The sequence below is a fragment of the Bufo gargarizans genome, chromosome 11 (genome assembly GCF_014858855.1).
Source record: "Bufo gargarizans isolate SCDJY-AF-19 chromosome 11, ASM1485885v1, whole genome shotgun sequence".
NCBI classification, from domain to species: Eukaryota; Metazoa; Chordata; class Amphibia; order Anura; family Bufonidae; genus Bufo; species Bufo gargarizans.
In genome coordinates, this window is record NC_058090.1 from 42,970,692 (window position 1) to 43,042,780 (window position 72,089).

Here is a 72,089-nt window from a genome sequence, read left to right on the forward strand (position 1 = left end):
CCAACGCTGACGTGCTCCCCCGGGAGAACAGGGAGGCTAAGCGACCACTGTTTCCCACCTGAAAAGAAGAAAAATAAAATAAAAAATCTTCTGGAGCTACCCTGCAGACAAGGGAGGTCTTGCCTCCTATTGACAGTAGAAAAAACTGAAGCTCTCTCTCCACAGGCTGGAGGGGGTATAGCTGCCAGGGGAGGCGCTAACAGCTTTATCTAGTGTCAACGCCTCCTAGAGGACATAGCTATACCATGGTCTCTGTGTCCCCCAATGAATATGGGCGAGAAAGATATGTTACAAAGTTTGTTATATTCACCTGTACTATTAGCTTAGTGACTCTGAAGATACACTCACATGGATAAAAGAATCCGAGATTGGGGCCACTGTATGCTAAAAAGGCCTGATGTTGTACTATAGATCCATGCTGTATACTATTGATAGCTGGCTATAGTACCTTACTGTACCGATATATGCCTCCGATTTTACCCGAAACATTGTGGCATTGACAAACAAGTATTGAAGGTATCATACAATAATACAGTTGGCTAAGTACCCAGTAAAACTATCGATAATAATTCCAAAATAGTTGGAATTGCTAGCAGTAAACTGTTACCTGTATAGTAATCTTGACGTGGTTTGTACGGTCTGGGAAAAAAAAAAAAAAGGTAATTTTTTTCCCCCAATGAGAAGTTTTGCAGGATCAATGCCTTACTAGTCGTTGACATTTAGTGGTGACTAATTTTTTTCTTCCACTTTATAGGCCAACGGTGTGAATTGTGGTCCGAAAGATTAAGATTTATCCAGAAGCTGAAGCCTTTTAAAAAATATATATTTTATTTAATCGCTAGTTATGTAAAATACCTGTCAGCACTCATTCATAAATTGATGATTTACACTGTTAAAATAGATATGCTCCTCTCAAACCTATAATGCTTTGGCAGTTATTGGGTCCATACTGAAGTGTACATTGGATTAATGACGCTGAAAAACAAGTATCAGACATCATTTGAGTCATAAGTAAAGTGGTACAAGTATTTCTTGACAGCCATTAGTAACCCAGGAACCGGCCTTTTCCCTCCGTGGTAGGAGGAGAATACAACACTTGGTATAGAATCCTTGGAGGCAGTATGTGGTGATGGGATTGTCCTCAGAAGCCGGGCATCCTGGAAGTTCCAGATCCTCGTGTAGCAATCTTGTCCAACTGCATGGAAAATAAAATGAGTTGGCAGATTTGGAAAGTTAAAAGACCCGTTGCAGCCATGTAAAAGCATGCTAGTCACTAAAGCGATGCCTGAATACTATTAGATTAAATGCATTTTAAAGTAGAGTGTTTTTTAAACACCTGGTCCAATAAGTCTACTGGTCCAATACTGTTCTTTTAAATGTTTTAAAAAAAAAAAATCAAACAGATAAAATTATACAGATCATCTGATGGGCACTAAATTCAATTTAATTTAAACTTTTTTTTTTACACTAAATAGGTCAATAGCAAACAGTTATTTTTTGCACACAGCTTCCTACTTTTTGTGGGCGCTCTGTGCTCCAAGAAATATCAATTGGTTGACTTTTCCACCTTTCAACATCATTTATGGTCCAAAATTCTGTGCAGATTATTTTTCTAATATATCTTTTTATTGGTTGGGGGTAGAGTAAGACCTTGCTGTGTAATGTTCCTACATTTTACTCGGTAATAAGACAGCATTAATTAAGCTTCTCCGAGCGGTGACTACAGTCCAAATTATTTTTATTCACCCCTTTAAAAGTACATTTTTAACAGACGCACAATGTACAAAAAAAAGCAAACTTACCTCGTTCCCACCCTAATTTCCGCACCGCAGCCTCTATACTAAGAAGAAGCTGCATTGCTTGTCCTTCAACTAGTTGAGACAGGGCTGTCCCAGGAATTGGAAACTCACTGGTATTGAGGACCTATGTCAGGGCTAGGTCATCAATATTTAAAGAGGTTTTCCAAGATTATTTTTTTTACTGATGACCTATCCTCTGGATAGATCATTAGTAACTGATCGGTGGAGGTCCGACACCCTGGACCTCCCACCTATCAGCTGTTTGAGAAGGCAGCAAGGCTCGCAGTAGTGCCGCGGCCTTCTCACAGCTTTCCCTAGGCCATGTAACGTCATGTTCATCGGTCACAAGGCCTAGCAGAAGCTCAGCCCCATAAAAGTAAATGCTGCAATACCAAGCACAGCCGCTATACAATGTACGGCGCTGTGCTTCATGAGCTGCGAGAAGGCTGCAGCACTACTGCGAGCACCGGTGCCTTCTCAAATAGCTGATCAGATACCAGAAAATAGTTCATCAGTATAAAGATCTCTGAAAACCCTTTTAACTCCTGGAAGAACATAGAGAGTCGGTTATCTTGCACTGCACAGTTTGGTGCCCCTGAGTGAACCACCAATTCCAAATAGTTTTAATCGTAAACACCTTTAACTGTGCCTATCTAGACGGGTTATATCAGGAAAAACAAGATTTTTGTATAACTTACCAGTAAAATCTCTTTCTCGCTCTTTCCTTGGGGGACACAGAAGACCTTGGGTATAGCTCATCTCCATAGGAGGCGTGACACTAAGTGAAGACTGTTAAGCCCCTCCTCCACAGCTATACCCTCAGCCTGGAGAGAGAGACTGCCAGTTGCGTGTCCAAGTAGTGAAAAAAAGGCAAAGTCCAAAAATGGAACCAACAAGCCAACTACCCAACGGGTAAAACAACTCGGAAACCGTGTAAAGAAAAAACAAGAATGGGTGGGTGCTGTGTCCCCCAAGGAAAGAGCGAGAAAGAGATTTTACTGGTAAGTTATACAAAAATCTCGTTTTCTCGCCCAGTTTCCTTGGGGGACACAGAAGACCTTGGGACGTTCAATAGCAGTCCAAGAGGGGAGGGACCACAGCACCAAGGCGAAGCACCCGAAGGCATCAAGAAACCACCGCCTGCAGACCAGGCGGCCCAAGGCAGCAGCCGCCGAAGCCCGAGCATGCACCTCGTATAACTCAGTAAGGAGGAGTGCAAGGAAGACAGTGACCGCCTTGCAAAAAAGGAGGCACCGACCGCTCTGGTGAAAGGAACGGTAACACCAAAAGCATAACCCTGCCCTTGGTGCGGCAACCACAGCAATAGCTACTCTGAGAAAGCGGAGGAAAGGCACCTTTGGAGGCCGTCAACCCCGTGCGCGGACCTCCAGAAACACAAGAGACCGAACGTCGACAAGAGTCGGAGATCTCCAAGTACAAACTGTAAAGGCCCAAACAACTTCCAACCGGTGAAGTGTCCGTTCCCGGGGAAGACAAACACCACCTTCAGAAGGAAGGAAAAGACGGGATGGAGAACAGCCCCGTCCCGAGGAAAGACCTAAGACTCGGAACAAGAAGGGCCGCCACTCAGACACCCGTCAGACACGATGGCTACGGAAACACAACCGTACAGGACAGAAGGAGTAGAGAGAACCTCTGTAACGGCTCCAAGGGAAAGACTGGAGCGCCAAGAGTCCAGTATGTAGTCCCCAGGGCGGTACCGGAGGGCCGTACAAAGGAAACCAAGAGCCGCTCCAAGGAAGGAGGTCATGACAGGCCCAGAGGGCTGGGGAATGCTGAAAGAGGAAGGACAGCGCCGACACTCGACATGCCAAGCAACAGAGTCCCAGTCCCAGGTCCAGGCCGGACTGGAGAAAGACAGAACCATGGAGAAAGAATGTCAGAGTGGGGGAACCCCAGCTTCCCACAGAACCCCAGGCAAAAAAACCCTAAGTCCTACAACAGACCCTGGACAAAGCACAGCCAGGAGCGACGACTAGCGTGCCCGCTGGAACCGCTTGGGCGAGCGGGAGAAAACCCAATGTGATCAGGCGCAGACCAGTAACATAGGCCGAAGGGTCGGCAAAACCGATCCCGTCGCCCCCGAGCAACGTCGTCCCGCATCCACCCGGAGTGGGGTAGCATTAGGACAGACGGAAGGAACTGAAAGGGTCCACCCAGCATCAGACAGATGCCAGGACCCAACAGGCTAAATTCCATGTCGACGCAGTCACCAAGGAAGGTGTTCTACAGTCTCGGCGCGGGAGATCTAAGGACAATCTCGACCGAAAGGTAGTCCTCCCAGGTACCGAGAAGGTAAGTTCACAGCAGGACCATTACCCAGAATGGAAAAACGCAATCTGCACCCAGCGAGAGGACAGAACGCGGTAGACCCGGAAACAGCTAGTACTGCCAGTGAGAATGAGGGAGACGGTATGAGACCACAAGGAACACCGGAACCATCCAAGTGAACAACCATGCGCTCCCCAGAGGCAGAAGCCACAATCGGAGTGATATGCCCCGAGCGGGAGACAAAACAGAGCCGGCGAGAAAAAGCAATCGAGACAGAGGCCGGCAAAACACCCTCCAATCGAAAGGAGGAGTGGGCAACAGGGAAGCCATAGGACAGCTCAAGAGCAGAACCCCTGCTACTCTGTGAAACGTCCAGCTCACCACCTCGCAGAAGGCGAACACCCTGAAGAACCCAAAGTGGAGGTCCTTCGGACCTGGGAAATCGAGCACCCAAGAGAAGCTGGGTGACCTTCCCGAGAAGAGCGTCCCGAACCTGGTAGCAGATCAGACTGAAGCGCAGAAGGCGCCAATAGGAAGGACACATACCACACTGCATCCGAAGAGGATAAAATGGTAGTAGGCGAGGGAACCGTAGTCCCGCCAGAGTCAATGTAGAATCCGAGGGGCGCTGCGAACAGCACTCTTGACCATGTGACCGCTTACGCAGGGAAGCAATGCTGCGGGAGGACGAATGGGTACGCCTCTAGGAACCACAAACACAACCCAGGTGGAAGGGCCCACGAACATGGTGGACACCGTCCCAACGGGACCGCAATATACAATCCAAACTAGAGAACGAGTACCACCCAGCTCAGTGCAGTAGACGGCAAGTAGGGCCCATCCGGAACAGGTGGATAGAACGATCTCTTCAGAGCGTGCAAGGCCAGCGGCAAGGAAGGGAGGCACACGTTCGAGCAGCCCCGAAAGCAGTGAGAAGGCCAACCACCTACAGGAGGAAAAGGCATACACGGCCCAAACAACGCACAGAGCGCACAGAACGTCCGCTCACTGCAAAACGTCACTCAGCGAAGAGGGACAGTCACAGAGTCCCAGTATCCACAGAAGAGCAAAGTGCAACCGAAAGGGGAGTTCGCACAAGACTAGTACGGCATGCGACCGAACGCAAGCAGTCCGCCCAGAAAAGGGGGAATGTACCTGGCAAACACCGCAGTCGGCAAGAGTGCAAGGCCCGCCCCAACAAGGGGGGCGACGCCCAAGGCCAGTACCCACTTCAGAGAAGCAGGACATACCATATTCCGCCTAGACGGGGGTCATGCACATGGCCGCACGGTATCCAACAGGAATGTAGAAGGTCCACCTAGTGAAAGGGGGACATGCACAGGGTTATCCTAGCATCAAATGATTGTGCAATAATCCACCCAACACCAAATTTCGTGAGAGTGCAACTACTCCGCCAATGAATGGGGACAAGTACCAGTTCAGCACAGACAAGGACAGCTGTGAATCACGTGAGCGTGCAAAAGTCCGCCCATGGAACGAGGGGCGGTCATGCACAAGGCCAGTACCGTATCCAATGGGAGTGCAAGCATTCCACCCCTGTTAGAGGCCATCGTATCCGGCGAGAGTGCAGGATGCCGCCCCGAAAGGGGGGGGGGGGGAAACATGCACATGGTCAGCATCGCAACCAGGGAGAGTGCGAGCACACCGCCAAGGATGGGGATCATGCACAAGGCCAGCAATGTGCTGGTGAGAGAACAACCCCAGTCAGCGAGAGTGTATGTATGCCGCCCGCGGCAAGGAGGCATGCCCATGGCCGGCAGCGAATCCAGTGAGAGTGCAGCACACCGCCCATGGAAGGGGGGGGGGGGGGGGGGGTCATGCACATGGCTGAAAACGGATCCAGCGAGAGCGCAAGCACCCCGCCATGGAAGGGGGTCATGCACATGGCCAGCAACTTACCGGCGAGAGAAACAACCCCAGTCAGTGAGAGTGTATATATGCCGCCTGAGGGAAGGAGGCATACCCAAGATCGGCAGTGAAGCCAATGAGAGTGCAGCATACCGCCAATGGAAGGTGGTCATGCACATGGCCGGTAGTGAATCCAATCCAGCGATAGTACTGCGTCCTGCCTGCGGAAGGTGGTCATGTACCTGGCCAGCACCGCACACGGTGAGAGTACAGTATTCCGCCAATGGAAGGGGGTCATGCACATGGCCGGCAGCGAATCCAGTGAGTGCGCAGCACTCCGCCTATGGAAGGAGGCCATGCACATGGCCGGCAGCGAATCCAGGGAAAGTGCAGCGTTCCGCCTATGGAAGGGGGTCGTTCACATGGCCGGCAGCGAATCCAGTGAGGGTGCAGCACTCCGCCTATGGAAGGAGGTCATGCACATGGCCGGCAGCGAATCCAGGGAAAGTGCAGCGTTCCGCCTATGGAAGGGGGTCGTGCACATGGCCCGCACCGAATCTGGTGAGGGCGCAGTAATCCGCCTAAGGGGGTCATGCACAAGGCCAGCCCGCAGCCAGGGAGAGTGCCGTATCCAACCTAGGAAGGAGGGTCATGGCAGGCACCACAACTGGAGAGGGTGACAAATTCTGCCTATAAAGGAGAACAGGCACCTAGCCAGAGCCGCAGCAAGGGAGTGCTACATGCCGCTCATGGAAGGGGGGCATGCATACAGGCAGCACTACTGAGATGAGACTGCCGCGTCCTGCGCAGCCCACAAGAAACTACTCCGTTATTCCTCCATTTCTTATAATGATAACACAGCCTCCCTGAGGCAGGCAGGGGGACACCATACAGGGGCACAGGCTCTCTGAGGAAAGGAGGGCCAGCCAAACAGTCCCATTGGGAGCCGGCCAGTAGCCAAAGGGTTAAAGGATCCGGCCTGGGGGCGGTGCTGCGATCCCCTGGGGGCGGGGGGACCTCCAGGCGGGAAGAATTCGCGCCTGGAGAAGATCCCGCCCCCTCCAACAGAGGCCGGAATTTTGCGGCCTAGTAGGCCGAGAAGCCGGGGCCTAAATTTTTTGCGGCGCCCGAGGCCGCACAGTGTTCAATGTACCGGCCGGGACCCGAGCCAGAGTGGCGCATTACACACCGGGCGCGGGAGCCCACCCCGCGGCCGGAAGATTCAGGGGCCCGGATGGAGCGCCGAAACTGCGGCCCAGCAGGCCGCGAGGCCTGGGCCAGAATTTGTGACGCCCGGCCGACCGGAATGCAATGACGGTCGGCCGGGGCCAGTTAGAGCATCGCTCAGAAGTCCCATGCCGGCCGCGGGGGCCCACCCCGCGGGCCGGAAGAGTCAGGGGCCCGGAAAGTTGTGCCGGAGGTGCGGCCCAGCAGGCCTAAAAACCTGTGCCAAAATTTGCAGCGCCCGGCCGGATTGTACATGCCGGCCACAGGAGCCCACCCCGCGGACCGGAGGCGAGGCCTTACACCCCTGCAGTCAGGAACGGGCCCCAGGCCCTGAACAGCGCACCTGGTAAGGAATGGGGGGCCAGATAGGGAGCCGCTGGGACGAAGAGCTGGCACTCTATGACAAAGCGCCCTGAGTGCAAGGCCTAATGCACAGAGATAACGGCAGGCAGATGAATGATCAACCGCGGGCACGATCCGGCCCTCAGGTGACCGGACGCCGCCCCCCCAAGGGAAGAAGGGGGGCAATGCGGCTGAACCTATTCTGATGGAGGTCAGAAGGGGAGGAGAGGGAGCAGGGAACAGCCGCCCTGCAGCACCCAGAGGCCCCAGTATGGGGGTCCAGCACGCAGGAGAAAGGGGGGGGGGGGGGGACGTAGGGCTGGAGAAGCCTCGCTCTTACCACAGCCGTCTTCACCCTCGGTCAGTTCCAGCAGGGTCGCCCCTTCAGCTTCTGGCACCGTAGTGGCAGGACGCTGGAAGAGAGACTTGGCGTGCGGGCGACCCTTGCGCTGGCGGGATGCAGGGGAGCTGGGCTGCCCTGATCCACCTTGCCTTCTGTGGGGGAGGCAGCAGTGCGGGAGACCGGCACTGGCGCAGCTCGACCCCGGGAGAAACAGAGAGGTCTAGTGCGTCTCTGTTGTCCCTTGTATGATCTGGAACAAAAAATAAAATAAAAATTTAAACAAGGAGAAAAGAGCCCTGCAGAGCAGGGAGTGTCTTGCCTCCTTGGACACTAAGCAAAAACTGGCAGTCTCTCTCTCCAGGCTGAGGGTATAGCTGTGGAGGAGGGGCTTAACAGTCTTCACTTAGTGTCACGCCTCCTATGGAGATGAGCTATACCCAAGGTCTTCTGTGTCCCCCAAGGAAACTGGGCGAGAAAACAAAGACACCAAAAGAGAAAACGGGGCTAGCACAAATAGTAATGAATATAAACTTTATTATAGTCTCAATACGATACAAAATACATTAAAATACAAATAAAAGACAATGTAATGGTGGATAGAGGACACAAAGTGAATACCTGAGTGGTGAACCAGCAGAGCCCCAACGCACGTTTCGCGTAAGAAGCTTACGCGAAACGTGCGTTGGGGCTCTGCTGGTTCACCACTCAGGTATTCACTTTATGGCTCCTTAGTGGGCAGTTCAGCATAATAGATCCATGCACTTTGTTATATTTGCACTATGCGCTTTATATCTTTTTGTGTATTGTATCAGATCCTGATAGCTCTGGTTAGCTATATGTATTTGACATCTTGTTTGGGCCATATATACATTTTATGATATTTATATTATCTCTTTAGCCTTGATATGTCTAGTGATTAGTGGTGTTCCATATCATTCTGTGTGTCCTCTATCCACCATTACATTGTCTTTTATTTGTATTTTAATGTATTTTGTCTCGTATTGAGACTATAATAAAGTTTATATTCATTACTATTTGTGCTAGCCCCGTTTTCTCTTTTGGTGTCTTACCCTACGCGCAGGCTTAGCACGGGCACTCACTTTCTGTTAGTCATTTACTATTGGTGGTTATCAGGAAAAACAAGCAGAGCTCTGAATGCTTTAAAAATATATTAATACATACATCAACACTAAATTTTGTCCCTAAAAATGCCACAGTATAATATGGAGCAGTGGTGTGCCTAGGGTGTTTGGCATCCGGGGCGGGTCCTTTCTCTGGCACATACCCCCCCCCAATACTTGACCACACACCTCTTACATCCAGGGACATCTCCTGTCATGTAGACCTTCCTTTTCCTCTTCTCCTCCGTTAGACCGCCATGACAAATTCTTTCAGCCGCATCACAGAGTTTGTAACACAGACATGTTAGATTTCTCAGTTTTTCCATTAACCTCCCCATCCTAGTGTCCCGACAGTGTCATCCTGCTGCCACCCCCAATAGTGTGCCAATGCCCCAGGTACTATACTGCTGAAAAAATAGTGACCCTAGTAGACATAATTGGGGTCATAGAACTGGATTTCCAAAAGAGCTGTCAAATATGAAAGGCGGAATCTGATTGGCTGCTATGGGCAACTAAGCCAGTTCTACTTTACACCAGTTTAATAAACTACCCCAAATGTCCCTATAGTGTCCACAGCAGCTATAATGTCCCCTAGAGACCCCCAGTAATAATAACACCCTCTATTGTGCTCCAGGTAATAATCCCTGTATAGTGTCCCCAGAAATAATAGAATAGCCCCTACAGTGCTTCCGCAATAGCAACGCCCCCCACATAGTAATTTACCCCACACTGCCCTCACCCTCATACATCAATTTCCCCCACACTGCCCCCATACAGTAATTTTCGACACACAATAGTCTCCCCCACATTGCCCCATATAGTAATTTGCCCCCACATAGTAATCCCTCCCATAATATTTCTGCCCCACACAGTATCCCACCATAATATTTCTCCCCCACATAGTAATTTGCCCCTATACTGCAATTTCCCCCCCATGTCCCCCAAAATTGGCACATAAAATAAATAATAAAAAAATAAAAGCTAAATACTCACCTACGTCCAGGCGTGCACACTTCACTGTGCTGCGTCTGGGCACAGGCGCACGCAATGATGTCATCACATACGCCTGCGCCGGGATTTCACTGCCTACTAGGCCTGAAGCCTATAGCAGTGATCAGCAGCAGGGCAGGGAACTATGCGCTCCCGTGCCCCATAGCAGTATGTGGGCGTCAGCGCTCCAGCAATGAACGCTTCCATCTGTATTGATGGAAGCGCTCATTGCTTCTGGCACCCCCCTGGGAGCCGGCACCTGCGGAGGACCACACACAATGAGCAGATTTCAAATTTCCGTCATTTTTTATGAGAAGTATTGACAGAGTATATAACAGGGATTGATGAGAAGATTTTGTATAAAGTCCATACCTGCAAGCAGCAACCCTTCATCTTCTTTCACATGCACTGGTAAGTGAGCGTAACTGTTCATATGTCCGTCATAGTTCAGCACATTTTTCACCATCCGCAGATCCCACAGCTTAATCTACAATTTGCAATCACAAAATAATGTACAATCTAATCATTATGTTCTGTAACCTGTGATGTCACGTAGTTTTTTATTAAAATTAGAGGGGTTATAGCAAAGATGTATTAAAAAAAAAAAAAAAAAAACAACATACTGCCCTTAATGATTTGTAAGAGTCCATTCACATGAGTGTGTCCGTTTTGAGGTTCCACAATTTGCAGATCCATGATTCTGTATTTATGTCTGTTGTACTTACTTGTGCATCCGCATCATTTGCGGACTAATTGACTTGAATGAAGCCAGAATTTTTCACAGAGAATACGACATGCTGTATATTTTATGCGGTACCGCAGCATAGCCTTATAGCGATTAATCATTCTGCATCCTATCCACAAAAAATGCAGATCGGATGTAAAAAAAATAAAGATTCGGTCATGTGAATAGACCTTTAATGTCACGTCTATCTCTGCTTCCTGCACTGTGGCTTCTTCCTCTGATGATCACAAAGTCTATGAAGAGGCCGTGGATGCAATGCCAGGGGGTCCTGGGAGTCAGGATCACGCTGATCTGATACTCATGACAGATCCTGGGGCTTGGTCGTCAATATTTCAAGGGGTTTTCCGGTAATAATATTTTTTTTTATCAAGTGCCTTTCTCCTGAAACAGAAGATTCATACTTACCTGCTTCATGGTGCTCTGGTCCTGAGCTCTGCCATCTCCATCTTCCAGTCCCGGCGCTGTTTACATGCGGCTGGCTATGGACATTGGTCAAATGCACCGTGCCCGCGCCAGCCAATGACTGGCTTCAGTGGTGACGTGCTGCTTGTAGCCACATCACGGCTAAAGCCAATCTTTGGCTGGAGTGGTGCATGGGACCATGACCCTGGCCAGCTGGATGTAAGCAGAAGATGGAGGCAGTGAGATGGACCAGAGTGTCATGGAGCAGATGAGTATGAATCTTCTGTTTCAGAGGCCAAGCTGTAGGCCCCATTCTGGACAACCCCTTTAACTGTGTGCAGATGTTTCACTATCCGCAGATTTCTTGCTTTAGCTTAATCTAAAATTTGCAGTCACAAAATAATATACAATCTAAGGATAGTTTCATATCTGCTGTAGCAATTCTCCGCATCTGTTGCTGCCGGCCGCAATCTGGCAAAAATTTTGAGAATTGGCCGGACACAAACTGGTGCAGGCTGCAGTTTGTGTCCAGCCGATTCCCGGCATTCTCTGCCGCAACTGGCGGCCGGATCACAACGCCACAGGAGTGAAAGTTGCCTAATAATTAACCTGCAAAACTTTTTCCTTACAAGTTTCACTTTTAAAATGTGACAACACAAGATAGGTGGTAAGTGTCTAACTGGTGGAGGTGTCTGGGACCTCCACGAATCTTCAAAACGATTGAATGATGCAGCGGTTGAGCATGCACACTGCTGCGCCATTGTAAGTCTACTGGAAAGATAGCAGACTTCATCGTATCAGACTACAGAAATGTAAAAGCTTTTTGGTGTGGATGTACCTGCCCAGACATATCGGACACCACGAGGTAGTTTTCATCCTTGAGAAGACGCAGACAAGTGATGCCGGAGCTTTGGGAGAATGACACCCCTTTCTTCCAATTATTAGGCAAGTGATAAGGGACACGAAGATCTATAGAGAACACTTCTCCAGAGCGACAGCCGTTATACAGCAGCAAGGTCTAACGGGAAAGAAACTTCTCATTATATTCTAAAGTGACAACACCCAGCAGGAAAGTGTGAAGAATCCACATGAAGTAGGCAGGTGAGAAAACAAGCAGATTGCAAAACTATTAGACACCTCTGCAGAACTTAAAGTGGGAAAATAGTTTTCTGCTCCATTCACATTTAAAGTGGGAGTAACACTACACATTGCTGCCACCTGAAATCCAAGTCATGGAAATCTATGTGACATCTTACCTTAGATAAGTTCTAATTGTTTAAAATTCGCACCCCAGTGGGAAGAAACCAGAATTTCTATAGGGAGTTTTCAATGTGAATGGAGAGGAAATCATTATCTAAAATCAGGATGTTAAACAAATAAGCTGCTCAGCGATTTTCTAAAATTGTAACCGTAGACGTGGTAAGAATAAAAGAAATAAAACTACAGAGTGTATCCAGGACAGGCGTACATTGGATCAGCGTACTACATATACCGGTATGCAACTAATGGTGACATACCTGTGTGGCAAACTGCTGAGCCAAAACATCACTGTTCGTTCGGAAAGTGTGCTGAACATCCGTAACCACGTTCAGAACCAGGACTTGATTCCGCAGACCTTCCATGTTAAGAGGAAGAAGGGTGAGCAGCTTGATAGATTAAAAAGAATGCACTTAATGGATGCATTAAATGGTTATTCCCATCTCATACAGTGAAGGCATAAAGCCAGTAGAATGTAAATGGGGCAGCAGTTCCTTGCATAACCAGTAGTGGGGGGAGGGGGGGGCAGATGTCAAACCTCCACCAATCAAAAGTTCTGGCAGGTCCTATGAATGTAATCATTTAATATTAACCCTAAGTTATGACCTGAGCGTTTTACAGCGCGTTCCTACGCGCTGTAAAACGCACAACAGGCAAGAACCAATGATTCCCTATGGGAATGGTTCTCACCTGGGCGTTTTACAGCGCGTACGATCGCGCTGTAAAACGCCCGACGCTCTAACAAGTTCTTGAGCTTTTTTTGGGGCGTTTGTCGTGAGTTCCCGCACATAGATATTCGGGAACGCGCGACAATGTGTGCACGCCTGTCTCTGTATGCGCGATTGTAAACCCCCATACAATCGCGCATACAGAGCGCTCGTTTCAGAACGCTCAGGTCTGAACCCCCTGTAAAGGAGTTCAATCAATATCAGACTGGTGGGGGTCCGACACCTGACACACCCATCGATCAGGTGCGCGCAGTGTGCACGTGCAGTCTCCCTTCTCTCTTCCTGTTTCCCATAGACATAGTAGCAGCGCAGGAAGACAGAACGCACGTGCACACTCCAGATACACTAGAAATTTACGAAGACCAGATTGATTTACTGCTGTGGTTTTTTGTGCAGTCTCCATAGACCCTTGTTGTTAAGATGAATAAAAAACCCTCGCCTACTGTGTCCTTCTCCCATACATTGTAGATTGTAAGCCCTTGCGGGCAGGGTCCTCTCTCCTTCTGTACCAGTTTGTAATTCGTCTTGTTCATGCTTAGTGCAATTGTCTGTATTATGTATGTATACCCCATTACATATGTACAGCGCCATGGAATGAATGGCACTTTAATAAGAAATAATAATAATGAATGGGACTAATAACAGTCAGGAGAACTCTGAAGATCTCAACAGTCCCATGGTTACAAACCTGCTGCATAGGAACATTCCAGTCGAGGGTTCAGGCACCACGCACAAGACCAGGCATTAGAGATTCGGATATTGTAGACCACTTCCGGCCGGACATCGTCTATAAAGGCAAAGATGCATCGAAAATTATATATTTTCTAACAAAAAAGCAACTCTCCACTGCATCATCTCACACCCAGTAATTCTTATATGTGTCACTGGCTTATCAATTGTGAGATCTCCAATGGAGAAGTAATTGAAAAATTCAACAAATTAAAGGGTTTTTCGGTATTTTTTTTATCAAGTGCATGCAGCCTGCCCCCTGAAGATTTATACTTATGTGCTTCACGCTGCTCTGGTCCTCTGCGCAGCCTCCATCTCCCCACTGTGTTTACATCCAGCTGGCGATGGTCACATGCACTGCTCCACCCAATGACTGGCTGCTGGTGGCCACATCACCGCTGGAGCCGTGCATGTGACCGTGCCCATAGCCAGCCAGATGATAATAGCACAGGGACCAGAAGATGGAGACAGCGAATTCAGCATGGAGGACCGGAGTTGTGCGGGGCAATACAGTATAAATCTTCTGTTTCAGGGGGCAGGCACTTGAAAAGAACTAAAATAAAATTATTATGGGAAAACCCCTAAGGGTATGGACATCTTTGAGGCAAAGTTTTCATGATTGCATATTACTAAGTTTGGGCTAAAATAATTTTTTCAATGGGTCTTTATTTTCAGCCATTTTTGAGATATAGGGGTTAGAAATCATCAATCATGTATCACTGCTCAGACTTGTCAACTGATGTCTCATGTGGAGCCTCATCTCTGATCTCCTCATCTCTGAACACCCATTTAAGCCATATTCTTACCAGTTTAATAATGAGCTATAATGAGGGTTTATGAAGTTAGGAGAGAAGGCTTTACATGAGCTGTCAGCTGACAGGACTCAGAAATTATATTCTGCAAACAGACTGATATTTAACCCCTGTATTTCAAAAACGGCTGAAAACCTTTAATAAAGACCAACTGAAAAAATTATTTCAATCAGTAAAACATTGCCCCAAGGGTGTCCCATAGCATTTAACGCCAAGTAAAATAATAAAATAAAATAGACAGTACCATAGTCTGCAGCCAAGTTCCTAAAACGACATGCTGGGATAAGACTGACGCAGCCAGGGGCCTCTGGTTTTCCAAGAAGACAGACTCTGAATGACCATCAAGGACTAGTAACAGTAGGACACAGTGCAGCCTCCCGATACAGGAGATGGGTCTTTATTTTCAGCCATTTTTGGCTATACCAGTGGCATTTTATTCAGCAGAAAAAAAAAAGGATACAGAACATGCGAGTCCGGTGCATTCACTGAGGCCCAACATGCAGTAACCACCTTTGGAAAGAATAAACAAAATGGCAGTAAATAACTGAATAAGTTAGCAATTTACTAAACATACCACCATAACCATTTCATGCAATGTCCATTTTAATATAATGCAAGTTTAAACAAGACGCGTCACTGTTCCTGTCATGTCTGTTTTACTAAACATCCATATTCATTCCCCATAAAATAACTCTGTGTTAGGGCTCATGCACACAACCGTATGTATTCTGCGGTCCGCAAAAAATACGGATGACATCCGTGTGCATTCCGTATTTTGCGGAACAGAACAGCTGGCCCTTCATAGAACTGTACTATCCTTGTCCGTAATGCGGACAATAATAGGACATGGAATGCACATAGAGTAACTTCCGTTTTTTTGGGCTGACCCATTGAAGTGAATGGTTCCGCATACGGTCCACAAAAAAATTGGAATGGACACGGAAATAAAATACGTTCGTGTGCACGAGCCCTTATGCTGCTCCTTTGTTATTCCTCCTAGAAAGCCAAGTATAAATTGCCAAGTGGGTGTGTCCCTGCAAGGTCTGACACTGTCAGCACTGGTGTGTGAGAGCGCAGTGACACACTCCCACCAGATAACACCCAGTTTGCAATTCATACATTTCCAGGAGCAATAGTAGAGGAACCCAACACCATGGAGTTCTTAGAAAGGATGCTTCAGAATGGTAATATGAGGAATACAATTATTTACTAAAATACAGACACGTCATAGGGTTTAGACCCACGGATGAATGTCCAAGGTGCTCTATGGCTTCTGCTGATTTGTTGCATATGTTGTGGACGTGCGAGAGATTAGGGAGATACTGGGAGATGGTATCTCAGACGATACAGGACGTTTATAAGGTGCCGGTGCCGCCTGATCCGAAAGTGTGTGTGTTGGGATACGTATCTGAACTGGCCACTAGTCAGGTGCATAAAATAGCTATAGGTAGAGTGTTATATGTTGCTAGAAAGTTGATCGCTCTGCACTGGATACAGACAGCGCCGCCAACCCTAGGTGAATTCCTAAGTGCTGTTGACACAATGTTAAGCTATGAACGGATGGTATACCAGAAGCGTGGATGCCCAGCAAAATTTGAAAAATTATGGGAACCGTGGCTGTCGTCTCGACGTCTGCATAGGAATATATGTTAGTGCGCCTATGTATTGTGTAGATTAAGAGGGGGCGGGAATTTGATTTTTACTCATGGATTGGTATCCTGTGTGTTACCAGATTTGCTGAATAATGTGTCTGTATGTCATATTGGTTGTGACACGCTATAGTGTGCATTTACTTTGTACATTTTTCAATAAAAAAGATCTGATTTAAAAAAAAAAATACAGACACGTCGGTAGAGGTGACAGGTCTTTTTTAACCCCTTCCTAACATGGCGATTTTACATTTTTTGCATTTCCGTTTTTTACTCCCCGCCTTCCCAGAGCCATAACTTTTTTTATTCTTCCTTTTACATAGCCATATGAGGGCTTGTTTTTTGAAGGACAAGTTGTACTTTCTAATGCCGCCATTTAATATGGCATAAAATGTAGTGGGAGGCTGGAAACAAAAATTGCAAAGGTGGTGGAACTGGAAAAAAAATAAAAATTCCATGGACGGGGGATGTCCCGAAGAAGGTTAATGAAGTCGGTGTGTTACCTTCTGATTGGTGAAGTATGGATTATCATCATGACTCTCGACGGTCGGGACATCTTTCCACAGTCCGTTCAGGTTCAGGAGACCATATTTACTAAATCCATTCTCCACGTCGTTCACCACAAACAACCTTTCACATGACGAGTCAGCCTGGAGGGTATACAGAATAAACGTACACCAAGATGGTGGTGGTAGTAATGGCTATACAGAGCAGGCTATATAGGCACACTAGCAAAAATGAAACACGACAGACTTACCAGAATGAATTCATATTTGTGTGTCCCAGCACCAACAGATTCGGGGTTAACAATAGACACCTCCTTCCTCTGCATACAGCTCACTTTTAGCTCATGAACATGTCTACAAAGTGTGATAGAGGAGAGGAACAAATATGGACGCGTGAGATGGAAAAATGAATCCAGTCAGCATGAATCCAGTCAGCAAAGGAAGCAATATGGACAATCACAATACATTAGGAAGTGCCTTGTATTAACTTTCTCTACATGATAAATGCCATTTGCTGAATTGAGACGACCCCTTTAAAGAACAGGTCATTTTATATTAATAGATTTCCTGAAGAATATTGTAAAATCACTGCAGTATTCTCCAAGCTTCTGGAAACATTGCAAATACAACCGCAGTTTTAATAGGAAGCTGTTTTGGGGACATTGTCACAGTTTTTTGGGTGTAATAGGCAGGGCCGGTTTTAGACAAAGTGTGGCCCTGGGCAAAATTAAAAGTGGGGCCCCAAATCCTGAAATATTGGACCAGAAGTCTGACAGGACTTTGTAGGCAAGAACAGCGGTTGCAACCACAGCAGCCGATTGCAGACTGCCACGTTATCTCTCTTTAGCCTGTCCACTGTAAGCTGGATCTGTGGATGACACACTGTTATGGGGGGGAGATCTGTGGATGACACACTGTTATGGGGGGGAGATCTGTGGATGACACTGTTATGGGGGGGAGATCTGTGGATGACACACTTATGGGGGGATCTGTGGATGACACACTTATGGGGGGGATCTGTGGATGACACACTTATGGGGGGGATCTGTGGATGACACACTTATGGGGGGGATCTGTGGATGACACACTTATGGGGGGGATCTGTGGATGACACACTTATGGGGGGATCTGTGGATGACACACTTATGGGGGGATCTGTGGATGACACACTTATGGGGGGATCTGTGGATGACACTTATGGGGGGGATCTGTGGATGACACTTATGGGGGGGATCTGTGGATGACACACTTATGGGGGGGATCTGTGGATGACACACTAAGGGTCCATTCACACGTCCTGTTTTTTTTCATCCTGAAAAACGGTCCGTTTTTTGCGGATCCGTTGTTCCTGAAAATGTTTCCGTATGTCATCCGTTTTTTGCGGATCCGCAAAAAACGGAAACATGTATACATTTCAATAATCAAATAAAGTTGTTTGAATTTCTTTGAAAAAAAATTGAAAAAAAAATAAAAATAAAATTTGTTATGTGTTTCCAGGAACGGAATCCGCAAAAAACGGATGACATACGGAATGACATCCGAATGTCATCCGTTTTTTGCGGATCCATTGACTTTGTATTGTACCAGGATCCGATTTTTCAGGACAAGAATAGGACATGTTTTATATTTAAACGGACATGCGGAACGGAACAACGGAAACGGACAGCACACATTGTGCTGTCCGATTTTTTCTAGGACCCATTGAAAATGAATGGGTCCAGATCTGGTCCTGATCTGTTCCTGAAAAAACGGAACAGATCAGGAAAGAAAAAACGGACGTGTGAATGGACCCTTATGGGGGGGGATCTGTGGATGACACACTTATGGGGGGGATCTGTGGATGACACACTTATGGGGGGGATCTGTGGATGACACACTTATGGGGGGGGAATCTGTGGATGACACACTTATGGGGGGGGAATCTGTGGATGACACACTGTTATGGGGGGATCTGTGGATGACACACTGTTATGGGGGGATCTGTGGATGACACACTGTTATGGGGGGGATCTGTGGATGACACACTTATGGGGGGGGATCTGTGGATGACACACTTATGGGGGGGGATCTGTGGATGACACACTTATGGGGGGGGATCTGTGGATGACACACTTATGGGGGGGGATCTGTGGATGACACACTTATGGGGGAGGGATCTGTGGATGACACACTTATGGGGGAGGGATCTGTGGATGACACACTTATGGGGGAGGGATCTGTGGATGACACACTTATGGGGGAGGGATCTGTGGATGACACACTTATGGGGGAGGGATCTGTGGATGACACACTTATGGGGGAGGGATCTGTGGATGACACACTTATGGGGGAGGGATCTGTGGATGACACACTTATGGGGGAGGGATCTGTGGATGACACACTTATGGGGGAGGGATCTGTGGATGACACACTTATGTGGGAGGGATCTTTGGATGACACACTTATGGGGGAGGGATCTGTGGATGACACACTTATGGGGGGGATCTGTGGATGACACACTGTTATAGGGGGGAATCTGTGGATGACACTGTTATGGGGGGGGGGGGGGAATCTGTGAATGACACACTGTTATGGGGGGGGATCTGTGGTGACACACTGTTATGGGGGGGGGGAATCTGTGGTGACACACTGTTATGGGGGGGTAAGCTGTGGATGACACACTGTTATGGGGGGGGAATCTGTGGATGACACACTGTTATGGGGGGGGGGGGGAATCTGTGGATGACACACTGTTATGGGGGGGGGGGGAATCTGTGGATGACACACTGTTATGGGGGGGGGATCTATGGATGACACACTGTTATGGGGGGGGGGGGAATCTGTGGATGACACACTTATGGACGATCTGTGGATGACGCTGTTATAATGTTATAATGTGTGACATAGCTTTACAGATTCCTTTATTAGCAGCCCTGGTCTGCTCCCCCCATCACTGAAAAAAAAACAACAACAAAAAAAAAAAACACTGCTAATTTGGACCTCAAATATATACTCCAATGCCTCTTCTCCCCCCCCCCCCCCCCCCCAATTAACAATGCAGACCACTCAAACAATGCCGTCTTCAATAGTTTAACTAGAGCCCTCTATGGCCCATGTTTGGTGGTGTCCTAAAAGTGCTGCAGACCTAGCTCACAATGGAGTCACAGGGAGCACACCAGACACAAGAAGCTCACACACAGCTCACAGAGGGGGCACACACCGGCATCAGAGGGGGGACAGGGAACACACATGAGGGACACAGGAGGCACAGGGAGCACACACAACGGAGCACAGTGGCCACAGGGAGCACAAACAGGGAGCTCCCACTGGGAGCGCACACAGGGGTCGCACGGAGCACACACAGGGGGCGCAGGGCGCTCCCAGAGGGGACTCACAAATCAGTGAACATCAATACTTGAGGACAGTGCAGGGCTGTTACAGGGACCACCAGCAGCCCTGCACCCCCTCCACAGACACTGCTGCATGCTTGGATGGACTTACCAGGTGCTTTCATAAGACAGGGTCCTGGGATCTCCTGCAGTCCAGCAGGGGGGGCTATGTTAGCTCCACCCACACAGAACGTCCAATGTGTATGGTAGCAGGATTCTAATGCTGTGCAGAGACCGAGGTCTGGCGAGACGGGAAGACTGTGCGGGGAGCCCCTTTTGTACGGGGAAGGGGGGGGGGGGGGGGGGGTAACTGGGCAATTGCCAGAACTTGAATTGACCGATTAGTGCCTTCACTCTTGGATATGCCCATGGTTTATAATAACAATAACATAATGCTAACTTTCTGCAGATTTTTCCCCACCTGCAGTAGGTTGTACAGGGCAGCGATCCAAGCTGTTGTTTACGAAGCAGCAATGAGGCGTTTAATCCAAGTCTGCTCAATTTCTGAAGAGAACGATACAAACAGATGTTAGGCAGTTTGGGCATTAATACAGTACAGACAAATTAAAACAAATCTGTCACCAGCGACCTCCCTACCAAACTGTGTGCATGGTTACATGGCGGCTGTGGTTCAGCTGAATACAAGCCTGGGTTTCTTTTGTCAATTTGAAGTTCTTTTCCTGAGTTATGAGGCTTTATCTTAAAGGCAGTCTGTCACCTAACTTTCACCAATATAACTAAGAGCACTAGCCCACAGAAGATGGCAGACACATGCCAGACAGACCTGTGTGCACTTTGTGCCTTTATTCCATGTCCAGGAAAAGCACTTTTATTCTGCTGGAAAACAGCTCCTAAGTGCCCAGATGAAAGTGAAAGTGAAAGTAAAAACAGCTTTCACTCCTGACTCGATTTATAACAGCCATATCTTCCGATATAGTGTATATAATGCTATGATTCTGGTATTGTTTGAAAGGTTAGAATGCCAGCTTTCAAACAAGGACATATCTCTAGCTGCTACCAATCCCAAGATATGCAACTAAAGCAGCCCTCCCCTCTTCAGCCTGGTTTGCTTTGGGCACCTGCAGCAGCAGAGCTGGGCAGAATAAAAGTGCTTTTCCATGAAATAAAGGCAAAACGTGCACACGGGTATGTTTGGGATGTGTCTGCCATCTTCTATGGGGCAGTGCTCTTAGTTATATTGGTGAAAAACAGGTGACAGACTCCATTTAATATGCAACTTAGGCCATTGCTGTAAAGAGGGCATCACCATTGCTCTTGTTGCACCCAAATTGTACTCCTTGGGTGCAACAAGAGCAACGGTGACGCCGTCATTGTACCAAAGGCCTAAACTGGATATTAAAGGGGTTGTCCAGGCTTTTAATATTGATGATCTATCCTTAGGATAGGTCATCAATATCAGATCGGCGGGGGTCTGACACCCGGTATGAAGGGAGACGGCAGTGTGCACGTACTGTCTCCTGTCTCTCTTCCTGCTATCTCTATGGCAAAGCAGCGAGCAGGAAGACGGCATGTGCACTCTGCGCGCGTCTTCCGTTCATACAGCTGATCGCCAGGTGTCGGACCCCCGCCGATCCGATATTGATGACCTATTCTGAGGATAGGTCATCAATATCAAAAGCCCCGAGAACCCCTTTAAGAAAAAGTATTGTTATCGGGAACGGAGCCTGAGAACAACAAAAGAAAACCAGTGTCTTAATCAGGTAAACCACTGCTACAATTATAAAAGGTCCGAGAATAATTCAGCACATGGTTCCAGTACTGAAATGCAACGAGACCAGGAGATAGAGCTGTGAAAATCAACATGACATTCATCTGGCTAAGAACATAGAAAGAGATTTTGTAATGGAAGAATGGAAAAAACACTACTGTGCCAAAAGAGATGTGAGCGCTCTACATATTTTCAAGTAGAAGTTAATGGCAAGATTGACATTCACCTTCCTATTTTTATCATCTTCAAGGTGCTGTAGCCTCTTCGCCTCCATTTCCTTCTTTATTATTCCCTCTTTTGTCAGTGGGTTACAGTTATTGTGTCCTGGCAGTAAGCGGAAGTATCTGTTCTTCTCCGGATCATAGTAAAAGCCTGGAAGTTCTAAACAGAGGCCGGGAAAGTCATAAATATTCTCTATTAGGCCTATTGCACATGAATGTTGTGCATCCGCTCCGTGCATTGGGGACTGCAATTTGCGTTCCCCAATGCACAGGCATGACGGGACAGATCGAGACCCATTCAACTTGAATGGGTCCGTGATTCGTCCGCACTGCAAAAATAAAAATAGAACACGTTTTATTCTTTTGTGGTGTGGAGGCATGGACAGAAACACCATGGAAGCACTCCATAGTGCTTCTGTGGGGTTCCGATCCGTGCTTCCGTGATTGTCGACCCATTCAAGTGAATGAGTCCGCATTGATGATGCGGAGTGCACACGGGCCGGTGCCCGTGTATTGCGGACCTGCTGTATGCGGGCCGCAATACGGCCACGGGTACACAACGTTCGTGTGCAAGAGGCCTTAGTCACTTACAATTTCAGAACTAGAAGTGCTTAACAATTCCATACGTGTATGTAATTGATATAAAAACAAGCCCTCATAAGCTGCATTGATGGATAAAAACTAAAAAGTTATAGCTCTTGGAATGCAACTATGAAAGAAAATAAAAATTGCTAAAAAATAAATAAAAATATAGAGATACACAAGGTATTATGGAAGGTCTAGGAGAATTTTCTAATCTCTAAGCATAAAAATGTTTTGGTATAAAAAGGGGAGAAGGGGAATATAAGGGGAAAAGATTATTTTGTTTGAAGAGGAAAATGGGATGATAGTAAAGAGAGAAAGGAGAGAAGTTTTTTTTATTTTTTAATCACTGGGTGGGTGGGGGAGTTAATTATTATTCCTTGGGATTAGGAATTGGATAATTAAAATAAAGAAAAATATAAATTTATTGCAGAACTTGTATTGTGTGTATATATTGTGGGGATTCGCTTTGGTAGGCAGGGTAAGCGGACGCAGTACAGAGGCAAAAAACAAGGTTTAAATCAAAGTTCAGTGTTTATTCACACATAGCCAGAAAACAAGCCAAAAGAAAGTGTTCAGTCTTGGTGCCTGTTCACACCACACAAAGTTCACAGTGCAAAAAGACGTCACCTGGTCAGCAGATGATTTTCACCCAGAGTCCGCAGCAGTCTTTAGTGGCCTGTTTCCCCAGCCTATGGCTCACACAAACAGATCCCTCAGTGTCTCAGACCACAGACTCCTCAGCTCCTCTGTCATGGAGGATAATCCACACCACCTGAACATGCTGGCTGGGTTTTTATATTCCAGCCAAAACCCGGCCTGGAACCGTGGGGAACAGCCACCCACCCTGCTCTTTGGCTGCTCCCAATAAGAACCGGCCCGGATTGGCTTTACAGCCATTCTGACAGCTGAAGTGTCAGACTGCACTACAGAACTGACACTTCAGGAAGAAAATCCGGTTCTTACCTCACCGAGGCCAGGAACCTCGGTGACACGTATCTTCCGTCAATGACGGCTCCTTGTTCCTTCTTACAATATATAGTTTCTAATAAAGATTAATGAAAAAAATTGCTTGTATCAAATAATCTAAACAAGAACACTGCCATGCACTTACACTTAAAGAGGATTTGTCACCTCTCCTTACATATCATATCGCATGCAACAACAATTCTGAATCATCTCTTCTTATGACTGCATTTTGTGCCATTCCTCTATTATTCCTTTTAGTATTTTTTTAATGAAATGCCAGCAGTCTGCAATTGAGGTCCATCTGGGTGTTACCAGTTGGGGTTGTCTGACAATTGGATAATGTCAGACTGTGCAGGGACACACCCTAGATCAGGGACGGCCAACCTGCGGCTCTCCAGCTGTTGCAAAACTACAACTCCCAGCATGCCCAGACTGCTTACAGGTATCAACCTACACCAGGGCTTGGTGGGAATTGTAGTTTTACAACAGCTGGAGAGCTGCAGGTTGGCCAGCCCTGCCCTAGATGGACCTTTATTGCAGACTGCTGGCAATTCATGAATTCCTTCTAGTAGGAATAATAAAGGGATGGTACAAAATAGTTAGACCTCATGCACACAAACATATTTTCTTTCGTATACGGAACCATTCATTTTAATGGGTCCGCAAAAAAAAAAAAAAGGACGGAAGGTACTCAGTGTGCCTTCCGTTTCGCAAAAAAAAACAGAACATGTCCTATTATTCTCTGCATTACGGACAAGGATAGGACTGTTCTATTAGGGGCCAGCTGTTCCGTTCTGCAAAATACGGAATGCACACGGACGTCATCTGTATTTTGTGGATCCGATTTTTGCGGACCGCAAAATACATATGGTTGTGTGCATGAGGCCTTACAAGAATAGATGATTCCGAAGTATTGTTTTTATGGGGAATGCAAGTAATTACTAAAACTGGTAACAGGTCCTTTTTAATATTTGTTCTCAGAAATAGTAGAGCCTCATTCCATCATGGATCACCTCAAATCAGTTTTTTTTGTTCCTTATAAAGAGGGGCCTTAGCTTGACAAAAACATAACATTTATGTGATTACATTTTCTAAACTTTCAGCAATTCCAGCAAAAGTAATCAGTTCTGCATTTAATATAATATTTCATATTTTTTTGTAAGGTATGAGACATGGTCTGCACATGAACATTTTTTTCCCCCGTTTACGTTCCGTTTTTTGCATTCTGTATACGGAACCATTCATTTCAATGGATCCGCAAAAAAACTGGAAGGTACTCCGTATGCATTCCGTTTCCGTATTTCCATTCAAACATAGAACATGTCCTATTATTGCCCGCAAATAACGATCCGTGGCTCCATTCAAGTCAATGGGTCCACAAATAAAACGGAATGCATACGGAATGCATACGTATGTCTTCCGTATCCGTTGCATTTTTGCGGAACCATCTATTGAAAATGGTATGCCCAGCCCAATTTTTTTTAATGTACTTACTGTTTAAACATTATTGTATGCTTCCGTTTCCGATCTGCAAAAAACTGATCAAAACGCAAACCAAACAGAAAAACGGAACGGAAGCGCTACTTAAACCAAAAAACGGATCCGTGAAAAACAGACCGCAAAATACTGAAAAAGCCATACGGTCACGTGCAGGAGGCCTAACCCAGACAACCCTGTAAAGAGTACTTACCAGGCACGGAAGATGATTGAGTTGAACCAGAAGAACTTGCTGAGGTGCTTGAGCTGGCAGAGTCTGATGAAGCTCCTGACCGATGTCTTCAAAATTATAGATATATGAAAAACAGATTACAAAATGGTTAAAAAATAAAAGTACCAAATGTTAAACAGCTTGTATCTCAGGGCCAGCCTGAGCTGTAAGTACTCTCAGCTTTTGGACACTTCCAACCACACAATAAACGACTGTATTTTTCGCTCTATAACACGCACTTTATTTCACCCCAAAGGTGGGGGGAAATGGCGGCGCATTTTATGAAGCAAATACTAATGAGCGCTTTAATGATCAGGAGGCATGGGGAACGGTGAGTGTAGCGCTGGTAATACTCACTGCTCCCTGGTCTTCTGCTGGGGGCCCGCTGTGTGACGTCAGGTCATATTGCAGCACTGCAGGAAAAGCCTGCTGGATCTCCCGAGTGGTGGCCCCATCCGGAGCAGAAGAGGTACGTTTTATTTACTTTTTGACTGATCTGAGGTCTGATTAACATTGGGGCTCTTAGCTGAGACCAGATGAAATATATTTTTTTATTATTTTCCTCCTCTAAAACCTAGGTGCATCTCAGGGTACTTTCACACTTGCGGCAGAGGATTCTGGCAGGCAGTTCCGTCGCCGGATCCGTCAAAACGTATGCAAGCTGATGGCATTTTTTAGACTGATCAGGATCCTGATCCATCTTACAAATGCATTGAAATGCCGGATCAGTCTTTTCGGTGTCATCCGGAAAAAACGATCCAGTATTTATTTTTGTCACTTTTTTTCCGGTCATTTTGAATGCCGGATCAGGCAGTAATACATTCTTATGGAAAAAAATGCCGGATGCGGCATTCCAGAAAGTTTTCCGGATTTTGGGGCCGGAGATAAAACCGTAGCATGCTGCGGTATTATCTCCGTCCTGAACAGTCAAAAAGACCGAACTGAAGGCATCGTGAACGGATTGCTCTCCAAATAGAATGCATAGGGATAAAACTGATCAGTTTTTTCCCAGTATAGACTAGAGCCCCTAGGACGGAACTCTATGCCGGAAAAGAAAAACGCTAGTGTGAAAGTACCCTAACAGAGTGAAAAGTACAGTACTTGGTTTAACGAATATAGTAATGTTAACTATCTCTTAAATACATAAAGGGAATCAACAAGGTAAAAGAGGAGAGAATATTTAAAAGAAGAAAAACTGCTACAAGAGGACATAGTTTTAAGTTAGCGGGGCAAAGGTTTAAAAGTAATATCAGGAAGTATTACTTTACTGAGAGAGTAGTGGATGCATGGAATAGCCTTCCTGCAGAAGTGGTAGCTGCAAATACAGTGGAGGAGTTTAAGCATGCATGTGATAGGCATAAGGCCATCCTTCATATAAGATAGGGCCAGGGACTATCCATAGTATTCAGTATATTGGGCAGACTAGATGGGCCAAATGGTTCTTATCTGCCGACACATTCTATGTTTCTATGTTTCATGGAAAGCATAAAAACATACTGAACTCACCTGTCATTATTTTCCCAGCGAGAATCCCTTCTCCACCAATTCTGATGTCTTCTGTGTCCTTTTCCTCCTGGCTTGTAATTTCGTCTCATTCTCACTGTATAAAAACATGGAAAGAAATTTAAGATGCCTATATAAATTTAAAGTACCCCCAAGTGGACTGATAGCTGCCCCCTGATAAAAAAAACCTCTACTTAAAGGGAATCTGTCACCCCGATTTTGGACCATTATCTACAGTAACACATGAGTAGTACTGCCGATACAGAGTCCAGATCACTATTTTTATATTTTCCTACTGCCCCCTGTTGTCAGCACAAAACTGAGCATTGAAATACATTGTCAGGACTGCTGTGCATGCGAGTTCTCTCCTTTATGTTCGAATAGCACAGCAGACCGGACTATGTATTTCAGTACAGGGCGCAGTAGGAAAATAAATAATTGTGATCTGGACTCCTTATCTGCAGTACTACTCATGTATTACTGTAGATAATAGTGCAAGATCGGGGTGACAGATTCCCTTTAATGCATTACCAAAGGGTCAGGTCTGCGTGTTTTACAAATAAAACTTAAAACATGAAAAATGTTCAGGTCAGTCACTCCATTAAAGAGGACCTTACCCCACAAGTACAGGTATTTAGCTCCTATAAGTAAAACAGATGAAAGGTCGTCTTTAAAGGGAACCTGTCACCGGGATTTTGTGCATAGAGCTGAGGACATGGGTTGATAGATGGCATCTAGCACATCCGCAATACCCAGTCCCCATAGCTCTGTGTGCTTTTATTGTGGGAAAAAAACTCTTTGATACATATGCAAATTACCTGAGATGAGTCCTGTCCCTTACTCATCTCACGTACAGGACTCATCTCGGGTTAATTTGCATATGTATCAAATAGTTTTTTTCACACAATAAAAGCACACAGAGCTATGGGGACTGGATATTGCGGATGTGCTAGCGACCATCTAGCAACCCATGGCCTCAGCTCTATGCACAAAATCTCGGTGACAGGTTCCCTTTAAGTCCCTAAATTCCCGCTGCTGGGCTTCCCTTCTATAAACAGGCAATGATTGCTAACTCTTCTGCATGTGACATGGAACCTGACTGGTTGGCCGATGTCGGAGCAATAGCCCTGAGAAGTGTGATGACTAGCGGCCAGGTAAGTACCATGGGCCTAAGGCTAGGTCTACACGACGACATGTAGGGCACAACTACACTGCGACATTTTGTTGCGCAACAAATTTTAATAATTGTAGTCTATGATGACGCACTGTGACGCGACAATCGCAGAAAAATCCATTTTGAATGGATTTTTTGCGACTGTCGTGTCGCAAAATGTCGCATGTCGCAGTGCAACACCATAGACTATCATTATAAAAATTGTTGCGCGACACATGTCGTCGTGTAGACCTAGCCTTACCGCCCTAAGCTGTCACCCTTAAATGATCCTCCCTGCAGTGATTTACTATTCAAATCTCTGGCTTGTGATTGGACTGTAAGCGGCAGCCAGGAACGGAGTACAGGTGATTGGCATTTGATCCTTTCAGTGCGAGCAGGGCAGGACCCGCTCCAACGCCAGACAAACCTTTTAAACAGCCATTTTGTCTTCTCCATATATAAAACTTAAATATTTGGGGAGAACAGGGAGGGCCCTTCAGAGACGTTGGGGCAGCAATGGAGCCAGAACCCAGCGGCGGGGATCTGGTAATGCCAAGGTCATACTTCAATCACTTCCATCAGCCACTAGTGAAGCTACTCAGGGATCAAGTGTAATGTAAAGATCTGCACATGTTCTGTGTTGTTGACCCCCATCTGGTTTTGGCTCATAATAACTGATCAAAGTAACTGACCAAATAATTGAAGTGTGAACTTAGCCTAAGGGCTCATTCAGACGACCGGATCTGCAAAACGCGGATAGCGGCCGCGTGCAAAATGCCGAACGGAACAGCCAGCTCTATGATAGAAATGCCTATTCTTGTCCGCAATTGCGGACGAGAATAGGTCACGTTCTATCTTTTATTGCAGGGCTGTGGAACGGAAGTACGGATGCGGACAGCATCTTTTGTTGTCCCGTTGAAATGAATGGGTGTGAATCCGTTCTGCAAAATTTCAGAACAGAGGCAGACACAAATATACGGTCGTCTGAATGAGCACCGCAGGTCCAAAGGTTCAGAGGTGAACTCACATGCTGCAGATTTCTTGCAGAAAACCTATTCCATACATTTTTTCTGTATGTATATGTACTCCTGGGATCCCTATTTAGATAACTGGGAAAGTTGCATAAATTTAACAACCCATACACATCTATGATAGGAAAATCCCTTGAAAGCTCGTGGAAACCCCTACAACAACAAGGTTTATCAACCGGCAAGGAAAGTGACTGTTGGTTTTACTCATTTAGCTATGACCGATTGCAAACATCGTCTCCGCCAATTTATAACCATCTCCTAACATGATCTGACGTAACAGATCCCCTATAGTGACGTCACAACCCTGCAATGACAGAAGAGCACCATATACTCACACACAGCTGATCACATCAGGACCACAGCTGAAGCAGGAAGTAGTTCTCTTACTCCACGTGAAAATCATATCATCATAGAGTCGTCGCAATGACAGCGGGACGGGACATTTTACTTCATGATTAGTCACACTGACACCTAGTGGCGACTTCCGATATTACATTCAGAGCAGAAAGCAAGCGCGCCAGCAAGTGCTTGCCTTGTTCATAACTGACCTCTAGTGGCAGCAGCTGGAATTACGTTCGATAGAAATGGGACAGGTGAAAAGGGCTTCGAAGGATGACGAACTTAGTACATGGAGCCATGTAACAGGACGAGCCTGACGTGTGGTGACAGGAACCTCAACCAAAATGAGTCAGATACTTGATATGTAAGTCATTTTTGTCATTTCCAACTGGGGGCCATGTTTTGTTTTTCTGGTCAGCAGGTGAATTGGTATTTCCACACACAACGCTGTTCAAAGCAAACAAAAAAGCCAAAATAAAATGTGCATAGCATGATGATAGACGTGTTCTTTCCGTGTAATATGTCAAATATTTTGAGGCTCGCTCTGCTGTATCGCTTGGAGACGTTGTCAGGGGCACAAAATGTTGGAATTTCAATGTTTAAAAATGGCGCTCGTCTCTTCCTCACAGGTGCCTTTCCTTGTTTTCACATTTCTGACAGAAATAGTTTTTGACAAGTGCCGTTCACTGTGGTAAAAATGCAAAAGTGTGGTAGTTTGTCTACCTTTTCCTCATGTTTGTCAGGAATTTTAGCCACGTTTTCTCCGACAGACTTTATTTTCTCTACCTATGACGCCTTTGGCTTCCTGCACACGTTGCGGAAATATCTGCGGTATCCACAGCGTACATGCTGGAAATATCTGCGGTATCCACAGCGTACATGCCGGAAATATCTGCGGTATCCACAGCGTACATGCCGGAAATATCTGCGGTATCCACAGCGTACATGCCGGAAATATCTGCGGTATCCACAGCGTACATGCCGGAAATATCTGCGGTATCCACAGCGTACATGCCGGAAATATCTGCGGTATCCACAGCGTACATGCCGGAAATATCTGCGGTATCCACAGCGTACATGCCGGAAATATCTGCGGTATCCACAGCGTACATGCCGGAAATATCTGCGGTATCCACAGCGTACATGCCGGAAATATCTGCGGTATCCACAGCGTACATGCCGGAAATATCTGCGGTATCCACAGCGTACATGCCGGAAATATCTGCGGTATCCATAAAACCACAAAAATGTATAAATTGCTGTATACTTAAAAAAAAATAATAATAAAAAAATTTTGTACTGTGGGATTCAGGGGATGATACACCGCTATAAACCTGTACAGTGGCAAATGTCAGAGCTTTCTGTCACTCACACATATAAACTGCTGATAAAAGGCTCAGACACAGTGGGGTCATTTATTAAAGCACGTCTGGTGTAAAAATAGTCACAAAGAGCATTCTTGGCACTAGTTTAATGGAGGTTTTTTTTTTTTTTTTTTTACTGCAAATACGCCCTGGCAAATTTACTACTTTTACGCCTCAGTGCAACTGCTGCACCTTCTGCACTTTTACAGGACCATCAGTATAAACGTCATCACACCTGGTCCTGCCAATCTAAATAGAGAGGGCGCAGCAGTTGCAGAGAGAGATGAGCCTCTAGGTGTAACGGCAACGCCCTCATTGCTGCTAGAGGTTAATTTGCATATAATAAAACATAATTTTTCTCAGCAATGCGGACATATATGAACATGGGACCCATCTGTCTAAATCCTGTGCCATGTGCTTCTGTAGTGAGTGAGTGAGTGAATGCCGCGCTCCTGATGCCGGCTTCCTCACTGTAAACGTAGTCAGCGCAGGCGCAGTGAGGAAGCCGGCACCAGGAGCGCTGCATTCACTCACTGCGCCTGCGCCGAATACAGAAGCACACGGCGCAGGCGTGGGATTTAGACAGATGCAAGCAAATCTGACGTCAATCCAAAGGAGCGGGGCAGGCTAGAAGAACTACATGGGCGGCGAAAATGGTCAGTAGACGGAGCCTGTAGGTGCTGAATCGACGCTCACATAGCACCTAGAGGCTCATTAGCATATGGATAAAAGTACGTTTTTTAGGTGAAATCTGATGGTAGAAACCCTTTAAAGACACCCCTTGTTCTTATGCCTTTCTAGGGCTATAGACATTCTAAAGAGGGGTCCTCTACTTCATTAGACAACCTTTCTGTGGACTCATTCAGATGAATGATGTTAAACTTGTTCGTGTTCTGGCAGGTAAACATGCGTTTTTTAAACATACTGCAAAAAGATGGCACCAGAGTCCTGGTACTGGGTTCATCAGTCCAGTCCTGCACCAAAAATCTCCCACATGACATGTCCTTACAGATGGATGATTTTGGGTTCGCGTTTCATTGCTGATTTGGTGCTGAAAACCAGACTGAATCTGCACTGAAGTTCCAAGGATTTTTGCCAGATGGTTTAGAAGACTGCTCCAAGAATGTACAGGTCCATTCTTGGCGCTGTTACCGTGGATTATCCGTGTGCTTTCTACATCCATGTCTGTTCCGCAAAAATAACATGTCCTACACTTAGCTGCAAAATGGGGACCATGGACCCATTAAAGTCAATGGGTCTGGAAAAAACGCATGTCACACGGATGTCATTAGTATTTTGCGGATCTGCGTTTTAAGGACTGCAAAATACATACGGTTTTGTTTATTAGTCTTAACAGTTTTGTCCAACTCTAGGCTCCGGCTCTGAGGAACGGACTTAAAGGGGATCTCTGGGCTTTTAATATTGATGACCTATCCTCAGGATAGGACATCAATATCAGATCGGCAGGGGTCAGACACCCTGCACCCCCATCGATTAGCTGTATAAAGGGAAGGCGCGTGCAGTGCGCCCATGCTCTCTCCCTTCTCTTTTGCTGCTCACTATAGACATAGCAGCAGCGAGCAGGAAGAGAGAAATGAGGCGCCACACACGTACTGCACGCGCCTTCCCTTCATACAGCTGATCTGCGGGGGTCCCGGGTGTCCCACCCCCACCAATCTGATATTGATGACCTTTAAAGGGAACCTGTCACCAGGATTTTGTGTATAGAGCTGAGGACATGGGTTGCTAGATGGCCGCTAGCACTTCCGCAATACCCAGTCCCCATAGCTCTGTGTGCTTTTATTGTGTAAAAAAACCGATTTGATACATATGCAAATTAACCTGAGATGAGTCCTATCCCTGACTCATCTCACGTACAGGACTCATCTCAGGTTAATTTGCATATGCATCAAGTCGTTTTTTTTTACACAATAAAAGCACACAGAGCTATGGGGACTGGGTATTGCGGATGTGCTAGCAGCCATCTAGCAACCCATGTCCTCAGCTCTATAACCCAAATCCCAGTGACAGGTTCCCTTTAAGTCCTTAAGGGGGTTATCCGAGTTATTTTTTTGTTCTTTCTATGTTCCTAACTAAGCAAATGTAACGACTTTCCAATTCACTCACTTTATCTCCGGTGCCTGGTTTCTCAGATTTCACTGAGGGTCACATGACCTGTGATGTCAGCTTCTCTCCCTGCTCTGATAAAGGTTGTTTACAACCCTGTAAACGAGAAGTCACTGTGCTGGCCACGCCCCCTTCACTGCCGTCTACTCTCTGCTAGGATTCTTAACCCCTTCAGCTGCACAGCTCTGCAGGCAGTGAGGAGACAATGCTGGGCACTGGAGCTGACATACTAGAGAGAGCATTGCACAAGAAGGTAGGGGGAAGATCCTGTGTGTATTAGCAGTGTCATTATACAGCTGGGACTTGTAGTTCTACACTTACAAGTTGCTGTTGATTCTCCCAGCACTCAGGGCAGCTTTTGTATCCACTCGCTTAGCAGTGTCATTATACAGCTGGGACTTGTAGTTCTACACTTACAAGTTGCTGTTGATTCTCCCAGCACTCAGGGCAGCTTTTGTATCCACTCGCTTAGCAGTGTCATTATACAGCTGGGACTTGTAGTCCTACACATACAACCTGCTGCAGAGTCTCCCAGCAGTCAGACATGTCACTCAGGGCAGCACTTGTATTCACTCCCTTAGCAGTGCAGGGGGAGGGGCAGAGATTGTTTTTATTGCATGTAAAAAAAGGGCCAGAAAAGAACCAGGGAAATGAGGAAATATATATAATTTTTTTTTTCATAAAACTTGCTTAGCTTGGTTATATATCAGATTTTCAGTGCTATATTATTTTTTTTTCATAATTCGGACAACCCATTTAAGGCCAGTTTCACACATCTGTAATATGGATGCACTATAGCCACTGTACATTGGGGACATTTTTAATAAACTCCACTGCAGTTTTTTGTTTCTTGCCGCAAATCTTTTTGCAAAATATGTCAGAATTCAGGTGCAGCCACAGAAGTAATGTGGGCCAGTGTCTCGTGTACTGGTTCTGCAGCTTCGGTCTCATTTCCTGACTGGTACTGATAAGCACACTGCATTTAACTGTATAGTCTGTGTTGGTTATCGACAAGCCTGGAGAATGGCAACAGTAGTAGTGGTTTTCCTATGGCATGTTCACAGCTTCTCTCTGTTTGGCCAGCCGCCTGAATGGAAGTGAGAAAAGTAGGGGATTTTTCTGTGATCCTGAAAAACGCACCCTTTTTATTTTTTTTATTTCTTCCTTTGACATATTTCATAAATTTTCCCAAAGCTGTGTAGCCTTATGTTGTGGCGCCTGTTTTTGTGCACTTTGTAGTTGTGCCACTAGATGGCGCACACATTTCCTATACATGAGAGCAGCAGATGCATGAAAAGCAGTGACACCACGAATGCTGGCCTGTGTTACCTTATAACGCTCACAATTATGTAACACGCTATATTAATTTACTGACACAATTGGGTATTTATGTAAAACACATAATTGATTTTGTTTGTTTTACATTTTTATACAGGTTGTGCTACTTTTATCCACGTTTGAGATGTGTGTGTGTGTGTGTGTATGTATATATGTATGTATGTGTGTATATATATATATATATATATATATATATATATATATATCTCATATTAGTTTTCCTAAATACTGATTAGGGTATAGGGAACACTAAGAGCCCTGCATGTCAGGTAGTCATAAATGCTCGGTGTGGGGAGCGCACAGCTGGTGAATTAAATATCCTGCAAATGCTGGAGAGGTCTGGCTTCTGTTTCGTACACGTCTTGCTGGATGAATAGAGCTTTTCAGTTTGCGCTTTCGGTGGGCCGCGAGGAAGCACTGATACTGCCTGTTCCCAGAAATAAATACCTTCAACTGTAAGACAATGTTCGGAGTTCTCCCAAAGTATCCATGTAGCATGGGAAAGGCAAGCAGCACACAAGTATGGTGTTTGTGTTATAGCACAGGGACCAAAAGAAATCTCCTGGGAACCTGGGAGACCTTTCAGTGAGACGTCAAGCAGTTCTCTTTGTAACGTGATCATCTAACTTGGCTTCTAGATTGTGGCCTGTTTGACTTCTTCATATGAATTTTAGTTTTGTCTGCCATATTGCCACGTGAGCTATTGGGCTAGGGTTACACGACGACATGTGTAGCCTGACAATTTTTATAATGATAGTCTATTGTATCGCACTGCGACATGTGACGACTGCGACATGACAGTAGCAAAAAATCCATCCAAGATGGATTTTTCTGCGACTGTCACATCGCAGCATGTCGCATGTTGCAGTGTGACACCATAGACCATCATTATAAAAATTGTTGCACGACATCAATTTCGCCCGACACAAGTTGCAGTGTAGTTGTGCCCTATGTGTCTCGTCACACCTGTCGTCGTGTAGCCCTAGCCTTAAACGGAGTCTGTCACCAACCATGGGGTGTCCATAGATTTCCTGATGTAATTTACAGATATGCCTTTATGTGCATATCAATCTGTTTTTTAGCCCCTGAAAAACAGCTTTTTTAAAATTATGCAAATTAGTTGAAAGGAGCCCAAGGGACTGGACTTATCTGTGATGGAGCCCAGCCGCACCCGTCAGAACAGAGCCCCACTCTTCCCAACTTCTTGTTCTCTCCACCTCCCTGCCTCGGCGTCATTAAGTTGCTGGAAATCCTTTCTGTGCCTGAGTAATCGGTTACTCGCTGCCAGCAGCGGCATCAGTAACTGAACCGTGTATGCGCCAGCCCAAGATTTTCATCTGCCTCATGATGACGTAGCTGAGGCAGGGAGGTGGAAAGAAAAGAGAGGGTAGGAGGAGCGGGGCACTGTTCTGTTGGGTGCGGCTGGGCTCCAGCACAGGTAAGTACAGCCCCTTGGGCTCTTTTCAACTCATTTGCATAATTAAAAACCCGTTTGGTTGGTGACAGACTCTGTTTAAGGCCTCATGCACACGACCGTAAGTATTTTGCAGTCCGCAAAAAACAGATCCGCACCCATTCTGCATACGGTCCGCAAAAAAAAACGGAACGGACACGGAAAGAAAATACATTCGTGTGCATGAGCCCTAAATCGGTTGTCCCATGGAAAATATTCTGCAGTTTTCAAACCAGCACCTGGATCTGAATACTTTAATAATTGCATGTATTTAAAAATTTGGTATAGCCACTTAGTTATTCAATAAAATGTATCCGCCCCCTGAGCGGCGATAGGGAGAGCTGAGACACGTCCCCTGAGCTGTGATAGGGAGAGCCGAGACACGTCCCCTGAGCTGTGATAGGGAGAGCTGAGACACGCCCCCTGAGCGGCGATAGGGAGAGCTGAGACACGCCCCTGAGCTGTGATAGGGAGAGCTGAGACACGTCCCCTGAGCTGCGATAGGGAGAGCTGAGACACGCCCCCTGAGCTGTGATAGGGAGAGCATGGACACGCCCCCTGAGCTGCAGCAGAAAAGACACTTCCCCTGAGCTGTCAGCTTTATATAAATCTAGCAGAACAATGAGTGTGGAGATCCAGAGGCAGCTCTAGACTTTGTGAGGCCTTAGGCGAAACTCGAACATGAGGCCCCCACGAACACAAGATATGCAAGCGATAATAAAGATCAACTACAAACAAAAACACTTGGTATAGTATCCTTAGTCTGTCTATTAAATGTGCTAGATAACTCTAGGACCAGACTAGGGCAAGGTTAATTAATCACTTTATTTACAGATGCCTAAGTAGGCAAATAAACCTATCTTGGCCCAAGTCAAATTAATAAATCACTTTTATTCGATATGCGTTAAAACCTAAATTTGAACATAGAGTGTTGTGGTACCGACCATTGAAACAAAAAAGTACATAGGATATTAAAACCACAGCCACCAAACCACTGTTGTTGACATTGGCTTAGTAACTTAGAAGAAAAGGGAGGGGGGGGGAATGTGCACAATCCCTACCTCTAAATACGTGAGGGAGACTTAGTTGCCCTCCCACGTTAACACTTTATAGCTGCAGCAAGATCTAATTGCCTTGCTTGCGCATCTGCTACATGTATGTACTGGTGTGCGACCTGTACCATCAGCACACCCAGGCAGATATAGATGCTGCCTATCTCCTGCCTGTTAATCCAAGCCTGGATGACACTATTATTTCTCCTAAAGCTACCAACTATTATCTGTGGTGAGCCTGTAATCCATCCGGACTACTCATAGAAGCTACACAGTGGAGAGGTGACCGCACATTAAAACCTAACTCTGCCCCCCGACATGTTTCGCCAGTTACACTGGCTTCCTCAGGGGTAATGGGCAGCAATGGATGACATCAAACACCGGAGCCTGAAGTAGTGAACATACTGATTGACAGGTATTAGCTACCTATCCTTCATGGGGGAGGTGAAAGCCTCAGCCAATCTAAATCCGACACTGAAGGCAAACACCATATCATAGGAGGCCGCCGTCACCACAGGAGGGCCGCGTCATTGCTGGTGCGCTGGCCCTGCGGCGCATACACTATTTCTTGGAGAGGCCGCCGTCGCCACCTATTGAATAGGAGGGTTCTGAGTCGGTGCGCAGCCTGTTGCTGCGCAACTCATGCGCAGACGTACGTGCGGCATCTTGCGGTCGCCGGCTCGTCTGCGCATGCGCCGGATCGAGAGGTCACCAACGATGACGCAATTAGGTGGCGACGGCGGCCTCTCCAAGAAATAGTGTATGCGCCGCAGGGCCAGCGCACCAGCAATGACGCGGCCCTCCTGTGGTGACGGCGGCCTCCTATGATATGGTGTTTGCCTTCAGTGTCGGATTTAGATTGGCTGAGGCTTTCACCTCCCCCATGAAGGATAGGTAGCTAATACCTGTCAATCAGTATGTTCACTACTTCAGGCTCCGGTGTTTGATGTCATCCATTGCTGCCCATTACCCCTGAGGAAGCCAGTGTAACTGGCGAAACATGTCGGGGGGCAGAGTTAGGTTTTAATGTGCGGTCACCTCTCCACTGTGTAGCTTCTATGAGTAGTCCGGATGGATTACAGGCTCACCACAGATAATAGTTGGTAGCTTTAGGAGAAATAATAGTGTCATCCAGGCTTGGATTAACAGGCAGGAGATAGGCAGCATCTATATCTGCCTGGGTGTGCTGATGGTACAGGTCGCACACCAGTACATACATGTAGCAGATGCGCAAGCAAGGCAATTAGATCTTGCTGCAGCTATAAAGTGTTAACGTGGGAGGGCAACTAAGTCTCCCTCACGTATTTAGAGGTAGGGATTGTGCACATTCCCCCCCCCTCCCTTTTCTCCTAAGTTACTAAGCCAATGTCAACAACAGTGGTTTGGTGGCTGTGGTTTTAATATCCTATGTACTTTTTTGTTTCAATGGTCGGTACCACAACACTCTATGTTCAAATTTAGGTTTTAACGCATATCGAATAAAAGTGATTTATTAATTTGACTTGGGCCAAGATAGGTTTATTTGCCTACTTAGGCATCTGTAATCTATTAAATGTGCAATACATTTGTCAGCATTGTTTTAAGGGAAAATAAATCCAGAGCCTGTCAGCCACCACAAAACAATCTGGAAGTGCCCCTCCCGAGTTGGGAGGGGCACTTCCAGTTTTTGTGGCTGTGGACAGAAAATAATGTGGTGCTTATAGAACAGACTGCACAGTGTAGCGGTATACTGTATATTGTGTATACAGTGTATGCTATATGTGTATAACAAACATATTTCACATGAAAACTTACAATTACTTGGCTTTGCCCTTGGGGATCTTGGACGCCACTTCAACACTTTGGCCGGGGGCTCGGTGGAGCTGATGTGTTTTATCCTAATGAGAAAGATTTCATAATAAGGATTTTGAGAAGGGGCAGAGGGGTCACAGAGCAGGGAGAGGCTGGTGCTGCTACTAGGGGGTAATACAATGGAGGAGTAATAAAGCCCACCATAATGCCCCCCCCCCAGTAGTAATAATTCTCCTTATAATAGACAGTGCAAAAAATACCCTCTTGTAATGTTCCCAGTCGAGCTAATGTTCCCATAGTGCCCCCATAATGTGCCAGTTTAAAATACCTCTATATAGTGCCCCCAGTAAATGCCCCCATAGTGCTCCTCTCCAGCTTCCTCCTAGTGCCCCCATAATGTACCAGTATAAAATGCCCCTATATAGTGCCCAAGTAGATGCCCTCAGTGTCCCCCATAATTTGCAAGCATAAAATACCCCTTCTTAGTGCCCCCCGTAGATGACCCCATAGTACTCCTCTCCCCCTTCCCCATAGTACCCACCATAATGTGTCCCAGTATAAAATGCCACTGTACAGAGCCCCCCCATATAACATACCCCTTCCTTGTGGCCTCAGTAGATGCCCCTATAGTGCCCCCAATAATATGCCAGTAATAAGTGCTCCCATAGATGCCCCCCAATATTGTGCCAGTAAAATGTGCCCCCATAGATGCCCCTAAATCATGTACCAGTAAGAAGTGCCCCCAATGATGCCCCCCGGCCTCAAAGTCACATTTCTCCCCCCCCCCATGTCAGCACATCTACCCCCTCCCCATGGCACAATTACATTTCTCCCCCTCCATGGCAGCACATCCCCCCCCCCCCATGGCACATTTCTCCCCTCCATGGCAGCACATCTTCACCCCCCCCCCACTTCAATGGCACATTTCTTCCCTCCATGGCAGCACATCTTCACCCCCCCCCCCCTCACTTCAATGGCACATTTCTCCCCTACATGCCAGAACATCTACCCCCTTCCCATGGCACAATGACATTTCTCCCCCTCCATGGCAGCACATCTCCCCCCCCCCCCCATAGCACATTTCTCCCCTCCATGGCAGCACATCTTTGCCCCCCCCCCCCTTCAATGGCACATTTCTCCCCTCCATTGCACAGACAGAGCTCACTCACGGTGACGGTACTCACTATTCAACAGCTCCAGTCAGACTCCCTGCTTTGCGCCGCCATTCGCTGGCCAGTCACCCCACCCCTCCCCCCACGTGACTAACTGACTTTTTGCCGTGCAGCGCTGAACTGCTGCATTGCCTGCGTGATGAGGGCCGCTGCACTGGCCCGGCACACGCAGGCTGGGCAGGCTCCCGGCGGCGCTGCAGCTCAAGTTTAGTAAGTTCGGACGGGACGACGGGTGAGAAATCATTTTCTTTACTGGGAGGCGGCCGGCGGGCCCGCAAGGCCCCCACTAGCGCGAGGCTTTAGGCGGCGGCCTAAGTGGCCTAATGGAAGAGCCGCCTCTGGGGAGATCTCTGGATCCATGTGAGGTACAGGGCTGGTTCTAGCTGTGTTAGAAAGAGGTTGTCATTTACTATATGATGTCTGATTTTCATTCTATACTTTTTAATCATTGGATAACCCCTTTAAGTGTTTTTTCCAGTTTTCTTTAAATTAAGCTTTAAGTGGATCTGGTATCATAGTATTGCAGTACGCCAGCCCCTTAGGGTGAGCGAATGTGAGGTCACGGGGGTCAGTTAACAGACCGAGGGTTGCTCTTAGTACTAAGTTTGTAGTAGGGCTGCACGATATATCGAAAAAATAATCGAATCGCGATAATCGCCAAATGCGATATGGCGATTTGGCCGACCCGAAAATGCAGCGATTATATATGAAGGAGCCCCGCGCACATAACTGGCTTTGTGTGTAAAGTATTTTACTACTGTGTAAAACAAGCTCTCTCCTATTGATAACAGGTCCAGCCTCTGTACTCACTGTCACTATGAATGCACTGCAGCGAACAGCAGCGAGCGGGCCGGCCGGCGCGTCACTGACGTCACTTAGTAACGCTCCTGCTTCCTTGAAGTGGGAGGAGCGTTACTAAGTGACGTCAGTCACGCGATGGCCGGCCAGCTCTCTGCCGCTCGCTGCAGTGCATTCATAGTACTGTGAAAGTGAGTACAGAAGCTGGCCATTTTATCAATAGGAGAGAGATTGTTTCACACAGTAGTAAAATACTTTACACACAAAGCCAGTTATGCGCGCAGTTTAGGACACATGAGGGGACACATAGGGCCCTTAGGCGGACCAGCATAAGATGCTATGTGTGTGTCTTATGCTGGCCCCCCTCATGGCCCTATGTGTCATAGCACACATCCCCTATAACAGTGCGTCATCCACAGATCCCCCACATAACAGTGCGTCATCCACAGATCCCCCACATAACAGTGCGTCATCCACAGATCCCCCACATAACAGTGCGTCATCCACAGATCCCCCACATAACAGTGCGTCATCCACAGATCCCCCACATAACAGTGCGTCATCCACAGATCCCCCACATAACAGTGCGTCATCCACAGATCCCCCACATAACAGTGCGTCATCCACAGATCCCCCACATAACAGTGCGTCATCCACAGATCCCCCACATAACAGTGCGTCATCCACAGATCCCCCACATAACAGTGCGTCATCCACAGATCCCCCACATAACAGTGCGTCATACCCAGCCACGTCAGCGGCTCATATGGGAAAATCCAAGTGTGGCGAAACCAACCTCGCCATTGGGTTTTGGAGGGGCCTGTTTGCTAGCCTCTTGCCCCAGGATTATGGGCCTTCTCATCAGCCAGGCCTCCTTAGTTCACAAAGGACTTGGACTAACTTGAACCCATGGTCTAATTCGTGCCTGTTTTATCCTTCATCATGTTGAGGCTGGTGTTTGGGTAACTGATCAACACTGGGGGATTGCTATACGCTGGAGATTTGCTATACTTCCCTGGCATAACTACTAGCTCTTGTAAGAGCTGTTCCTGCTCTCTGGCTGTAGGAGAGGTTCACCCACTGGAAGTTGAAGCCCGGTCTTGGGTCCAGCGTGGGTGGAGGACGGTGAGACCCCAACCAAGCTGCGGCGGTTCGTGGGGTCTGCAGTGCGTACGGTGTCAAGTGGAGTGCTTGGAGTCCTCGGAAAGCACTAGGAGCATCTATCGACAGAGGTACCCGGTCGGGGTGCTAGGAGATCCGTTACACCAAGCAAATAGACCTCTAGCACAATTCCCTTAAAATATCGCATTGCATATCGTTATCGCAATTTTTAGGGCCCTAATCGCAATCGCACAAAATTCCCATATCGTGCGGCCCTAGTTTGTAGGATACCCTGCGCAGGCGTACAGTAGTGATGGAGAGGCTGGCACGTAGATCCTCTGGGGCACTCTCTGGATATAGGGACCAGGCCGGGTGATAGGTGAGGTGCCCTGGGTGTTGTAGGTTTAGCGTGCCTATGGCTGGATCCCTTACAGTTCGTGACGCCAGTGCCGGTAACGGTGGCACACCGATTGTTAGGAGGAATGATGGAGGTACACACGGTTGTAGTGAACTAGAATTCCCCTTTACTGAACCGTTCAACTATGCACAATCTTCAGACAGTTCCATGTGAAAAATATTTGATAACAGGCAGGCTTTACATCAATGGAAAGTAGAATCCTAGCAAGATAATTCAGAGGGAATAAACTCACAGATCAGGCTGTATTTCCTTCAGATCCTGTCTGGCTTTCTCCCAGGCCCGTATGCCTAATAGCTGGCTTTATCCTTGGGTAGGGAAACTTTCCTCTGGTATAAATGCAGCATACGGGTAGGCTACCCGACACTGCTAGATTTGAGTGTGTAGTTCCCTTTAAGCCAGTCAGGCCGGTTACCGGTAATTCTTGTCACAGCCAGCAGAGGGAGCCTCCAGTTCAGTATAAATAGGCTAGGGCCTAGCTCAGAAAGTAGAAGTTTCCACACTCAGTGCAGAGAGGGTTCCCTCCTGAGTCCGTATGCATAGAAGTCAGAAGGGCATAGCTAATCAGCCTGAAGACACAGAATACCACAGAGGCCGATCAGATAAAGCAAGAGGTACTCAAGATAACAGAGGAGGTACTAGATAAGGACAGCTTCAAGGGTACGCCAGATAAAGGGCATTAGACCTTGGAGAGAAAGTCACATGTTTCAGGACCAGTCAGGAATAGTGTGCAAGCCGCCTGTACTGCATCTCCTGTAATCAACACTCTGTATAAAACATTGCTAAGACCGGCCAGTCTGTACTTCCAAGAACCAGCGGTATTCCAATAGTCACCAACTGTCTTCATGGAACTGCGCTTCCAACTGCGTCCATGTATTATAATCACTGATATTCAGTAAAGTTCCAGTTTTTGTTGGCTATCCTATGCTTGCTTCATTCTTCTACAATACCATACACGGCGTGTCACCGTTTAATTGACACTGGCGTCACGAACTCTTAAATACCTGCCTGTTCCAGTATTTGCCCCAATTGAAGACGACAGTGGATCCCAGGTTAGTGAGTCAATCTGCACTACAAAGCCCAGCATACACTACTGACCCCCTGGGACACTGCATCGCTCTTTTTGGCGTCACGAACAGGATCCGCATACTTCAACAGTGCAGAGAAGTGTGAACTGTGTGCTTTAACTATTCCACCACCGTATTACAAAGACTGTACCACAATCAATCCGGTCACTTTGGGGTCCAAAAGACTGAGGCAAATATCCGCCAGCGGTTTTACTGGGTGGGCATGAGAGAAGACATGGAGAAGTGGTGTCGGGAGTGTGTAGCCTGTGCCTTGAAACGAGGTGAACACCATGATCAGAGGGCACCACTGAGACCCATTGTAAGTACTCGTCCTCTTGAACTTGTCGCCATCGACCATGTGAAACTGGAGCCTAGTCGCTCAGGGTATGTGTACGCTATGACTATTATTGACCATTTCACTAAGTTTGTTGTAGCGGTGCCTGTGAGAGACCAGACGGCCAAGACTACAGCCAAACTGTTCTGGAAACACTTCCTCCTGCCCTACGGTTGTCCAGAAAAGGTCCTCACTGATCAAGGTCCTGCTTTTGAGTCCCACCTGTTCCATGAACTGTGCCGCCTGCACAACTGTAAGAAGATCCGGACGACGGCCTACCATCCGCAAGGTAATGGATTATGTGAAAAAATGAATCAGACCTTGATAGAGATGCTGAGGACCGTGCCTCCTGAAACCAGGGGAGATTGGCCTAATCTGTTGCCACAGCTCATGTTCACATACAATCATACCATACACTGTTCCACCGGGTATACCCCCTTTTATTTGATGTTTGGGCGCCAAGGGTTATTGCCTGCTGACCACTCCTTGGATGTACTCGTACCTGATTGCATCAACCCATTCCCTAATACCGACTGGGTTGCTGAACACCAAAGGCGATTGAATACGGCCCAAGCTATTGTTCAGGAACGTATGGACTATGCTAGAGACCGGCAGCAGAGAGACTATGACCAAGCAGCCCATGCAGAACCCCTGACGATAGGGGCTGTGGTATGGTTAAAAAATAACCGCCGTACCAGTAAACTGGACAGTAAATGGGAGCAAAGTCCCTATGTTGTCACTGCAATCCCAAATGTTGGAACTCACACTTATGAGATCACCCGGGAGGGCAGGGGATCCCAAATTGTGCACCGAAACCGGTTAAAGCTCTGCCTGACACCAGGACCCAGTGCCGAGAGTTCTATATCTGAACCCCCTGTGTCAGAGTCATCGATACAGCCCGAGGATCCTATGCAGGCTGTCCGAAATCTAAGGTATGACGCTGATCCCATGCATTGGCTTCTGACACCATGGTTGAACTTGTTGGTGCCCGCTCCGGCACCTACTGTACCTTTACTTCCAGAAGAGCCGGTTCAAGATGCCCCGGATCCAGTTCCCCCTCTAGTGGATCCTGTTGTTCCTGTTGTTCCTGTTGTTCCTGACCGAGGTCTCACGGATGGAGATCCTCCTGTTGCTCCTCTCTCTTCTACCTCGGTGCTAAGGGAAGAGGAAACCCCTGTGTTGAGAAGGTCCACCCGGATGACCAGGGGACGTCCGCCAGTCCATTTAGGAGACTTTGACTATGCTGGTGGTGTCTCCTCCCGAACAGTTGTTACTAGAAATAGCCTGCTTGACGTGTGTGCGCAAGAATGGACTCCTCCACGTGAGCCCTTGCCTGTTCTACACCCACGGGGAAACCCTGTGTAGTTCCTTATTATACTTCAGTCAAGAAAAATAGACTAACCTGGTTCACCTTAAGTCCGCTGTGCCAGGTCAGCGGCCGTGCCTAAGAAGAAAGAAGACGCCCCTCTTTCTCGCGTCATTTATTGCAAATGTTATATTTTTGTGTGAAATAGTTGTTTATTATATTTATAATGCAATGTTTAAATTATGCAGCAGCTTATGTTGGTTCAGGCATGTGTGTGAGTACGAGGCCTTACTCACGTTAAAGTCTGGGGGTGTGCAGCATACGGGTAGGCTACCCGACACTGCTAGATTTGAGTGTGTAGTTCCCTTTAAGCCAGTCAGGCCGGTTACCGGTAATTCTTGTCACAGCCAGCAGAGGGAGCCTCCAGTTCAGTATAAATAGGCTAGGGCCTAGCTCAGAAAGTAGAAGTTTCCAGACTCAGTGCAGAGAGGGTTCCCTCCTGAGTCCGTATGCATAGAAGTCAGAAGGGCATAGCTAATCAGCCTGAAGACACAGAATACCACAGAGGCCGATCAGATAAAGCAAGAGGTACTCAAGATAACAGAGGAGGTACTAGATAAGGACAGCTTCAAGGGTACGCCAGATAAAGGGCATTAGACCTTGGAGAGAAAGTCACATGTTTCAGGACCAGTCAGGAATAGTGTGCAAGCCGCCTGTACTGCATCTCCTGTAATCAACACTCTGTATAAAACATTGCTAAGACCGGCCAGTCTGTACTTCCAAGAACCAGCGGTATTCCAATAGTCACCAACTGTCTTCATGGAACTGCGCTTCCAACTGCGTCCATGTATTATAATCACTGATATTCAGTAAAGTTCCAGTTTTTGTTGGCTATCCTATGCTTGCTTCATTCTTCTACAATACCATACACGGCGTGTCACCGTTTAATTGACACTGGCATCACAAACTCTTAAATACCTGCCTGTTCCAGTATTTGCCCCAATTGAAGACGACAGTGGATCCCAGGTTAGTGAGTCAATCTGCACTACAAAGCCCAGCATACACTACTGACCCCCTGGGACACTGCATAAATCCTCTTGCTGTAAATAAACTTCTGCCCTTCAGCTTTCTACTTGGCTGGATAGGATTGGCACTGCTCTGTACTTTGCAAGATGCCGGATAACTTCAGGAGGAAACTTCTTCTCCTGGCATAACCTCTGAGCTTCACTTGCTCAGCACTTCAGGCAGGCTAGACTGAACTACTTAGCCTCCTGGACTAGACTGGACTGACTCTTTCCTGTCTGGGCCTAACTATATATACTAGGGGGTCCCTAGCTCCCTCTTCAGCGTAGGAGGAGAAACTACACCCCTAACAGGCCTGGTACACAGGAGATAACATGACAATATACATTATAATGCAATACAAAATATAATAGCAATTTCCCACAGGAGGTGGGAGACAACATGACCCAATTGACCCTTAGTAGTGCCCACCTTTACGTAGTGGGACACTACAGTATGATGACAGGTCCTGTGGACTATTAGGGCTCATGCACACAAACGTATTTTCTTTCTGTGTTTCCGTTTTTAGTTTTTTTTTGCGGACGGTAAGCATGACCATTCATTTCAATGGGTCCACAAAAAAAAAAAAAGTTACTCCGTGTGCATTCTGTTTATGTATGTATGTTCTGCATTACGGCCAAGGATAGCACTGTTCTACTTTGGGCCAGCTGTTCCATTCCGCAAAATACGGGAATGCACACTGACGTCATCCATATTTTTTGCGGACCTCAAAACGCATATAGTCGTGTGCATGAGCCCTTAGTCCAAATGGCACAAAAAATATTGTGCTGTTGTCTAATAGTGATTTTTAAAATGTACAGCAGACCACATGAGTTACTGTATTCATGAGGGAGGCACTGCCGCCCTCTCAGCAGTGATGGATGGTTGTTTTGTGTGCATGCAGATATACAGCAGCGTATTAATCACTGGTGACCAGGACAAGGTGAGCGCTCCCCTTGTACATACAGCAGACTTATAAATTAAGCATGCTATATTTTAATGATAGCTGCTGGTAGCCAAACAGCACAAAGGAGCAGATTTACTAAGCTAAGGGCACCTTCACACGTGGCAGATTTTGTTGCAGAAAATTTCTGTAAGTGAAAATCAATTCTGTTTATCTGATTGGAGTTGTTTTGGTGGCTCATGAATTTCTGCAAACTCCATTCAGGTGAATGGAACTGATTTTCCGTCGCAGAATGTTTTTTGCAACAAAATCTCCCACATGTGAATACACCCTGAACACTCCAGAATTCTGGTGTGCATGCCCTGCACCGGATTTCGTAGGCTGTGTTCACATCACAGTTTTTGACGTATACTTGAAACTGATGCCATACAGTGGCATCCGTCACCATAGGGTTCCATGTTGTTTGTACTAGAAACTTGAGTTTAAAGAATCTGAAAGTTGCTCAGGAAAGTCTGTCTTCAGTGTTCTGGTGAGCGCCGAAGCCGCTTGTGTGCAACAATGTTCACCCAAATTTGGACCAAGAGGGAACCGCAGAGCCGGCCAGCCACAACAGATGGAAAATAGTACCACTTAGGCCTCTTGCACATGACCGTATGGCTTTTTCAGTCCGCAAAAAACGGATCCGCAAAAAATACAGATGACGTTTATGTACATTCTGTTTTTTGTGGAACGGAACAGCTGGCCCCTGATAGAACAGTAATATCCTTGTCTGTTATGCGGACAATAATAGGACATGTTCTATCTTTGAACAGAACGGAAAAACGGAAATGGAAGGCATATGGAGTACCTTCTGTTTTTTTTGCAGATCCATTGAAATAAATGGTTTCATATACAGAACGCAAACGGAAAAAAAAACATTTGTGTGCAAGAGGCCTTAAACAAAACACCTTATATACATTACATAATTATTAAGGCAAAAAACCCCATACAGTGAAACTAGATGAATAAGTAAAAGGGGAAAGTGGAGTGTCAAAAAATTGTAATACCATGTGTGGTACGCCGACTCTGCAGCCACCTCCTCCCAACGCCGTTTAGCCTCACAGGCTTCTTCCAGGGATACCAAGTCAGATCAACAAGGTAATGGGCAGTAATAGGGCAGGTGTACAGAGTCAGGGACTGAGGTGATGAGGCAGGCTGAGACGCTTTGTATGTTAGAGCTCATTCAGACGACCGAGTGAATGGGGTCGCAAAAAATGCACTGTGTGCTGTGCATATCTGTAGTTCGGTTCTGCGGCCCCGCAACATAGATAGAGCATGTCCTATTCTTGTCCGCATTCTCGGACATGAATAGTCATTTCTATCATAGTGCCTGCCATGTGCGGTCTGCAAAATGCGGAACGCACAAGGGTGGTATCTGTGTTTTGCGGAATGCAAAACACTCCGGTCGTCTGAATGAGCCCTTACACACAGGCGTCTTTAGCACTCAGTAGAACTGAAGGGAGAGTTCACATCACCGTTATTATTCTGTTCTTCTGATCCGTCAGAAAAACAGATTGATAATTAGACTGGAGTGATAGCCAGTTATCAGTGATCAAAATATGGCACCCATACGTATTGGAAATATATCTGATAGGTGGGGTTACCTTAAAAAATAACTTTTATTAGTCAATGGTTTAAAATAATCAGCCCTACAATTTGACTATAAACTACATAAATCAGTAGCAATGCACCACCAAATGAAAATGGTAGAGGATAGGGGCAAGTATGTGGTGTGAACACTTGCAAAGAGGGTGAGTTTATAAAACATAGGAATACAGATAAAGAGGGAGACAGATGCTGGGTCTCTTCCCCTAGTCCAGTGATGGCGAACCTTTTAGAGACCGAGTGCCCAAACCGCAACCCCAAAACTCCCTTATTTATCGCAAAGTGCCAACGCGGCAAATTAACCTGAATCCTACAGTGCAATATAGTATATCTTTCATGTACTTTATCATGTAGTAGCTATAATAGCCTGCCTACATTCAGTGCGCTGCCTGTGCTGTTCATGGTGCGTCCTGCGCTGATGAATGGCAGGAAAGATCTAAGGCATATTGGTACACTCAGACTTTTTCCAGGGTCTGAGTGCCCACAGAGAGGGCTCCGAGTGCCGCCTCTGGCACCCGTGCCATAGGTTCGCCACCACTACCCTAGTCTATCCCTATGTTCTAACTCAAAATACAACCCTCACTGTTTTGTCCCTTGATGTCCCTTGCAAGCAGTGATAGTGACTGGCCAGCTTCGTCAGAATACAAAGGTATCACTCACGAAAGGACATTCAGATCGTAAACAATTGAAACCGACCCGACGCGTTTCACTGGCAGTCAGCCAGGTCATCAGGGGACCAATATATACAACAGGATACGCAAATGTGCACAGTGGACAACCGTCCAAACCACGGCACTTCCAGGTATGCTGGAGCCAGCCAGGAATAGGCAGTATTGTAAATAGAACTAATACTTAGCTTTTCAAGTGCACCAATTCGTGGTCCGCTCCTCTCCTGCATATGGCCACTAACTAACCTGTCTCCACTCTATGTTGCAGATTCTGACCTCCACTGGCCCTCTGAATAAAGGTTTTGTAGTACAACTTTAAGGGTAAATGCACACGTTCAGGATTTACAGTCAGGTCCATATATATTGGGACATCAACACAATTCTAACATTTTTGGCTCTATGCACCACCACAATGGATTTGAAATGAAACAGACAAGATGTGCTTTACCTGCAGACTGTCAGCTTTAATTTGAGGGTATTTACATCCAAATCAGGTGAATGGTGTAGGAATTACAACAGTTTGCATATGTGCCTCCCACTTGTTAAGGGGCCAAAAGTAATGGGACAGAATAATAATCATAAATCAAACTTTCACTTTTTAATACTAAATCCTTTGCAGTAAATTACAGCCTGAAGTCTGGAGCACATAAACATCACCAGACGCTGGGTTTCATCCCTGGTGATGTTCTGCCAGGCCTCTACTGCAACTGTCTTCAGTTCCTACCTGTTCTTGGGGCATTTTCCCTTCAGTTTTGTCTTCAGCAAGTAAAATGCATGCTCAATCGGATTCAGGTCAGGGGATTGACTTGGCCATTGCAGAACATTCCACTTCTTTCCCTTAAAAAACTCTGTTTTTTTTTTGCAGTATGCTTTGGGTCATTGTCCATCTGCACTGTGAAGTGCCGTCCAATGAGTTCTGAAGCACTTGGCTGAATATGAGCAGATAATATTGCCCGAAACACTTCAGAATTCATCCTGCTGCTTTTGTCAGCAGTCACATCATCAATAAAGCTGACAGTCTGCCGTTAAAGCACATCTTGTTTGTTTCATTTCAAATCCATTGTGGTGGTGTATAGAGCCAGAGCCAAAAATGTTACAATTGTGTCGATGTCCCAATATTTATGGACCTGACTATATGTGTGGACAATCCGCACTGAAATTCACAGGTGTTCGCAGGGAAATCCTTGCGGTCAATCCACATCATTTGGTGCTGATTTACATGCGGATTTGGTGTGGATTTTCCGCACGCAGAGTTTGCTCTCCCCATTGAAGTGAATGGAGAAAATCTGGTCAGGAAAAATAAAATTAATTGCGGATTTTAAAATCTGCGTATCGTGTGCATGAGAATTTCAAATTTTCATAGAATACAATGCACATGACCGACAGTGATCGTATGCATTTAGCCTAGTGCTGTAGCTCCTTTAAAGGTTTTTCCATACAGCGGTACGGCCGTATTTGACTGAATGAAGCTGTTTACTAACTTTCACAGTGGTTGTGGGACCACCAGTGTGCATGGAGCAAGCCGAAAGTGACTTTTACCCTAAATGGATAGACCACCACTGATCTTAATGCTAAAGTATATTATTCTTATTATTTTATGCACTTATATAGCGCTACTATATTCCGCAGCAACTGTCCCCAATGGGGCTCACAATCTAAGTTCCGTTTGTGTTTGGAGTGTGGGAGGAAACCGGAGTACCCGCAAACACGGGGAGAACATACAAACTCCATGCAGATGTTGTCCTTGGTCGGATTCGAACCTTGGACCCCAGCACTGCAAGGCACCAGTGCTAACCATTGAGCCACCATGCTGCTCATATCCTACCAATAATGCCTTTAAACATGACTGGTCCAATTGATTACGCTAAATATTAAAGCAGTGTGAATTCAGCCTAAGGATGTCTTTACACGCTGCCGATTTTGTTGCAGAATTTTCCGCAGCTGAAATTCAGTTCCATTGATTTGAATAGGGCGGATTTCTGCAAGCTCCAGTTGGGTGAATGGAACTGATTTTCAGTAGTGGAAATTCTGCAACAAAATAGTCAGTGTGTGAAGGCACCCTAAGTATGCCTGCACCCGATGCAGCCCCAGCAGCAGGATCCGTGTGAGGTTCAGCACTCATTGCTGGGACTTGCTTGTAGATGCTGTTTGGAACAAATATCATGTACAGCTGCTGGCCAACAATTACAGGGGTGAACTGGCGTTGAGCCGTATGTGGATCCCGCTGCAGGGCCAGCATTGCATACAGGGTGTGTTCATATGGTGTATTTTTTTACAAAAAACTTATAAGACTCTTAAAGCAGTAAATATGAGTTGACGTGACACGCCAATATTTAGGCATTGTTTTCTGATTTTAGAAACCTTTTATAACCTCCACTAATTGATATCTACCTGAATAAGAGAGTGTGTGGCTCATTGATGAGACTGGGGTTTAATACATCACTATCAGTGAACAGTGTTATACACCTTTATAAACAGGGGGGGAAGGAGGGAAGGGGGTAATCTCTGGCAAGCACTAATAAGTACAGTAATATATGTATAAGACACCTGCCGCAGATTCCAGATCAGTTATTTATATGTCCTCACTCATTTTCCCGTTGTGCGCCCACAAACCAGCTATGGAATGCATTGAGAGGACTCCTGTGCATGCGCACATAATGGAGAGGACTCCAGGAGAAGTCTACCTTTTAGGCTAGGGTGACACCTGTCGCCGAAAAGTCATGGAACATTTTTTATAACTATAATCAATGGTGTCACACTGCAACAAGTTGGATTTTTTTTTTGCGACTATCGTGTCGTAGTCGCAGCATGTTGCACTGCAACACCATTGACTATCATTCCAAAAAATTTTGCACAACATTGGTGCAACACATGTCGCAGTGTAGTTGTACCCTTTTTGTCATACGACAGATTTCGCTGTATAGACCTGGCCTTGCACTCCATGGCTGGTTTGCAGGCACATAGCGGGGAAATGGGGATGAATATCGACATACCAATGATGGATCTAGAGGTAGCGGCAGGTGTTCTATGCATGTATTATTGTACATTTTTTAGGTGACAGATTAACTGCTGCTTATAATTTCTTGAGCGCACATGTATTTTTCTGTACCTTTGTGTTCCACTTAGCTGGATTTTTATGAACTTTTGAGAGTTGGGTATTGTTTCTTTACATGGTGTCTATGATGGGTATTCTTTGGGTTGTTGATATCTATAATAATGAGAACATTGTAGGTAGTTTATGTACACAGATGTTATTGTGACATCACAAGTATATATTTCTGCTTCTTTTTATATGTCATATTTTTGTTTATCTGTCTGTTCCTGACGATGACTGTTTCTGGACATTAGCCGGTGCTTGGGACCTTTGACCTGAACAGGCCTGCTCTTTGCTGGTTGTTCATGACCTGGATCATAGCTGTTCCTAACTTCATTTTACTGCCAACTATCTGCTGAAAATGAATCTAAAGTACACAAGACCCCTTCTGATACGTGTACAAACACTTGTAATGCCCTCTATATCTATTATCTATATGCCAATCTACTAAATGATTATTTAAAAAAATAGCTCTCCTCCTAATCCAGCAGTGGCGGCAAGTGGATGCTCATGGTCATTGGTTCAATTAATTTCTTGGTCCATAAATGATGCAGTCTTATTGTCCATTACTCTTTCCTGGGCTGGGATGAGGTAGTTCGATGCCCTAGGCAGAGCAGGCAGATTGTGCCCCCCCTTCCCCGAGTTGTGGCCCAATTTTGATGTAAAAACTCCTAATCTGCATCACATCCATGTCTCAGACCCCCCCCCCCCCCCCCATCATTCTGAGTAATCCCATTCAGACTTGCCATCCCTGCCCCCAAAGTAGTCGGAAGCTTGCTTCCCATCAACTCCCCAATAACCCAGCAATTACACATAGGCTCACCATCTCCCCCCCCCAAACCCAAACTGGTCATAATACGTGTTCCTTCCAGAACCCTAAGCTCAACATCCTCCTTCAACCCCCAGCCCACTACATACTTGTCTTTTACTCTGTACCATCTGAGGCAGAGGAGTAGTGGAGGAGCAGCGAGATACACTGGCAGGCAGAGTCCCACCATCTGCTACAGCAGCTCTTCTTCAGCAGTTGGCACCGTTGTGTTAAGCTTGAGGGGCGGACATAGCAGACTTGCCTTGTGTGTTGCGTCTTAAGTTTTTTTTTCCTTAAAATTACAGTACAGCGGCAAGCCTACTAACAAATAACGGCAAGACTGAAAATCCTTGCTGCAGTTTTGCATGCCAGTAGAACATGGCCTGCCTGCAATCTCTGGTAGGTAGTTGGCGACCCTGGTCTATCTGATACCAAGGTGTTAGTAGTTTTTCATTTATGTTTTCTTTGCCATTTTATTTTCTAGTGTAAGTGAGAACATGACATACCGGCAGCTGCTCTCATGATAGTATCTGGCCTTAGACTCCTAGCCTGTGTGTCTTTGAGGACATTTATGTCTTCAATGAAGTCACTTTAGGACTTCCAACAGGAAGGACTCCGACTGACAATTAACGTATCAGGAACTGTTTGTTGCAAAGCAAATATGAGAACATTGCCTTTTGATTACATTATTGGCCATATGGCCCTAAAGCTAAGTCGGTTGAAAGTACCTAATTATTTGTGTAATGCATAAGCAGCGGCTATGTCAGTGCATTTTATCAGTATTTATTATAGGGTTAAGAGCAAATGAATCAGTGTTTGTCCCGTTCTTTTTAAGTATAACATTTTCTTTGCATGGAAGCAGGGAAGGCAAAAAGAAAATTTTTGCAGTTCAGACTGAAAAAACTAATGCTTACTAAATATATCATACAAATCGTGAAATTGCATGCTTACGATGCACATAACGTGCATTCTTGTACAGTATGTGTTTTCTTGTATATACTACTTCTTAAAGGGGCTCTCCGGAAATAAAGAAAATGAAAATACTTAAATATTACTTTATTATAAATATATTCCCAAATACCTTTCATTAGTTATAACGGCTTGTTTTGTCTTGGCAGCAACCATTATGAGAAATAAAATGGCTACCGTCCTATTAGTACACACAGAACCTGTCCTAATCACATAGCAGGACAAGATATTTCACAACACCAAGCTCAAGAGCTGCCTCATCCTCCTCTCTGCTCTGTTTGTCAGGGGTTATAATCCTGAATACAGCTGATAAGATATTCTGCTGAATCTTTGGGGGAATGGAGTTCATGAGGAGACATGAAGTACAGAGAGGACGGACAGCACAGACTGTGGTAATGAAGACTGCTTACAAGTGCTGCTGCTCAACAGCCACATCCCCCACCTCCTCTCTGTACTTCATGTCTCCTCATGAACTCTATTCCTACAGAGATTCAGCTGAAGATCTTATCAGCTGTATTCAGGATCATAATCCCTGACAAGTAAAGCAGAGAGGAGGGTGAGGCAGCTCTTTAGCTCAGTGTTGTGAAGTAACTCAGTGTGATTAGGACAGGTTTTGTTTAGGGATCGACTGATTATTGGTTTTACCGATATTATTGACCATTATTCAGGATTTTGAACGTTATCGGCATCTATTTTGCCAATATTCCGATAATGTATGGGGAACAAGGATCGCGCTGCTGACAGTGCGCTCCGTGTTCCCTCAGCAGAACAGGGGAGAAGGAAACAGTGTCTCCCTCCCCCTGTGCTGCTGCTGCCATCAATGAGAGGGGAGGGGCTGTGGCCACTGCGCCACCAATTAAGATACCTCCCTCATTAATTCATATACTGGAGGCGGGAGCTGGCTGCAGAATCACATAGCCAGCTCCCGACCTCTATGACAAGTAGCTGCGATCTGCGGTAGTTAACCCCCTCAGGTTATGTGATTCTGAAGCCAGCTCCCGCCTTCTGTATATGAATTAATAAGTTATCTTCATTGGTGGCGCAGTGTGCCCACCCCCCAAACCCCAGTATTAATCATTAGTGGCAGTGGCCACAGGGTCCCCTCTTTCCTCCTCCTCACTGGCAGTTCTGATCGGAGCCCCAGCAGTGTAAGCCTGGGGCTCCGATCGGTTACCATGGCAGCCAGGACGCTATTGAAGCCCTGGCTGCCATAGTCACCTCCATGCTGCTGTGTGCACAGAGCAGCAGGGACAGTGTGAGGTCCTATTCACCCTAATAGAGATCTATCAGGGTGAATAGGACAAGGGTACTAGTCCCTAAAGGGGCTAATAGTAAAAAAAAAAAAGTTTAAAAAACACACCAAAATATTAATTATAAATGAAAAAGACAGATTTACAAAAAAAAATACATGTTAACAATAAACATATTTATTTTCAGCAGATTTGTGTAGGAATTTTTATTAATTTTTTTAAATGAAAATTCACAGAATATCGGTATAAATTATCAGCTATTGGCCTGAAAGTTCACAGATTATCGGCATCCGCCCTAAAAAATCAATATCGGTCGATCTCTAGTTTTGTCTGTACTAATAGGATGGCGGCTATTTTATTTCTGCTGATGGTTGCTGTGACGGACTGAACAGTCACTGGGGCTGCTGGAGAAGCCTGAGGGCCAGCCTCCTTCCTACAGACTATGGACCGAGAACTATGGAGACCGCCTCAGACCTTTTGGGGTTACAAGGAACTATGAACCCTGATTTGTGTGTGTAATTTATATGCCCCATATTTCCTATTGCCCATTAAAAAGGCATGGTGTTGATTCGGCAACAGAAAAAGGGTTAACTCTGCACTGAGACTCCCACTGATTGTGTTAGTGATAGGATTAAGATAGTTGATTATAATAGCAGCCGACTCCTATGATACACTCAGGAGATAATCCCATCACATGTGTCTCCTCTTCCCATTCATTCATTATGGAGGGGGTGAAGATATCTGTTTGCATGTTCATTGTTGATTGTGTCAAAGACAATGCCAGTGTGTTTGTTAATTGCGTCACAGACAATGCCATTGTGTTTGTTGAATAGGGTTAGTTTTGTGTTTAAACTGTACAGGATTGGCTGCTATGTCAGGTCCTCAGTATGTCATTGTATATAAGTCAATGCTGTGTGTTCAATAAAGAGTTCCTGTTTTACCCTTCATCATGTTGAGGCTGGTGTTTGGGTAACTGATCGACACTGGGGATTGCTATATGCTGAAGATTTGCTATACTCCCCTGGTTATAACTACTAGCTCTTGTAAGAGCTTGTTCCAGTAAATTGTTCCTGCATCGCTCTCTGAAAGAAGAGAGGTTTACCCACTGGAGCCTTGTCGTAGGTCCAGGGTTGGTAGGAGACGGCGAGACCTCAACCAAGCTTCGGTGGTTCGTGGGGTCTGTGGCGGTTATGGTGTCAAGTGGAGTGCTTGGAGTGCTCGGGAAGCGCTAGGAGCATTCATCGACTGAGGTACACGGTCGGGGTGCCAGGAGATCCGTTACATTTGCTCCCTAGACCAAATCAACAATTATAATTAATGAAAAGTATTTGGGTGTATATATATATATATATATATATATATATATATATATATATATATATAATAAAGTAATATGTATGTATTTTTTGTTATTTTGCAAATATTTAGGTGCATTCTGTGCTTTTACTTTGCCTCCGACACCAGGGAGTGCAGGGGGCTGTGTGGGAAAGAGACTGTGGCAGGGTGTTGTGCTTTTTCATAAGTAATTGAAATAAAATCCATTGAAATTTTATTTCAATGTATTAAATTGTAATAAAGGGGGATTTGTTGTGCTTTTTCATAAGTATATAATATTTATATCTAAATTATCCTAATTATAGTGGATTTGCTTAGACCCATAAAAGGCCATATTGTTATATGGTATGTATTTTAAAGATGGCCGAGAGAAGTTCATGGAAAGGACACTGTTCAACAGATTTCTGAGAAGAGGCATTCTTGTCTCCTAATGGATTTATGACTTGAATAAGGATATTCTCTGGACGTGGCTGGTACTAATTACTTCTACAGTTTGGTATCTATTAATGAAGCAGAAAATCTAATATCTATATACCCGTATAATCAACCTTAGTTTTGTATAAGAAAATCAATAGGACTTATGTATTGTTTTTATTCAATATTATGAAGAACGTTTATGTATCTGTTATCATATATGTATTAAGGCATTTGCCTGGATTTGTGGGAGGGGCTGAGGTCCACCTCCAGCCCATTTAGGGCACCCCCCTTACCTGGCTCCTGCACCGTCTGAGGTCTGAGCTTTGTGAGAGGAAGTCGCTTGTGGAGTTTCTGGAGAGTTACCTGCGAGCCGCTGATTTTCTGAGAGCTTTTCGTTGCCGTCTGTTTCTGGAGTTGGAGCATTGCTGTTCTTTTTCCAGCTTCACTCGGTTCACTGTGGGTCGCGTTTGCCCGTTAAACTGTGAGTCATTCATACGGTACAGCCGGGGCCTCACGGTTGCCCCGGTTCCGGTTCATTTCATGTCATCAAACGCTCACCATAAGTCACGGATTTTTATGCAAAGTCACCAGTATTCATTTCTGTCACGTCTATTCATGCACAATTGTTCACAACCGTACCACCATTTCGGTCAACAGCTCTGCAGCAGGCTGCCAATGGTTCCTGGGTTAACCCCCCCATTTCTGGTTGTCTATATCATACACGCGGCACCATTGTCACGGCTTCTCGCATCAATCACCGCATTACATTTCTCTCATGTCTCAGTCTGGCATCTTCCCACAGCTCCAACACTCTGGTCAGCCCCCTGGAGGTTCCGGGCTCATTCCCCATTGCTGGGTCGTTCATAAACACCCCACATCATCCTTCCCCCCCCCTCTCTCATGTTCATGTGCACGGCCACAGGGCCGGCTACGATGCACCCGGCGCGCCCTCCATTCATGCCCGACCCTTTCCTTGGCAGGTCCGCCACCGGCACCAGCTGGGTTACCGGTGGCCACGCCATCCGTTAGCGTGGAGGACCAGGAAGTCAACCCGGCGCATATGATACCAGAACATTTAAAATGGGACATCCTGGAAGGTAAGGATGTAAACCTGGCCTCCCTTCTGATTGCATCCCAGGATGTGGTCGAGAACACGACTTATGCCTATGACGAGGTTTCAGTTGTGGTCAAGTCCAGGGATGCCCGGCTCAATAGGAAATTGACCATTCCCGAATTCGTTTTGGCTTTCGGAATTTATAGAGAGGGGAAGAATTCGACCTCTACATGCACAAGCTGGTGGACTTGGGCAACAAATATGGAGGGTCAGCGTTCTATGACTATCACAGGTCTTTTTCGGCAAAAGTGGCGGGGGCTTTCTCCCAGTACGGAGTCCGCTCCAACTGGGCGAGGATCGACACGGTCATATTCTGCCGACACTTCGCAGGCCTTAGGACCCCAGCCTGTGCGCACTGCTCCTCCACGGCCCACATCACCAATTTCTGCCCGAACACGTCAAGCAGACAGGCCCTCTCACAAGCAGCTGGTCCCTCCGGGGTCCCGGAAAGGTTGGCCCGGGACAAGCTGGGTCGGCCGATCAAATTTCTAGGCAAATCCATGATTTGCAATAATTTCAATGAGGGGTCCTGTAATTACAGCGGGTGCAAGTTGTTACACATATGCACCAAATGTTTCCGGGCGCATGCCAAATCCATGTGTCCAAATAAAATGTTTACAAAACTGTATCTAACAACCATCAACTTGCCAGTTTTTTACCGCGTTCATGTCACAACACCTATCCAGGCATCTCTCAGAGTTCCTCGTTTCAGGGTTGACAGGCTTCCACACGGGCATCCTGTATATGCCAACTGGCACCCTGGAATGTCCCAATCTTTTATCCGCTCTACACAATCCCACCGCCATTGACGCCCTCATAGCCCAAGAAGTAACGGAGGGCTTCGTGCTAGGACCTTTCAAAACTCCCCCGTTCACCACATGGCGCACCAACCCCATTGGCATCATCAGTGGAAAATCTTCTCAGAAACAGAGGCTCATCATCGACCTATCGGTGCCTCACGGGTCAGGCAACCCCAGTCTCAACTCCCTCATTCCCTCGGAGGAATTCTCTCTGCAGTACACCACCATAGATCATGCCATCACAGCCATCATACAGGCAGGGGTGGGGGCATGGCTCAGTAAAACCGACATCACCAACGCCTTCAAATTGCTACCGATTCACCCTACACTGTGGCACCTGCACGGCATCAAGTGGTCCGGGGATTATTATTTTTTCTCCCGGTTGACCTTCGGCTCCAAAAGTAGCCCGGCCATCTTCGACATGTTTGCAGAAGCATTATGCTGGTTGCTTTTGAATGTTGCAAGGTGCCCGTTGGTATTACATTACCTTGATGATTTCCTGTTGGTGATAGAAAACACTTCCCCCCCCTTCCAGCCTCGGAGCCACCATCGAGCTGTTCAAGGAACTGGGGGTACCCCTCTCCACCAAGAAAACAGAGGGGCCGGACACGATCATCACCTTCCTGGGTATCCAGTTGGATTCAGCTTCAATGCAAGCCAGTTTGCCGTCCGGGAAGATCCAGGATATTCTCACCCACATAGACGGATATCTTCAGCTCGGCACCTGCAACCGCAAAGAACTACAGTCCCTGCTGGGCTCTCTGAACTTTGCCATGCGCATCATACCCCAGGGTCGCTCATTCATTTCACGGCTTCTGCACCTCTTCCCCTTGTTCTTACACGACTCGCACAGATTGTCCCTGGATGCCCACGCTGCGGCGGATCTGGGCATGTGGAGGAGATTTCTGTCCACCTGGAATGGCAGGAGCCTGTTTCTCCCTCAGCTGTCGGACTCTTCCCCCTCTATCTGGTCAGATGCGGCATCTACCACCGGTTTTGCGGCCATATTTGGGAACGACTGGCTGTGGGGCAGCTGGCCTCCTGCAGTCCGGGGTCTGGAGGGATTCTCCACTACCTCAGCGCTTTTTGAGATCTATCCCATCGTAGCGGCTGCCGTGGCGTGGGGTCATTTATGGGCAAACATGTCGGTCCGGTGCTACTCAGACAACCAAGCAACCTGCCAGATTATCAACAAAGGTCATTCCAAATCCCTCACAATCATGAGGTTCATGCGAAGACTTACTTGGCTGGCCGCCTGCAATAATTTCTTCTTGCATTGTTTCCATGTCCCGGGGGTGTGCAATTCGGCAGCTGACAATTTGTCTCGCTTCAAATTTCAGGCATTTCATCAGGCTCTCCCATCAGCATCACCCACGGCCTCCAGCACCCCGTCATTTCAACAACTCGTTCTGGACTAGAGGTCATCATGCGACATAGCCAGTCTTTGTCCCACTTAGCGCTGTCAGTCAATACACAAAGAACGTACAACATAGCATTCACACTATTTAACAGGTTCCTGTTGGAATACAACATCACACACCCTTTCGTCATGACGTCTCTTTTGGGGTTTGCTTCTTTTTGCCACCTCAAACTCAAAATGTCATACAACACCATTAAACTATACCTTACTGGCATTCAACATCATATGCTAATCTTGCATCCCAACAACATCAGCTTCATGGCCTCACACCAAATCAAAACAATACTCAGAGGCATTCAGAAGACAGAACCCGCACGTCCAGCCCAGAGGCTGCCCATCAACAGTCATGTCTTCAAAGCATTATCCGACTTGCTGGACGCCACGCCTTTTGATACAGATACCAACGCAGTCATCAAAACAGCAATTTATTTAGCCTTCTACGGGTTCCTGAGGCCCGGTGAATTTACTACAACCTCCACGTCCCAAACCTCACCTTGTCTTCTTGTCTCCCACTTATCGAAACACCTGGATCACTACATCCTGACCATACCTCACTCCAAGAGTAGTCAGCATTCACCCGTCAACATCTCATACTACCCCACGCACAACAAATGGTGTCCAGTAAGGGTTCTGGACACCTACAGTCAGCTTCACAAGTTTCTACCCTCTCAACCGCTACTTCAACTTCATGGGTCGGTGCTCACCACTACCACCTTCATGATCCATGTCAGGTCATTTCTCTCCCAACTGGGCCTCAACGCAGCCAACTACTCAGGGCACTCCTTTCGCATCGGAGCTGCATCCACGGCCTCCAGTGCCAACATCCCTACTCATGTCATCAAGAAATTGGGGCGTTGGAAGTCGTCCGCGTACGCACGGTACATTCCCAATCCGGCAGAGGAGTTGAGAGTGGCTTTCCAAAGCATGACGGGTTGAGCTATTCATGTATTTATTGGCTACAAATAAACTGGTTTATTTCCATTTTTGCCCTCTTCTTTCTTAGGCCTACCTCATCCTCGGTTTCGGCACACCACAACCGACTGCATTTCTTTCCCTGCATTTCAGGGCTCTTCACTGTACTACCGTAAGCGCCTAACACAAATAAATATATATATATTCCTCAATAGGAACGCATATATTCCTAGAGCATGATGAAAACTGTTTAGGTATAAACCTTGCTAAATTATCGGCTATCGGCCTGAAAGTTCACAGTTATTGGTATCTGTATCGGCTCTAAAAAAATCTATAATCGGTCGATCCCTACTCCAATGTATTAGCTGCCACAGGCAGACTCTCCGTAGGAACTAATGTGCTGCAGCCCTGTTCCACTCCTGAGTATAGAGGCTGCTGGACACTGCATCCAGCTCCCCCGATCCTCGTTGGGAGAGGCGGATACGTGGGGAAGAGCACACTCCCGGTCTTTAACCTCCCAGAAGCTATGGTCACATTTTTAGGGGTTAAATGTATGCGCTCAACGTTATTGTCGAGCTGTCATACATTTCTGTTTAGGTGCATAGACTGTGCCTCATCATAAATTAAGCGTTTTCTCCGGTGGCGCAGGGGATGGCAAGATCACACTAGAAGGACCCTACAGAAATTAATAGGTCTGCTCAAATGCGGGACATGCTTTTTCTTACATTTTTCAGGCATGACTTGTCCATTCAAGTCAATGGGTAAGTGATAAAACACTGAACCACACTGAAGGACAGCCCGTGTTTAAGTAATGGTTGCTAGGAAATGCTGTATGTTTTTTGTTTTATTTTTGTTAGTTTTTTCCACCCATGAAAAATGCCCCCTTCCACTTTTTTTTATGTTTATTTCCATGTGACAACAACAACACATCAGTACATTTTAGAGAAAAGCTGTGTATCATAAGTAACACGTGCAATAAGGAAAATCCATCAGTTTGCAAACTTGTATCCCTTCCAACATGTCGTTAGCAGAAAGATATTTGGGCATTTCTTTACATTGTTGAGTTTTACTGTTCTTGTCACATAATTAACCTTATACCAAATACATCAGGGCTTCTGGGTGATCGCAATACTTTCTAATTTCAGAAGGTCATAACGAGGGCTCAAATACAGTCCTGATCAAAAGTTTAAGACCACTTGAAAAATGGCAAAAAATCATATTTATCATGGCTGAATCTTAACAAGGTTCCAGGTAGAGCTTCAACATGCAACAAGAAGAAATAGGAGTGAGACAAAACATTTTTTGAGCATTCAATTTAATGAAAACAACGAATAAACTGAAACAGGCTGTTTTTCAGCTGATCAAAAGTTTAGGACCACTCCTCCAAAAAAAAAACGAAATCCCCCCCCCAAAACAGAAATCCAACTTCCAAACATGAACTCAGTAATGAGTAGCTAGTTTCGCCATGCTTGCTGCAAGCGTTTCCATGAGGTGAGTGGGAACATTTCTCCAAGTGGTAAAGACGACCGCACGAAGGCCATCTACTGTCTGGAACTGTTGTCCATTTTTGTAAACTTCCCTTGCCATCCATCCCCAAAGGTTCTCAATTGGATTTAGATCAGGGGAACACGCAGGATGGGCCAAAAGAGTGATGTTATTCTCCTGGAAGAAGTCCCTTGTCCTGCAGGCATTGTGAACTGTAGCATTGTCCTGTTGAAAAACCCAGTCGTTACCACACAGACGAGGGCCCTCAGTCATGAGGAATGCTCTCTGCAACATCTGGACATAGCCAGCAGCCGTTTGACGCCCCTGCACTTCCTGAAGCTTCATTGTTCCACTGAAGGAAAAAGCACCCCAGACCAGTATGGCGCCCCCCCACTGTGGCGCGTAGAAAACATCTCAGGTGGGATCTGCTTGTCATGCCAGTAACGTTGGAAACCATCAGGACCATCCAGGTTAAAAAAAATTCTCATCAGAGAATAAAACTTTCTTCCACATTTGAATGTCCCATGTTTGGTGCTCTCTTGCAAAGTTTAAACTAGCAGTTCTGTGGCGTTCAAGGAGACAAGGTCTTTGAAGACGTTTTTTGTTTTTGAAGCCCTTCAGTCTCAGATGCCGTCTGATGGTTATGGGGCTGCAGTCAGCACCAGCAAGGGCCTTAATTTGGGTCAAGGATCGTCCAGTGTCTTGACGGACAGCCAATTGGATCCTCCGGCTCAGTGCTGATAAACTTTTTTGGGGTCTTCCACTTGACTTTTTTGTTCCATAATCCTCAGGATCATTTAAGAAATTCCAAATGACTGTCTTACTGCGTCCCACCTCAGCACCAATGGCGCGCTGTGAGAGACCCTGCTTATGCAGTTCAACAACCCGACCACGTTAAAAAAGGGAGAGTTTTTTTGCCTTTGCCATCACAACGTGTGACTACCTGACAGAAAATGACAATTAATCCACATCTTTACACAGATTTGGCCTTTTGAAGGCATGTGGTCCTAGAATTTGGATCAGCTGAAAAACAGCCTGTTTCAGTTTAATCGTTATTTTCAATTAATTGAATGCTCAAAAAATGTTTTGTCTCACTCTCATTTCTTCTTGTTGCATGTTGAAGCTCTACTTGGAACCTTGTTAAGATCCAACAATGTAAAATATGATTTTTTGCCATTCTTCAAGTGGTCTTAAACTTTTGATCAGGACTGTAGCAGGACACATGCTGTACTTACACTAAGTGAATACCAGTAAGTTATGGTTTGGACCCTAATCATTAATATTGCACAACTCATCTCTGGGATATATGGGTGGTATTGGTTTCTACAGTCAATTTCTATGGACAAGATAAGTTTCACACATACAGTTGCAAGAAAAAGTATGTGAACCCTTTGGAATGATATGGATTTCTGCACAAATTGGTCATAAAATGTGATCTGATCTTCATCTAAGTCACAACAATAGACAATCACAGTCTGCTTAAACTAATAACAGACAAAGAATTAAATGTTACCATGTTTTTATTGAACACACCATGTAAGCATTCACAGTGCAGGTGGAAAAAGTATGTGAACCCTTGGATTTAATAACTGGTTGAGCCTCCTTTGGCAGCAATAACTTCAGCCAAGTGTTTCCTGTAGTTGCAGATCAGACGCGCACAATGGTCAGGAGTAATTCTTGACCATTTCTGTTTTAGTTCAGCAATATTCTTGGGATGTCTGGTGTGAATCGCTTTCTTGAGGTCATGCCACAGCATCTCAATCGGGTTGAGGTCAGGACTCTGACTGGGCCACTCCAGAAGGCGTATTTTCTTCTGTTTAAGCCATTCTGTTGTTGATGTACTTCTATGCTTTGGGTTGTTGTCCTGTTGCAACACCCATCTTTTGTTGAGCTTCAGCTGGTGGACAGATGGCCTTAAGTTCTCCTGCAAAATGTCTTGATAAACTTGGGAATTCATTTTTCCTTCAATGATAGCAATCTGTCCAGGCCCTGAAGCAGCAAAGCAGCCCCAAACCATGATTCCCCCTCCACCATACTTCACAGTTGGGATGAGGTTTTGATGTTTGTGTGCTGTGCCTCTTTTTCTCCACACATAGTGTTGTGTGTTTCTTCCAAACTCAATTTTGGTTTCATCAGTCCATGGAATATTTTGCCAGTACTGCTGTGGAACATCCAGGTGCTCTTGTGCAAACTGTAAACGTGCAGCAATGTTTTTTTTTGGACAGCAGTGGCTTCCTCTGTGGTATCCTCCCATGAAATCCATTCTTGTTTAGTGTTTTATGTATCGTAGATTCGCTAAAAGGGATGTTAGCATAGGCCAGAGACTTTTGTAAGTCTTTAGCTGACACTCTAGGATTCTTCTTCACCTCATTGCGCAGTCTGCGCTGTGCTCTTGCAGTCATCTTTACAGGATGGCCACCCCTAGGGAGAGTAGCAGCAGTGCTGAACTTTCTCCATTTCTAGACAATTTGTCTTACCGTGGACTGATGAACAGCAAGGCTTTTGGAGATACTTTTATAACCCTTTCCAGCTTTATGCAAGTCAACAATTCTTAATCGTAGGTCTTCTGAGAGCTCTTTTTTGCGAGGCATCATTAACATCAGGCAATGCTTCCTGTGAAAAGCAAACCCAGAACTAGTGTGTGTTTTTTATAGGGCAGGGCAGCTGTAACAAACACCTCCAATCTCATCTCATTGATTGGACTTCAGTTGGCTGAATCCTCACTCTAATTGGCTCTTGGAGATGTCATTAGTCTAGGGGTTCACATACTTTTTCCACCTGCACTGTGAATGTTTACATGGTGTGTTAAATAAAAACATGGTAACATTTAATTATTTGTGTGTTATTAGTTTAAGCAGACTGTGATTGTCTATTGTTGCGACTTAGATTAAGATCAGATCACATTTTATGACCAATTTGTGCAGAAATCCATATCATTCCAAAGGGTTCACATACTTTTTCTTGCAACTGTACATAGAAATAGAAACCTAGCTTTGGGGTCCCTTCCATTCTGCTGCATGCATGTATGATGTGAAAAATACTCGCCACTACATCTGCGATTATTGAGATCAGCTCTCTACTGAACTTTCAGTTGCTTATTTGATCACAGCTTGCAGATTTTATTGTCAAGATCACAACATTGGCCTTGGACTCTATTTCCATAAGGGTCCATGCACATGACCTTAGTTTCGGTTCACATCCAATGCGCTTTTTTTGCGGATCAGATACGGATCCATTCATGCCAATGGGGCCGCAAAAGATGTGGACAGCACTCTGTGTGCTGTCTGCATCTGCATGCCCATTTTGCGGCCCCACAGAAAAGCCTATGTCATTTTTACAGAAGTAAAAAAAAATGGTGGCATGTACTCGGCCAGGATCCAGGTTTTGCGGATCCGCGAATTGTGGACCACAAAACACTTACTGTCGTGTGTATGAGTCCTAAATCTTAACCCTAGAGGTTGTGTTTTTGTAATATACTTCTAGGGAAAGACACAGCAAATTTCATTGCAAATCAATTTTTGTGACTGAAAAGCAGTTCCATACATCTGAATGCGGTTGCTTTGGCGGGAAGCACATGGATTTCTGTGAGCCCCATTGAAATAAATGGAACTGATTTTCAGTTGCAAAAATTTTCTGTAACAAAATCTGCCACATGTGTAGGCACCCAGGGGTTATCCCATCTTAGACAATGGGGGCATATCGCTAGGATATGCCCCCATTGTCTGATAGGTGCGGGTCCCGCCTCTGGCACCCGCACCTACAAGGAAAACGGATCTGGGGAGAGCTGTGGCTGGAGGACCCCGGATATCCCGGGGTCCATACACCAGGCGCAGCTCCCCGCCTCTCCCATTGAAGTGAATGGGAGCGCACCACGCATCCACGGCCACTGCTCCCATTCATTTCTATGGGGCCGACGGAAATAGCCGAGCCAGTGCTCAAGTTTCTCCGCTCCGTTCTCCTTGTAGGTGCGGGTCCCAGAGGTGGGACCCGCACCTATCAGACAATAGGGGCATATCCTAGTAAAATGCCCCCATTGTCTAAGATTCACTTCAATAGGGCTGCTAAAGACGTGGACAGCATACTGTGCGTTGTACGCATCCATATGTCCGTTCTGTAGCGCCTGCAAAAAGATAGAACATGTCCTATTTTTGCCATTTTATGGATAAGGATAGGACTGTTCTATTTGCGGACAGAAAAAACTGCTATGGTCGTGTGCATGAGCCCTAGGACTTATGTGACTTGCTTCCCTGCAATTGCTGGCAGGAGCACTCTACTTTTTTTTTCCAGCACATCTCTGGTTAGTGTGGGGAAAATTAGGAAAGGATCAGGACTGCAGCGTTTAGCATGGAAAGTAAGTGTATTGTGTTCCTATATATTTACTGTCAGCGCTAAATGCTGCAGCCCTGCTCCTCTCTTTCTTCGCATTGTGTTTCTGGTTAGCGCTGGGAAGGTGGCGGGGAGGTCTCATGGCACCAATCAGCACTGGTAGCAGATAAACTACAGGGAAACTTGTAAGCTCTGTTACATATTTAGGATGGTGTCACACAGTTTGTTTTTGGCTTTTTTTGTGTTTTTAGTGCATTTCTCATGATGCTGTTTATTGAAGTTTTTTATGCAAAAAAAAAAAAATCGGCTCCAGATATTGCATGGAAGTCTAAGGGAAGTATTAAACGCAGATTTCCATAGATGCCAATTTTTTTTCTGTACACAGCTCTACAAAGAAAGTAACACTAGGATGTAAAAAAACGCCTTAAAGACTTAAACACTACAAAAATGCCGGTGAAGTAAGGCAATTTTTAAGTGTTTTTTTTTGGGGGGGCTAAAAATGCCATGAACAATGTTAAAGAGCCATAAGGGACACAGGATAAGGAGTTAGCCACAGAGAGACCAGAGGCAGGCTGAGAAGCCTCTGCATCATACAGTTATCAGGCAGCTTCACTGTTAAAGGGAACCAGTCACCTGGATTTTGTGTATAGAGCTGAGGACATGGGTTGCTAGATGGCCGCTAGCACATCCGCAATACCCAGTCCCCATAGCTCTGTGTGCTTTTATTGTGTAAAAAAAAACGATTTTATACATATGCAAATTAACCTGAGATGAGTACTGTCCCTGACTCATCTCACGTACAGGACTCATCTCAGGTCAATTTGCATATGTATCAAATCGATTTTTTTTACACAATAAAAGAACACAGAGCTATGGGGGCTGGGTATTGCGGATGTGCTAGCGGCCATCTAGCAACCCATTTCCTCAGTGTTATACACAAAATCCAGATGACAGGTTCCCTTTAAGTAGAACAGATTCTCCTTCACAAGTCTCAGTTTTGATAAATCCAACCCACTGCTTCTACACAGTTACACTTTACATTTTCTAGTGTAGTATGCATCCTCAGAATCAAGGGTGGACAAAACCTGGTCACCATGATGACTAATCATCCCTGCCTGAGTAAAAGCAAACACAATGCAACAGCACTCTGCAAACATAGAATATATAAGTAATGCTATGTTCACTTAGCAAATATATTTTGATCAAAATCATTGGTGCCCATCCACCACGGCAAGTTGACCTCAGTCTGGATGGGAGCCTACTCTATATGATACCTCTCTCTGTGCCAACTGACCTCTAATAGATTGAAGGACAGCAGTATACTGTGTCTTCTCTATTTGTCACCTATGTCTGTGCCAGCGGGCCTTAAGTGAATTCAGGTTGAGCAGACTACAGCTATATACTGCACTTATTAAAAACAGCCTGTGGAATAGATAGGTTAGTTAGAGAATGGCCAAACGATCAGCTTTCTGCATACAGTTTTGGAAGCCAAAACCAGGAGTAGATAAAAAAAAAAGAGTCTTATCTGTCCTTTTAAGCTTCCTCTCTTTCTCTTCTATGATCCACTTCTGATTTTGGCTTCCAAAACTGCATGCAGAAACCTGATCGTGTGACCGTACCCTTAGGAGTGCTTGACCAAGATAGAGGCAGCCACACCTCCAAGTGCATATTGCAAAAACAGATGACAAAAGTTAGTCAGCACATCCTGTAAAATGAAGTGAAAGAAAGGAAAAGGGAAAAGCACTCCAAGGAATTCTCTACTAAGAAGGGCAAATAATATTAGTGTCCATGTAGTGGTTGGTGGTGGTGCACATGGTGAAAGGCCTCAGCTTCCAGGCTCCAGTAAGATCAAACAGAGGAATGAAGAACCTCAGCACTTTTAAATCATCCAAAAAATCTCTGAGTTTATTCAATAATCACAGCCATGCTATGCTTGGTGAATAAACTCACAGCAATTTCTTGGATGATAAAAAGAGTGCTTCGGTTCTTCATTCCTCAGGAAAGTGAGTGCACAGGTGCATGACTGAAAATACAAAAGTACAAGCAAACACAATGCAACAGTACTCTGCAAACAAAGAATATATGAACCAATGCTTTAGTCACTATATAAATGAACATGAATTATTCCTGCTGACCAGGTTGTGCTTCTTAAGGGCCCTTTGCATGGGCCGTTAATTAAACAGATCATCGCTAATGAGCGTTCATAGTAACGCTTGTTAGCGATGATCTGGCGGTGTAAATCCACCGCTGATTACCCAATGAATGAGCGAAATGCTTGTTCAACAGGTGATTGGATCATTTGTGCAGCACAATAATCCCCGTTTCCCAGTGGCAGATCGTGCTGTGTAAACATGATCTACTGCCAGGAAACAACGAGTCAGTATGGGGAGGAGAGATGGCATTAGCGATCGCTCCTCCCCATACTCTGGAGGATGTAAATGTAAATGCATCGGTCTCCTCCGCTACGATCAGCATATTGTCAGGAAGGAATGCTTCCCTCCCCACAATCTGCTTGTACATCGTCCCTTGTAAAAAGACCTTTACCAGTGGCAACAGTATGGGGCATTTGGCTCCAGTAGCAGTCAGAGATCATTCCTGCTGGGCAGAGACAGTACATATAATGACAGTGCTGTGTCATCCTGTGTGAAAACCCATGCATCTGCAACATTTGCAGGTAGCCTTATAGTTTCAGAATGTAACCACATGCCATATGGTGATCAAACACCTCGCAGGGGGTACTGCCAATAGTGAAGTATATACAGAGTAATACAGTAATGAAGCACATTTTATCACTCTTTATCTATAAGATACTCTTTATAAATTATATTATGTAGAGAGAATCTAAATCGCACATCCTCATTCCTATACTTCTGATACATCAACTGTTTGCAATTTGCAGCATTTCTTTTGATACAACATGGCTATACAGCACTAGTATCAATCATTTGCTGTGCACTATTAAGAGGCATTAGTATACAGTTTGATCAAAGAGCATAGGCCCACTTACCGCGACAAGGTTGCCTCTTGTTAAGTGGGGACCTACTCTAACCATAGCGCAGTGCCGTGCGGCGACCACCGCGCCTCCACACCGCTCCAGCAGGCAACGGGATCCAACAGCCACACCGCGGCCCCACCGTGCGGCAGAGCCACCTAGGCCTCCGTACCCATCACTCCGCCAGCACAGCACAGAAGCAGCGACGGCCACCGTTCAGCGCCGCATGTGAACTGGTGCAAAGGGATCACCTGTTCACAGCTTCTCAGGAACTCCAACTGAGTCAGCACTCCTCCCCATGTGACCTAGGTGCTTTTAATTAGCAGAAGTCTGCAAAGGGTCTTATAATTCCTACCACATCTCAGTTGGAGTTCCTGAGAAGCCGTGAACAGGTGATCCCTTTGCACCAGTTCACATGCGGCGCTGGACGGTGGCCGTCGCTGCTTCTGTGCAGTGCTGGTGGAGCGATGGGATCCGAGGCCTGGGTGGCTCTGCCGTACGGTGGGGCCGCGGTGTGGCTGTTGGATCCCGTTGCCTGCTGGAGCGGTGTGGAGGCGCGGTGGTCGCCGCACGGCACTGCGCTATGGTTAGAGTAGGTCCCCACTTAACAAGAGGCAACCTTGTCGCGGTAAGTGGGCCTATGCTCTTTGATCAAACTGTATACTAATGCCTCTTAATAGTGCACAGCAAATGATTGATACTAGTGCTGTATAGCCATGTTGTATCAAAAGAAATGCTGCAAATTGCAAACAGTTGATGTATCAGAAGTATAGGAATGAGGATGTGCGATTTAGATTCTCTCTACATAATACACTCTTTATAAATTAATTCAATTGGAACTGTTGTATTAGGGTTCATGCACATGCCATCCCGTGCATTGGTGACCGGAATTTGTGGTCTCCAATGCACGGGCAACATGTGAGCGACTGCCGCAGACGGATCCAGACCCATGCAACTTAAATGGGTCCGTGATCCGTCCGCAACATATGTTCTATTTTTTTACGGTGCTGAGGCACAGAGAGAAACCCCATGGACGCGCTCCGTAGTGCTTCAGTAGGGTTCCGTGCCTCTGTTCAGCACCTTCCGAATTGCGGACCCATTCAAGTGAATGGGTTTGCATCCGTGGTGCTGTGCAAAAACGGCCAGGGCCCACATATTGCAGACCTGCTGTTTGCGTTCGTATGCATGAGCCCTTAGCGGTATGGACCTCCGAGTGGAAGTTCAGTTACTTAATTGCAGTGCTTCCAGGCCTGACTGGCTGCGAGATGTCATATCATCATATATGGGGGCACCATTCAGCACATGCTGAATTATCGAGATGCGCTCTCTCTCTCTCTCTATAATATATATATATAGAGAGAGAGAGAGAATATTTTTTTTTTCACTTCAAAACCTTACTGTCACGCTGGACAGGATACAACAGAAATCCACAAACAAGTGTCTAGGCCAGAAGCTGGGGATAAAGGTCACCTCCTTACAAATCCCTACCAGCTCTCCCTAGACTTCTGTGCCCACGTTCAGACCCTAGAGGTGGGAATAGACGTGCCCCCGTGCCTAAGGCTGAAGATTCCCTAAAATCCCTAACCCTGCTTTCACACCTGAGCGTTTCTCAAAAGCGCGATTTACGCGCGTTTCTGTCGCGCGTTTTTATGCGCGTTTTTTGTAATAGTAAACGCGCGTTTGACGCGCATTTGTGTGATTGACTGCAGTGTCCTATGGCCACAAACGCGCGTCAAAACGCTCAGGTGTGAACTTAGGGTAAGATGGTGAAAGGGGGAAAGAGACAGCTTGCTTCCTCAGACCTGGAGGAGGCAGGCGTCTCTCTAACAGCCTAGACAGAACACACACAAGAAAACAAAACCAACAGCGCACCTTCATCAAAACCTTATTAGAAGCTTCAAACCATTTACTAAGTTATTACTATAGTTGTATTTTGTACTGGATTTTGCTTTTGGGTGTATTTACAATGGCATGGAAACGTCCTGAGTCAGATTTGACGGCATTCCAGTTGAACTAGAACTATGTCGTTATTTGAAATTCATTATTGTTCAATAGCTTTTTCATTTTCATGTTTTTTGTTTCAAATCCATAATTGTGAGTTAAAATTTCAGTATGTAAATTTGTAAGGCAATTTTTTATGTTTTTCCTACATATTCT

General features: G+C 46.0%; 1 protein-coding gene across 1 annotated transcript; it reads right to left on the bottom strand.

Annotated features, from left to right (window-relative positions):
- Positions 1 to 806: 806 nt before the first annotated feature.
- On the bottom strand, positions 807 to 29,460 carry DCAF4 (DDB1 and CUL4 associated factor 4). Its single transcript, XM_044272614.1, has 14 exons — positions 29,411 to 29,460; positions 26,895 to 26,988; positions 25,371 to 25,456; positions 22,135 to 22,289; positions 20,601 to 20,683; positions 17,063 to 17,165; positions 16,809 to 16,955; positions 15,117 to 15,166; positions 14,901 to 14,986; positions 13,804 to 13,902; positions 12,648 to 12,745; positions 11,969 to 12,148; positions 10,356 to 10,470; positions 807 to 1,195 (listed from the first exon to the last, which is right to left on the bottom strand). Exons 2-14 carry the CDS (start codon positions 26,981 to 26,983, stop codon positions 990 to 992), a joined length of 1,497 nt encoding a protein of 498 aa, XP_044128549.1. The 5' UTR covers positions 26,984 to 26,988; positions 29,411 to 29,460; the 3' UTR covers positions 807 to 989.
- Between the last annotated feature and the right edge of the window lie 42,629 nt (positions 29,461 to 72,089).

Bases quoted from the DNA above. Each gene is read 5' to 3' on its own strand.
- DCAF4 (XM_044272614.1), bottom strand. From the start codon at position 26,983: ATGAGACGAAATTACAAGCCAGGAGGAAAAGGACACAGAAGACATCAG. The intron at 20,684-22,134 runs GTGAATGTCAAT...CGTTCTCTTCAG, and splicing joins AAGATGATAAAAATAGGAAG to AAATTGAGCAGACTTGGATT. The intron at 16,956-17,062 runs GTAAGTCTGTCG...TATACCCTCCAG, and splicing joins ACAAATATGAATTCATTCTG to GCTGACTCGTCATGTGAAAG.